At 46.6% G+C, this 64,477-nt stretch overlaps 1 protein-coding gene across 1 annotated transcript; it reads right to left on the minus strand.

Annotated features, from left to right (window-relative positions):
* Window positions 1-11,296: 11,296 nt before the first annotated feature.
* LOC116222780 lies at window positions 11,297-59,771 on the minus strand. The gene is made up of 3 exons (XM_031577471.2): window positions 58,897-59,771; window positions 42,607-42,681; window positions 11,297-12,013 (listed from the first exon to the last, which is right to left on the minus strand). Exons 1-3 carry the CDS (start codon window positions 59,631-59,633, stop codon window positions 11,845-11,847), a joined length of 981 nt encoding a protein of 326 aa, XP_031433331.1. The 5' UTR covers window positions 59,634-59,771; the 3' UTR covers window positions 11,297-11,844.
* Between the last annotated feature and the right edge of the window lie 4,706 nt (window positions 59,772-64,477).

Genomic DNA, 64,477 nt, shown 5'->3' on the forward strand with positions numbered 1-64,477 from the left:
GTGTGGTTTCAGCATCTAGAATGAATCGATCTGTTGTCCTGTTCTTGGACAGCGTTGATAAGGTGAATACGATTGTAGAGCAGGGCATTGTGGTTAACGACACATTTGTCAATGTTCTTCCACTTGTGACCCCGGCTAGACGAGTAACACTGTCAAATGTACCTCCTTTCATAACAGACGAGTTTTTGGAACGAGAATTAGCAAGACATGGAAAACTTGTGTCCTCAATTAAGAAAATTCCTCTTGGATGTAAATCCCCGCTTCTAAAGCATGTCGTGTCATTCAGGAGGCACGTTTACATGATTTTGAATGGTCACTCTGGCGAACTGAATGTTAAGTTCCAATTCCAAGTAGATAATTTTCAGTATATGATTTTTGCGTCTACTGATAACATGAAGTGTTTCTTCTGCGGGAAAGAAGGCCACGGTATTAGATCGTGTCCTGAGAAAATATACCTGCTAAGGATGCGCAGGCTGATAAAGAAGGCGAAAGTGCTAACGGCGGTCAAAGTAGAACAACTGGAGATGCGCCGGTTAACAGAGAAGAAGACTGTGTTGATGGTGAACACGGTGGATTAATGGGAGATGCACCGACTAACAGAGACAACGGCAATCATGATCATAGTGGGAGTGCAGAGGAGCATAATGGAGAGACTAGGCCGTCTTCTGGTCCGGAGGGTGCAGTAACCGACAACATACCGGTAGGTACAGAAAATAAAACTAACTGTGATGCTACGGTAGAAAATGGTGAAAGTATGCCTATTGTGGAAAATAATGAAAGTTTGCAAGCGAACGTAAGTGCTTCAAATGATACAATGAATCTGATGATGGACAAAATAACCAGTGATTTAATGAATGGGAAAGGTGAGAATGCAGTTACAGAACACACAGAGCCACTTTTTTGTGCTGACGATGCAATGGAGGATGAGCAAGTATCGGCTAAGAAACCTAAGAGGAAAACGAATACTAGGGATGCTTCTAAAAATGCGAAAAAATTTGCGAATGAAAGTAGATCAGATAATTTGCTTGTTGATCTTGATAATGATTCAGACTACCCTTCATGCTCCCCTTCTCCAAGGCCATATAACTTAAAGATGATCAAAAGTTTCTTGGGGTCCACTAAAAATATCCGAGGGGTCAAAGTGGAAGAGCATTTTCCAGATATAAGAGCTTTAGCACGGCAGTTCAGCATTTCAAGCATGTGAAAGGAAATTTTACTGAACAAGAGGGTTATAGACTCAATAAATTACTGACAAAGATCAATCAGCAAGTGGACGAAAATGATGGTAATGGGACATTGTAAATGTATTGTCTTGTGTCTATTATTTGTTTTTGTCCATTTGATTTCATGCTCTCTTTCATGTATGGGTGATTTCAAAATAGCAACTTTAAACATCAATGGTGCAAGAGATTTCAGGAAGAGAGCGAAATTATTTGAGTTGATGAAACAGAAGCATAGCGATGTAATGTTTATTCAAGAAACACATAGTGATGAGAAAAATGCTGCTGACTGGGTCAGAGAGTGGGAAGGGAAAACTTTCCTTAGCCATAAAACCTCTGTGAGTGGAGGAGTTGGACTGCTTTTCTCTAAAAACTTTGTTCCTCAGTCCTACTCGTTTGAGAATATAATAGAAGGAAGACTCTTAAAAGTACGAGCGGTCTTTGATAAGTGTGTTTTTGTTTTCATGTGTGTTTATGCACCTTCAACCGGAGTTGATCGGATGATTTTTTTAGACCAATTATGTAATGCACTGAAGAATTGTAAGAAAGATGAATATTTGTTCCTATCAGGGGATTTTAATTGTACAGAGGCAAATATTGACAGGAATCACCCTGAACCACACAGTGCTTCACGCAAGAAACTTATTGAATTAATAAATATGCATGAACTAAGTGATATTTGGAGGAATTTTAATGGTCAAAGACAATACACATGGGCACATGCCAGAGATCATTTTTTGTCCATGGCCAGGCTTGATAGAGTTTATAGTTTCAAGCATCATGTTAATGTTTTCCGAAATTGTAAAATCTTCCCTGTTATGTTGTCGGATCACAGTATGGTGCAAAGTGTAGTAGGTTTGAAGTATATAAAGCCTATGAGTGCATATTGGCACTTAAATACATCTTTGTTGAGCGATGCACATTTTAAAGATGTTTTTATTTTTTCTGGACTAGCTTTAGAGAGACTAAGTCTTCATTTGAATCCTTACAACAGTGGTGGGATTTCGGAAAAATTCAGATCAGGCAGTTGTGTCAACAATATACTGCCAGCGTCACAAGCGATATAAATAAATCTATGAACAGACTTGAATTGGAAATAGTGCAACTTCAAGATATGGCTGAGTCAACAGGGGATTCTGCGCATATTGAGGTAGTAAAAACTAAAAAGGTGGCTTTGGCTGATTTGCTGGATGTGAGAGCACAAGGTGCCTTGGTGCGATCCCGATACCAGAATGTGGCGCAGATGGATGCACCATCCAAGTTCTTCTTTGGGTTGGAGCGGAAAAACGGGCAGGCCAAGTGTATGCATGCTCTACTTTCTGAATCTGGGAGTCTTTCAGTAGACCCGGCAGAAATTCGGAGAATTGCAGTCAAGTTCTATGCCAGTCTCTATACCAGTGAGTATACTGAAAAGCCCGTCATGGAAAATTATTTTTTTGATGACCTTCCAAAGATTCCAGAGGATTCTGTTAACGATTTAGAGACTGCATTTTCTTTGGATGAATTAACTAGTGCACTTCAGAGCATGGATTGTGGGAGGGCGTCTGGCATTGATGGGCTGCCTGTAGAGTTCTACAGATGCTTCTGGACTGATCTTGGAGGAGATTTGCTAGAAGTTTTAAATGATAGCATTGATAAAGGACAGCTGCCAAAGAGCTGTAAACGAGCTGTTTTAACTTTGCTTCCAAAGAAAGGGAATCTGCAGGACATTAAGAACTGGAGGCCTGTTGCACTTTTGTGCTGTGATTATAAACTACTTTCAAAAAGTCTGTCTAATAGATTAAGGAAGGTAATTGGAAAGGTAATCCATTCTGATCAGGCATATTGTGTACCAAGTAGATGTATTTTTGATAATATCACTCTGGTTCGTGATTTTTTAGAACTGTCAAAAGCTTTGAATTTGGATGCTGGTTTAATCTCTTTAGATCAAGAGAAAGCGTTTGATCGAGTCGAACGTGAATATTTATGGAAAACCCTTGCAGCCTTTGGTTTTAGCCCAGTATTTATTGACAAAATTAAAGTACTGTATTGCGACGCTGAGAGTATATTGAAAATTAATGGTGGTCTATGCTCTCCATTCAAGGTTCTAAGGGGGGTAAGGCAGGGCTGTGCCCTTTCAGGAATGCTATACTCCTTAGCTATTGAGCCTCTTTTACATAAACTTAGGATGCTTATTTCTGGTTTTACTGTACCATGTTCTGATTCTAAACTGTTTATTATCTGCCTATGCTGATGATGTGGTCGTTATTGTGAAAAAGTCAAAAGATATTTGAACATCTATTAAGACTGTTCAGATTTTGGAAAGATTTCTCTGCAAAAGTTAATTGGAACAAGAGTGAAGCCCTGTTAATAGGCAAATGGGATAAAGGGGAAGTATTAACCTTCCCTCAAGGGTTGAGTGTGTTAAAGAAGGTTTCAAATATCTTGGGGTATTCCTCGGAGATAAACAAGTTCAAATGAAAAACTGGGATGGTGTTTTGGAAAAAGTTAAAGGGCGTCTTGGTAGGTGGGTCTTGGTTACTACAAAAAATGTCCTATAGGGGGCGAAATACTGATTATGTAACAATTTGGTGGCATCATCTTTATGGCATCGTCTGATGTGCATTGACCCTCCTCCAGGTTTGATTTCAAAACATCCAGTCATTAAATTGTGGACTTTCTTCTGGGATAAATTACACTGGATACCCCAAAAGTGTTTTGTTCTGCCAAAAGAGGAAGGTGGGCAAGGTTTAGTCCATCTGGCAAGCAGAGTTGCTGCTTTCCGCCTCCAGTTTTTTACAAAGACTACTCTATGGACAAATGACTTAGTGTGGAGGCCTCTTGCATGTACTCTATTGAAGAGTCTAGGAGGTTTGGACATGGATCGTTCTCTTTTCTTAAATGGACCCAAGGACATTATCTACCCAGAGACTACCTTGTTTTTATTGTGGAGTTTTTAAAGTGCTTTCTTTGTTTAAAATACAAAGGGAAGCCTCTTCCTCTCTTTGCTGGCTTTTGCAAGAGCCTTTAATTAGAGGGGCACGTTTGGGATGTTTCAGCAGGAATGATGCCATCTTTGGATAACATCCTAAGCAATAAGGGTGTCAAAACGTTAAGAGACCTTGTGACTGTGGCTGGGCCAACCTTAAATAATGCAGAAAATCTATCATCAATTTTAGGAATAAGGTCTTTGCGAATTGTCACACAATTTTTAAACAAGGTCAAGGATACTTTAACGGAAAGAGAAAAGGTTATATTACAGTCTTTAATAATGATGCAGTGTTTTCTGATGATGAAGATTTTTTTCCATTGTTGAATATTACACCTGACTATGCCGATTGTGTGGGTACTTACCTAGAGGCAATTGGCCTTAACCTAGAACTTACAGATGGGAAGGTTTTTTATAAAGCCTGTGTTAAGGTTTTTAAATAAGCAAAAATTAAATTCAAGAGTTGACACACCATGGCGAAGGAAACTTAATCTCGATGATAATGTAAAACCTGCATGGAGAGCTTTATATAAACCACCATTAACGAAAAAATGTGCTGATTTGCAGTGGAAAATCTTACATGGTATAGTAGCTGTCAATTCTTTTGTTTCTGTCATAAACCCAGCTGTTGATGATAAGTGTCCTTTTGTGTAGAAAGAGAAACTGTTTTTCATTGTTTTATGGAATGTGAAAGACTTGGATCTTTGCTTTGTCGTCTACAGTTAATATTTAGAGCTTTTAAGGTTGTATTTACCAAAAATTGTTTTATTTTGGGTGTTATGTACATGCAGAAGAAAAAGTCTCAGTGTCAATTATTAAATTTTATAACTGGACAAGCAAAGATGGCAATATGGATCAGTCGCAGGAATGCTCTAGAGGGTGTATCTGGTCAGGATTGTCTTCATGTTTTTTAAGATTGGTCAAGTCCAGAATGATGATCGATTTTAAATTTTATTCTGCAATGAAAGATATTGATGGATTTGTGAGTGTATGGGGATACAAAGAGGTACTATGCTCTGTCAGTATTTATGAATTGATATATGGATATGTGTTGAGATAAAGTGCTTGCACATTGCCCCTGTTTTTGAAATTTTCTTTTCTTTTCTTTTTACTTTTTTCCCCTTATTTCACATTATATCTGAAAGATAATGGAAAATGGATGATGTAAATAAAGTTTTTTACTAAAATTCAAAATTCTCTCTCTCTCTCTCTCTCTGTCTCTCTTTGTCTCTCTCTCTCTCTCTCTCTCTCTCTCTCTCTGTCTCTCTCTCTCTCTCTCTCTGTCTCTCTCTCTCTCTTTCTCTCTCTCTCTCTCTCTCTCTCTGTCTCTCTCTCTCTCTCTTCTCTCTGCTGTTAGAACAGGGAGGAAGGCCGCATATCCATCTGGAGGTGTTGACTGATTGTGGTATTGAGCAGAGCTGTGATCTTCTAACCGTGAGGGGAGCTGGGTGGAGGAGGAGAGAGGGGAGCCGGGTGGAGGAGGAGAGAGGGGAGCCGGGTGGAGGAGGAGAGAGGGGAGCTGGGTGGAGGAGGAGAGAGGGGAGCCGGGTGGAGGAGGAGAGAGGGGAGCCGGGTGAGAGGAAGAGGGGAGCCGGGTGGAGGAGGAGAGAGGGGGCTGGGTGGAGGAGGAGAGAGGGGAGCTGGGTGGAGGAGGAGAGAGGGGAGCGGGTGGAGGAGGAGAGAGGGGAGCTGGGTGGAGGAGGAGAGAGGTGAGCCGGGTGGAGATGAGGAGAGAGGGGAGCTGGGTGGAGGAGGAGAGAGGGGAGCCGGGTGGAGGAGTGAGGAGAGAGGGGAGCTGGGTGGAGGAGGAGAGAGGGGAGCTGGGTGGAGGAGGAGTGAGGGGAGCAGGGGGGTGGGGGTGGAGTTGGGGTTGATGGGGAGAGTTTTACCTCGTGTTTTATGAGCAGTCGAGGCAGACTCGCGGGCAGGTCAGCGGTAAGTGAGTGGGGGGTGATGTTGGATAGGTAGGTTGGTGGATTGTGTGTGTGTCTGTGTGTGCGTGTGTGTGTGTGTGGGGTGTGTGTGTGTGTGTCTGAGTCTGAGTGGTTGTGTGTGTGTGTGTGTGTGTGTGTGTGTGTGTGTGTGTGTGTGTGTGTGTGTGTGTGTGTGTGTGTGTGTGTGTGTGTGTGTGTGTGTGTGTGTGTGTGTGTGGAGGGGTTGGGGGAGGTGTGGATCCATTACTCAAGGCTCCCCTGTGACATCTCAGGTAGTGACGCAGTGATGTCTGGGCTCAGGTTCGGCTCGCCATTGAAATCGGCAGTTGCAGCTGCGAGGCGGTGTGGTTGAGTTTATGTGTGTGTGTGTGTAAGTGAGTCAGTGCGAGTGCGTGTGCGTGTGCGTGTGTGCGTGCGTGAGTGCATGTTTGTATGTGAGTGAGTGTAGATGTGTGTGTGTGAGTTAGTGCATATGTACACGTGTGTGTGAGAGTGTATCAATGGGAAGGAGAAAGAAAATCTGTCTGAACAGGTGCATGTGTGTGTATTTGTGCACACTCAAATGTATGTGTGTGTGTGTGCTGCATATGTATAGTGTATTTAAGCCTTAGTGTCCTGCCTGCGGTGTATGGGTGTGTGTCTATGCAAGTATGTGTCCACTTTTGGACAACCGAACATGTCACGTCCTCTTCTGTAAGGACGATTAGGGAGAGGAACAGGGATTCTCAGAGGAGAAGCTGTTTGGGAGGATCCAGAGTGTCTGGCTGTAAACCTCCATTAGGCCTCCCCTCTTCACTCTGGACAGACTGGCACAAAAGCAGGGAGTAGCCAGATCCAGAGCTTTCCCTGGAGCCCACATTACGCTACTGAAGTGGCTCAAGAAAGATTGTTACTGACCTGAGATCATTATAAGAGGTATACTTTGTAGTAAAACAAAGTAATCTGTGTGTGTGTGTGTGTGCGTGCGCTTGCCTGTGCATATTTGCTTGACTGAGCATACGCATATTTGTAAGCGTACTTCTGCCTTTATCGCTTCTGCAAGTCTTTTTTTTAACACAAAATGATTACAATGCATATGTATGCATTATATGTGTGCTTTTGTGGTGTAGATGTGAGGACATAGTCAGATCTTCCGACGGATCATTTCTATCTCATTATAAAAGGATTCCATCTGAAAATGACCCCTTTTTGTCTCGAAATGCAAAGCAGCGCAGAGATAAATTCCCATCCTTACTCAGCAGTGAGGCAGCTGGGCAAAACCTGGGCCTTTTTTCAACGGTGCATAATTTATTCACAGGTGAAATGATCAATAAAATATAAATCAGCTCACGTCTACGCCACTGCAGGTTGAAGAAAAGAGGAAGAAGAAGAAAAAAAAAGAGGAGAGAGAGAGAGAGAGAGAGAGAGAGAGAGCAAGAAAAAAAGTGCTGAAGATTCCAAACTGGATATTCCCGCCACCAATCAGACGCCCGGCTGACTCTCAGCTCTGCGCTCCTTAAATGATTCATGCGACGACCGCGTGTGACAACACCAGCGCATTTTTTTCTTACCTTCATTTCCTCCCTGCTTGCTTCTCCTGCTCTCCTCCCGCCTCTCTCTCCCTCCCTCTCTCTTGCATAAAGGAGTAGCAAAGCAAACATATTTCAGGATTACGGACGAGACCTGCTGACTGTCAGGCTGATTGTGTTCACATAATGCGTCTCTTTCCCTCCAGAGACAGCAACCCGGAAAAAGAGACGTAGACTTACGCAAGCACACCACATACACCCCCCCCCCCCCCCCACACACACACACCTCCTCTGTGACATTATATTTTAATTCTCTGTGCCTCTGGCTCGGCCTTAATTGAAAAGCGCGTCAGCAGCACGCGCCTCTGTAAGACACGGGTGCGCCACGTGGTGACTGTAGCGGTGGAGGTGGGGGTTGGGCCAGGCTGGCGCAGGTTCTGCAGAGCTGCCCTGACGTGTACGTTTGCAAATCAGCCAGCATCAGGGTTCTGGTGGTGGGTGGGGGGGCACGTATCAGTTTGGAACAGTGGTTTCTGTTCACACATATCAGTGGGCACGGCTGAGAAAGGCCTGTGTGAGTTTGTATGTGAGTGTGTGTGTGTTTGTATGTGTGTGTGAGTGTGTGTTTGTATGTGTGTGAGTGTGAGTGTGAGTGTGAGTGTGAGTGTGAGAGAGAGAGTGGAATGTGTGAGCTGCGCATTGGTGCTGGTGAAGTTAAGCTCCTCTCAGCTCCGTAACTCTGCTCTGGCATCAGGATTACAGCTGCAGCTGTGGCAGATTAATGACAGACACCTCCAACGATCTCACAATGAGAGGAAGGGAGGAAGAGAGAGAGAGAGAGAGAGAGAGAGAGAGAGAGAGAGAGAGAGGGAGAGAGACAAAATAGGGTAGAGGGGAGAAATAGAAGGGGTAGAGAGAGGAGCTAGGAGTCTGTAAGAAAAAAAGTGAGGAAAGATGAATAGAGAGAAGAGAAAATAGCAATGAAAAAAGCGAATGAAGAAGGAGAGTGACCAAAAGGGAAAGGCTGAGTCAAGGTGAGAGAAACAGAGAGTGTATTGGAGCCCTGAAGTGAGAAGTGAAGTGTGTTTGGTGGGGTGCAAGTGTGAGAGAAAGTGTGTGTGAGAGAGAGAGGAGAAGTGCAAGAATGACTAGTCTGTACAAGGAAGGAGTTTGAGACTGAGAACAGAGAGAAGAGAGTTATGGTGTGTGTGTGTGTGTGTGTGTGTGTATTTGTGTGTGTGTGTGTGTGTGTGTGTGTGTGTGTGTGTGTGTGTGAGAGAGAGAGAGAGATTCCCTCTATATGAGAGGAGAAAGCTGGGTGCGAGGCAGAGAGTGAGTGCGAGTGCAGTGCTGAAAGGGATTGTGAATGAACACAGAGATGGCAGCGTGGCAGAGATGGCAGCGTGGCAGAGCGCCCACAGCATGACAAGAGCATGTCAGAACACTGGGAGCGTGAGGTGGTGGTGGGGGGGGGCGTGGGTGGGCGAGAGCGTTCATCTTAACCGCCTTGTGACAAAGACAGAGAAAGAGATTAAGAGGCGGTGGAGGAGCAGAGAGAATAATTTGAGAGGGGAGAGGGAATGTTGAGAGAGAGAGAAAGAGAGAGAGACAGAGAAAGAGAGACAGACAGAGAGACACACAGAGAGAGAGAGTGAGAGCAGTGGTTGGTACATGACAGTGCTCTCATGTCTCCATACAGAGGACTACGACTAGAGGCAGAGTTCAGCTGCCTTGTTTCTGTTGCTGGCACTACACTAAATAAGGCAGTGCACTGGTGAAAGTTTTGTTGTGCGTGTGTATGTGTGAGCGTACACTGTATTTGTGTGTGTTGGGTTTTCTTTGTGTGTGTGTGAGTAAGAGTGTACGTACATTAGGCCTAATCTAATGAGTTGGTTCATCACTGGCTGGGCAGATTACACAGAGGCATATTCACTCACACTTCTCCCACAGAATGAACCGCATAGCCACACCTCTGTCAATCCGACACAGACATTCACAGTCGGATCTTCCCAGAAGTGTATTCCATTAAGTGTTCCATTCCACAAAATGATTCCATAAAATCTCTCATAGACAGAACAAGCTTCCTCAAAGTACCTCAAAGTCTTAACATTCTGGATGAAACACTTTTGTGTATGAAAATCATTCGTTTCTTTTGACTTTTGACTCACTTCAAGATGTAAGGGAACCAGTTCAATCAAATATCCCGAGGTAGAACTGCAGCTAGCATCTTCAACTGAATTAGCACATTCACACCCTAACAAAATGGCTGCTAGCTGATGGTCATTATTTATGACTGTGGTGGGTATTAGGGCTGAGGCGACCGACCGTTAGCCATGTGCCGTTTCCTCCTGCCGAGCTGATACCCGGCCGCGGCAGCCGTCTGCTCCGATGCGGCAGCAGGTTTGCAATGGGGCGGCTGAGAGGAAATGCAATCCTGCATCGATGCAAACGCAATAAAAAAAGCTGCAGTGCCTGCATATAAATATTAGAGAGAGGTGCGAACGTTGAAGAGAGAATTATGGTGCTCCAGGTGAAACCCATTTCATATTATTGGATGTGGAGGGAAATTGGAACACCTAGATCAAAAAGAATGAGTTGGATTTTCAGACGTTAACTGAGAGAAAGTAGGTTGTGGTGTTTATGTAATATGCAAACCAAAGATTATTTTCTCAATCTGCTTCTTTCTGTTTGTTATACTCTTTTGAGTGCTATTGACGAAACAGAACCATGTAGATAATTTCAGCATTTACCTTTATCTACCTTTTCCTCTTCGCATGCAGATCTTCTTTGATGAATTTCAACTGAGCAGAAGCATTTCTTTGGGGAGGGGGGGTGGGGGGTGCTACTGATGTCAGATGCACAGAGCTACCAATTAGAATGAAGGATATTCACTTCAGCTAACCCTTTTAGCATTTACCCACTGGAAAAATATCACCTGCATGTGCTGATTACCTCAGCCTGGGATGCTAACTCAGTGAACCATAATGTAATGACATTTAATCCATAAGGTAGCAGCATGTCAGAAATGTTGAATAGCTGCCAAACGTTGCTTGCTGGCTGGCGTGACCCAGTGTATGGGATAGCTTTACTGAATGATTGATAAGCAAGAAATTCAGCTTAACCTTAGCTAGCATCATTATAAAGGAAATCACCTCATGTAAGGAATGCATTCAGAACTATGATATTGATGTTGGGTATCAGTGTTAAATGGCAAAACTGGATTTAGGTCCCATGTAAAGACAAGGCAGCTTTCTACTGTTTCTTTCACATGTGGACACTGTTTTGTAAGTTACTGACCTTTACGAAACATTAACTTTGATACAAAAGAGATTTTGATGACACTTTGAAGCTTTAATACACTTATAAATAAGCTGTCCTCTGCCAAAAACAAAGCTCTTTGCCAAACCTCTCATATCTCTCCCTGCTCCATCCAACCCACTGATGTGTGTTCACAGATTTGACAGGCTGAAGGACCAGTCCCTGTCCTTGAGCTTTTCAATGGTCAAGGCTTGATTTGAAAAGTTTCTCTTCGTTTCGTTGATCTATTTAAATTGTCTTCCCAATTCCTATCAGGGTTGTGTGTAATCTACATTAACGCAATCTTTTGAGGACATTTCAAATAAACATTTCAAATTGAAGTTGAGAGACAGAAACTTCAACACAGGATTATTTGTGTAGTAAAATATTTTATAGAGCCGTAAATGTACTTTTTTTCCTCTGAAATATAGCATTCACAAACCTGTGGAACTCTCTGTAATGTACACATTCTTACTATCTGACTTCTCTCTCACATAATGCTTGCCTGCAATAGGCCGGGACAACACGGCATGTTAGTGAAATTCAAGAGATCATTTTAAAAGCTTTAAGGAAGAGTAATAATAGTCCTTTTTTTTCTTTCAAAGAGATGAATTTCTTTTTCTCTCTGTCGTTTTATTTCGAAGTATAAAAGCTGGTGTTCTGACCCTCATAGTTCCAAAGGTGATGATGATAAACCCTTCTTCCAGTCTTCCTCTCCTCTCCCTTCCTTCATCCTCCCTTCCTTGCTCTCTCCTCCCTCGTCTCTCTTTTCATCACTATCCCTGCATCCGTCCACAGTGTCCTTCCCGTCCGTCCACAGTGTCCTTCCTGTCCGTCCTCCACTGTCTCTCAGCAGTTTTAGCGGGACCTTTGCACTGTCCCCCGCCTGGGTCCAAAGCCCTTCCCAGGGTGGCCCCTCAGAGGAACCAGAAGCACTTCTTGCGGCTCTTCTTGACGGACTGCGGGGAGTCCTGGTCACGGGCCGGCAGCACCGTCTGAGGGGAGCCCTGCTCGGCCTCCTGGGGCACCGGGACCTTCCAGTTGCGCGTCACTTGGCCCTCCTGCAGACGGAAGTCGTGCTCCACGCTAGGGGGGGGGAGAGAAAGAGAGAGAGAAAGAGGGAGAGGAGGGGGAGGGCAGGAACAGAGAGAGGGATAATAAAAGGAGAGGTGAGTCAGGAGGCAGTCGGTGAAAAAGATAGGAAGTTGCTACGTCAGTGCTTCTGTGCCCACACACCCAACCCTCCTGCCACCCCTATGAAGAAGTCTAAGGAGTGTCTTGAGCTAATATTCCATGAATAAATAATTGGCCGGAGTGTATGATCTGCCGTGCGGAGTGGATATCTGGTCCTCGTGCTCTTAGATATCGTCAGCAACTCTAAGTGGTCACAGAGTGGTTGATGCTGATGAGGCAGTGGCCTACTTCTGGCCGTGAGGAGGATGATGATGAAGAGGAGGAGGAGGAGGAGGTGAGGGCTGAGGAGGACGACCTCTGGCAAGAGGTAGAGGGGGCACCCGAACAGCGGGAACACCATTGCTGCCATACAACAGTGAGCACCAAGAGGAGCAAAAACATTTGAATAACAGATCACACACACACACACACACACACACACACAGACACACACACATTTATAGACATGAATACTTCCACCCACACATCCTCGCTCCCCGAGACACAAACACACACACACACACATGCATAAGCAGTAGATACACACAGCAAATACACACACGTCCTCACTCACCCAGACACACACGAGCACACACTCACAAATTCACATAGGCCCACGAATGCAGACACACACAAACACACACCCACACAGTCGTGCTCTCACATCCACATACACACACACACACACACACACACATATACACACACACACACACAAGTAGGCTCACAAATTGAGAGCCCCCGTAGACAGATGTACTCTATAGATCCATCCAGTTCAGTAGAGCGCACCGTCACTAGTTGAGAGCGTGTGGGAGGAGAACACCTCTCTGAGCTGATAGACTCTCACGCTCTGCCTGCAGAACTGGGAGATAAAAAACCACACAGCCCGAGCAACACGCAGCAGAAGCTGATGGAGCGAGATCCTCCAGTCGAGCCTGACACTGGGAACGCTGAACACAAGCTTTAACACGGACGCGCGACAACAAACACCTCTGCGCACACACACACACACACACACACACTCACGCACACACATACACACACACACACACACACACACACACACACACACACACACACTCACACACCAATAAAGCCCTGTTGTGTACAAGCCTTTAAAGAATACCACAGAAATGTTTAACAGGGAACGTCTGCAGTCATGTCTGACAAAGAGGCCAGAGCAGCCAAGTGGTAGACAGAGAACATTAAACACAAAGTTTAACACAGATGTTCCGCGGAGAGCAGCTTATGAAACATGACAAAGAAGCTGAGAGAGAATCTTCACCCCCACAGTCAAACTGGGGAGAAGAGAGCTGATGTTGGTGTCATTGATCATCTGACGTTTACTACAGTCAAAACCCCCAGCAGACTTACATTGGGGGCATTAAACACAAATTAGCAACAGTCCATTGGAGTTTGTCTTGTGCATTCACATCTGATCTTTTTGAGGGAACTTTAAACATGAAGTGTAGTGGAAGTTCTTTAGCCTCGCCCACACAGAACACCGCCACCGCCAACGCTACCACAGGGCACAGAACATCTTTAGCCAAAATTGGCACGGAGAGCATCTACAACAAAGGACGCCCGCCGAGAAGACAAGCACACAGATACTGAGCTCCTTCATCTCCTCGAGAGAAAAAAAAGAAAAACACTCTCCCTAAATTTTCTCGGCCTCGGCCCGCGGAATAAACCCAATAAATCCTGTCTGAAAATGACCCGCGCAGCAACATGGCATAAAGAACACGAGAGGCCCGGGCTGACAGAGAAGACGCTCGCAGCATACAGACTCACAGAGAGCATCTACTGCGAGGGAGGGCCCAGTATTCATCAAGCGAGCAAACTAAAGCCCTTAACCCCTCTCGCCAAAGCCCACCGCCCCCTCCCCCCCCGCCCCCACCCTCTATTACTCCCCATCAGCCCCCGCTCCACTGTCCTGCACAAAGCCCATCTCCCTGGTGGGATTCATTTCTGCAGTGTTGTTCTTCTGTGATAAATCACCTCAGTCTTGGGGGGTCCAGCATGATCAAGGCCCCCCACCACCACCACTACCACCCTCTCCCCCAGCCCCAAAGTCCTAATTATCTCAGCTCGGAGCTCTGCAAGCACAAACCTCATCCCCTCTCTGTACTCGTTCTCTCTCTCTCTCTCTCTCTCTCGTTCTCTCTCTTCTTTCCATCTCTCTCTCACACTCTTCCACTAACTTTCTCTCTGCACGGTGCTCACACACACACACACACACACACACACACACACACACACACACACACACACAGAGAGAGACTGAAAAGATGTCTTGGATAGTTTGACGCCGAGCAGCAGTGACAGATTTGACTGCTATTAGGAGCCCTAATAGAGTTATGTTTAATGACACCTCCTGCCAAACATCCTCTGTGTTGTTTGTGCTGCTGCTGCTGCTGCTGCTGCTGCTGCTGCAAATGTGTGAAAGTCTATTTTTTTCTGCTACTCATGTGCATTTCAGGCCAAATGGCTTCTATCTGCTTGTGCTGCAATGATAAAAAAAAAACGAACGCCGAAAATGCAGCCGTCATAAGCGCGTCTTATGCCTGAGAGCCAGAAAAGGGAACCTGAGACGACGACACCGTGGGCACTGCGAAAACAAACATTTACTTGGACGTGCGCTGCATGCTAATGTGACTGAAGCCAAAGTGCTTGAATTTCCAGCGAGATAGTCATTTTGGCGAGGTGACTTTGGTCACAAAGTCAAGTGTCTCAAAATGCCTTTGCAAGTAATGCAGTGCACGGCGCCACTAATGTGTCTGAAAATACACTTCCCAAAAAAAGATTCAAAACAAACATTGCCCAGAGCAACCACAAGACCAACAGATATTTATACACACTTTATATATATTTTATTACCTTGGACATGTCTTTGAAATGCTTTTGTTTGTTTAAGTAGGTTGCATACACACTAAATAAATCAAATAAAAACAGCCAGCATAAGATCCATTCTAACAGTATAATATGTACTATACTGTATGACTATATACCGTAGATCTTACAATATTAAGAGCATTTATATACCATAGATCTTACAATATTAAGAGCATTTATATACCATAGATCTTACAATATTAAGAGCATTTATACTGCTCCCTGTCTGCTTGGTATGACACCTTGTTGGTGTGTGTTTGCGTTTCCGTTTGTCTTGAGGGCATACCTATACGTGTAACAGGTAAAGCATCACATCACATTATTCAAAATATCCTCCCACTTTTTGCATGTGTCAGACTGCAGTGTCACACATATGAAGCTGCAAGGCAAGGAAGAGGAAAGACTTAGAAAGGAGGCCTGCAGGCAGTGAGGACCTGATGTGGAGGTGGAGGTGGAGGGGGGGGGGGGGGTGTGCAGGGGCAGGGGAGGATTTCTATGGAGTTCTGCAGGGGGGGATTTTGAGTGGGTTTCGCTGTGGCGCTTTTGAGAGCAGGATCTAACTGAGAGAATTGAGACCGGATCATGTGGCGAGATTTGAGTGGATGGGGGGGGGGGGGGGGGGGGGGGGGCTGTGAATGTGCTGTCACATTTAAAAAGGCTGCAAGCCGTAATAGGTTGTCGGCTGAAATGCCGTCTCTAGGGCCAATCACTGTGCGGGCGCTTCGCTGGGCTAAGTGAAAGGCAGCCGGCACTCTGCGCTTTCAATTTATAGCGGGGAAGGCTTCATTTGATTTCACAGGAGAGAACTGACAAATAAGAGTGAAATCTGATGATGTGTCCGTCTAGCAGAGTCACATATTCCTGTAAATTAGTGAGACACAGACTGCACAACATTAGAAGCTCAGTTTCTATCATGTGTGTGTGTGTGTGTGTATGTGCGAGAGAAAGTGTGTGTGTGTGTGTGTGTGTGTGTGTGTGTGTGTGTGTGTGTGTGTGTGTGTGTGTGTGTGTGTGTACATGTTCTGTGTGTTTTTCGGCATGTTCCTTCCATGTCCTTCAGGAAGCAAGTCTTTGTTTATGCCTGTGAGTTAGGGAGGCGGTGTTCGACAAAGGATAATCTCTAGCGCTAATCTGCAAGACGATAAACCAAGCGTGTCGAGCTCACGTTTATCTGAGGAATTATGGCAGCGTTTACATCTGCTGGAATTGAGGACAAGTGCCTCCAAGACATGAATTAAAAGTGCTCCGCTCCGACGGAGTGAGTCAGGCTCCAGCCAGCATCACACTCCCCCACTCAAGATCTTACGCTGTTAGCACATCTCGCTGAGCACAGGCGAGATAACCACCGCAGCTCATAACCATGCAGTATTACAGCAATAACCACTCCACAACAATTCTGAGTTTTATCACTGTTGCTACTGTTACTACTTTTACAGTATATTATATTATAACAGTTATTATTACGATTACTGTCGATACTGCTGTTACCACTGGCCTCGCTATTATACTGCTGCTACTATTGATCCCACTACTAAGACAACTACTAGTATAAACTACTAACACTGCCATTGACTGATGCATATAAACTACTAACACTGCCATTGACTGATGCATATAAACTACTAACACTGCCATTGACTGATGCATATAAACTACTAACAATGCCATTGACTGATGCATATAATACTGTGCCATCCCTGAGGTGGAGGGTGGTCCTGTGAGCTTGGGGAGAGATTGACAGAGGATTCTGTGTGGTAGATTGAAAATAGCTCAATTACAGCAAGTTGCTGTGTTACGTGAACTCGCTACATGTTTCTTTGACCACCTCTGCAATTATTTAGCTGCTCGGGGGTCAATTTCATTGATCCTCTATAAGCTGGGGGTACTTGGCCATCTAGGTTGATTTGTAAACACCTCAGTCATGCCAATGAACAGTTTATTTTGTACAAAGTTTTTTTTTGCTTTGAAATGCAAATCTGAAAATCTGTTTGTGTCACTCTTATCTGATAGGAGAGGGCATTCATTTACACATGAAAGTCTATTTTGATTTCAAGGTGGTAAACACAGCTTTGTGCGTGTGTGTGTGTGTGTGCGTGTGTGTGTGTGTGTTTACGTGTGTGTGTGTTGTGTAAGATAGAGGGCTCTATGGATAGGGTAGTCCCTATGTAGATCGCCAAAGGCATTAATTAATGAGCACATGTGACAATGTAAAGGTAGTCATGAGCCGCGTTTCCACAATCAGGCCAAACGTGGGCGAGCTAGTGCCCGCCAAGGCCAGCTGCGTTTCCACGGTCACTTCCGGGGCCGCGTGTCATTGCATGATTCACACTGTGGATCAAATCTGAACATACAGTATTTCAATACAAAACATCACCGGCTCAAATGTACACAATATGTACGAATTTCATTACAATTCAAATGAATTAGTGATTTAATTAATTAATTCAAATTGAGATTGGATGATTACTGAAGCTAATTTATTGCAAGGAACAATTAACATGTTATGCTAGCCATGATGTGCTTTAAACAGTCTAACGTAAACTCCATTCATGTATGCAACTGAGACTCTATCTAACCTACAGTATGAACTACGCCTACAGATACCTTCAATTAGAACCACGTCTTCAGGCTACCTGTTATATGGATTGCTAAATTAACTTCTATTCCAGTATATTATAGAGGAGTCTGAGGTAATAGCGGAGTCTGACGGGTTTGTTTACATTATGAAGGAGTGTTAACTGTCCATTCAACCAAGCGAAGATCAACAACAGCAAACAAACAGCAAACAAACAGCCACTGGGGTGTCTATTGTTCTTAACTTATTGTGCTGTAGGTCGTAGTGGCCTGGCATCCAGACTTAATCGCATGACACCTCAACTTGAACTTCCCATTCGCTTGGGCAATGGGTGGCATTTACACGGAGGCGGCACATTATGGGCTGGTTTTAGGGCAATACTGCTGGGCTATCGGCCCGATAGTAGAAACACAAATGTTTTTTCTTCTTGCTGCTTGGGGCCCCAGGTCATTACCCCCTGGTTGGCCCGGAGACGGAGATAGCGCGAGCTGGCCTGATAGTGGAAGCACGGCTATGGGAGCAGCATGCCTCGTTTCGCTCCCCAGATTCTGTGCACGTATGTGTTTGTGATTATGCATGTGTGTGCAGGCATGCATGTCTTTGTGTGTGTGCCCAGAGACATGTGCGTGTGTGTGTGTGTGTGCTCAGAGACATGTGCGTGTGTGTGTGTGTGTGTGTGTGTGTGTGTGTGTGCTCAGAGACATGTGCGCGCGTGTGTGTGTGTGTGTGCTCAGAGACATGTGCGTGCGTGTGTGTGTGTGTGTGTGTGTGTGTGTGTTAGCAGTCACATTTTGACCTAGTGATTCTTTGTTGCATTCATTAGGGTATAGCCTTCATTACGGCGTAAACCAGAGGATCTCTTCAGGTTCATCAGCAAACGAAGCACAGCTTTTTGTAACGGGTGCAGAATGAAGCAGCTTAAAATTAAAACTTAGACGTTTCAAAAGCCACTCAGGAGACACACAGTCATACAAAGAGAGAGAGAGAAAGCAAAAATAAACTCTGCTCATGCAGTTTGTGTGTGTGTGTGTGTGTGTGTGTGTGTGTGTGTGTGTGTGTGTTTGTGTGTGTGTGTGTGTGTGTGGTGTGTGTGTGTGTGTGTGTGTGTGTGTGTGTGTGTGTGTGTGTGTGTGTGTGTGGTATGTGTGTGTGTGTGTGTGTGTGTGTTTCTTTCTTTGCTGGGTAGGGACAGGCGATATTATGATCTGATGCAATCTCATCTCCACAATAAAATGCCACCCAACAGCTGCTCCTAACTGGGCACCATCAGAAACACGCACCTCCAGCAGAAAGCTATTACATCCCCCCTCTCACTGTACGCTTATCTCGCTCGCACCATCTCATCAAACAACCACAGATACACCCATCCTGCTAACGCACCCATCAGCATAACACCGATCACTATCAGCCCGTCCATAACAACCAAGGGGTGCATGAAAATAGGGGTGTTTTTCACGCTGCAGTTTCAGCCAACCTCGTTACGCATTTATAACACGTTTATAAAGCGTGAATTACATGTTAAGGGCCAGGGGATGGCATGGTCTTGGGGCCGACCGTGTTAGGCTGAGTCGATGTTGGCTTTAGCCAGGCTGGCCACAGATGGCGGTGATCTGCCTCAGATGGAGGAACTGGGCACGGGCAGACAGAACACCGGAGGGGGATTATAGGCGTGATGGCGCAGCGTCCTTACAGAAGTCGTGTCTAAATAAATGACTCCCTGGGGTAAATATGGGGTAATTTTGGCAGGGTGTTTCCGTCGACAGAGACCACGTGAACACATCCACATGAGCCGCAGCACAACTGTGATTCAGCTAATCTTCTCTGAGTGCGGTTTTATTTTAGGCCGTGTTTCTTTTAATTGAAGCTGAATGTTTTAAACACTGTGGCCAGCACGTCCTCCCATGATCTCCCCCCCCATGTTTTCTGCTGTGTATTCTAGCACGTGCTCAGATCGTGACAAACCTTTTGGAGGCCCTTAGTTGGCCTTTCATCCGCTTGAGGAGCATACACTTTTCCAAAAAGAAAGTAAAACGAGAAGTAATCTTCAAAAAACAAAACTGGACTCGCCAGAACCCCCGCAGCAGGTGTTCCATCTGTTAGTGACATCTCACATTTCACCGCTAATGTTATTGATGCGCACGCCGGGCCCCATCAAATCAAACTGTAGTAATGTATTCGTCAGGCGTCTTGTCATCCGAGCTCGGCAAGTGGCGAATGCCATCACAGTGCATGACATGAGTTTCATATTTCTACTCAACCACTTTGCACTAATGGAAAAGAGGTCCGTGATTCATCCAATTAGGCTGACTAGAAACCCCAAACGCACATTCCAAGAATCTCTTCTTTCTCTGCATCATGATTCCGTCATCTGATAAGAGAAGTTCGGGGGGGGGAACACAGAGAACGGAGAATTTTTGAAGCAGGACGCCTTATAAGACTTGATTGTCTCTCTCTCTCTTTTTTTTTCTCTCGCTCTCTCTCTCTATCTCTCTCTCTGTAATGCAGCTGTATTGAAATGGCTGAGGTGGTGGAGGAAAATGGCACGGCTCTTGTTTTAAGGCCGCCTTGTCTGCGCTGTGTAAATGTCCCACTATATCGCGTGTTAACAAGTGCAGCTGCACCAAAGTGGCAGTGGACCTTTCACTTGACCTTTAAATGTGTAATAACGTTAGAGACTGAGGGAAAACCGAAGAGACAGAAGCAGAGAGAAAGAGACAGACAGAGGGAGAGAGAGAGAGAAGGGAGAGAGAGACAGAGGGAGAGGAGGGAGTTAGAGAGAGAAGGGGGAGAGAGAGAGGGAGAGAAGGGAGAGAGACAGAGGGAGAGAAGGAAGAGAGACAGAGGGAGAGAAGGGTGAGAGAGAGACAGAGGGAGAGAGAGAGAGACAGAGGGAGAGAAGGGAGAGAGACAGAGGGAGAGAAGGGAGAGAGACAGAGGGAGAGAAGGGGGAGAGAGAGACAGCTTTGGCAATAGTGTTAAAAACATTCATGCTAATAAAGCTTCTTTGAATTGAATTGACAGAGGGAGAGAAGGGAGAGAGAGAGAGACAGGGAGAGAGAGAGACAGGGAGAGAGAGGGAGATAAGGGAGAGAGAGAGAGACAGGGAGAGAGAGAGTGAGACAGAGGGAGAGAAGGGAGAGAGACAGAGGGAGAGAGAGACACAGGGAGAGAGAGTGAGACAGAGGGAGAGAGACAGAGGGAGAGAAGGGAGAGAGAGAGACAGAGGGAGAGAGAGTGACAGTGAGAGTGAGAGTGTAAAGCAGAGAACGTGGTTGAGATGGAGTACAGGAGCTAAACAGAGAGTGAGAGACAGAGGGAAAGAAGGAAGAGCGAGAGAGACACACAGAGGGAGAGAGAGTGAGACAGTAAAGCAGAGAACGTGGTTGAGAGATTGGGAGAGATGGAGTGCAGGAGCCAAAGAGAGAGTGTGGTTGAGAATAGCAAAGACGGAGGGAAAGGGAGGCAGATAGAGAGAATGAGAAAGGGAGGGAAGAGGAGCAGAAAATGAGATGGAGATTCAGGGAATTTATATGTGTGCTCACAGGCTGTTCACCTTCCCACCCCGTATATTTCCTCCTCCTCCTCCTCCTCCTCCTCCTCCTCCTCCTCCTCCTCCGTCCAGTCCTCCCTGAGGTAGCTTCAGTCTGACACCTGGCCATGAGCCCCGTGAGCCGAGCGTCATGAGCCTCCCCTGAGGCAGAGGGCCAATGACACCCGCTCCTCTCTCCTCCTCTCTCCTCCTCACCCGCTCCTCACCCGCTCCTCTCTCCTCATCACCCGCTCCTCTCTCCTCACCCGCTCCTCTCTCCTCCTCTGTTAACACCCGACACAATCAGCCCAGCCTGAACCCTGGAGCGTCAGGAACACACTGCCCTGTGCGTCTCTGTGAGTGAGAGGCCGTCGGGAGCCTCCCTCTGGTGTCATGAATGCCCACCCCTGTAGATGCTGCATGGCCATGCCTGGCTTGCCGTGTGGTTTGTTTTTTTACGGTGTGAGTTGCCCAACTCTGACGTCTCGCCAGAGCCGGAATCATGGGAAGGCGGCCGTGCGTTTGAGAACAGCCAGGGGATGAGGGTGCCAGTCAGGTGGGGGACCCCGTCAAAGTCAAATATCAAGCAGTTGTAGGTTTCACACAAGTCAGACAGCACATGCACCCACACACACACGCATACATACACACACATACACTATCACTCACATAAATATGCATGCCCACACACAAAGCACTGAGCGGAAAACACACAAACACACGATACACACTTGACTGCACCCATTCTGATAACATACACGCACGCACACACACACACACACACACACACACACACACACACACACACACACACACACACAAAAGTGCTCACACCAAAACACTACTCTAGAATGCGCTGTTCCAAACACAGAGAGCAGGGCCAAGAGAGAGAGATAGCTGATGAAGTATGAAGGAAGGCTTTGGTGGGTGGAGATCTGACAGGGCGGGTGAGAAGGAAGCAACCGTCCGGATTAAAACTGAAATTGCACTCTGAGAGTAAAGTTTGGGAGAAGTGGAGCGTGGCTCAAGGTCTCACCGCGTTGGTTTTTTTGAGGTACACACAGGAGTCTCGCTGTGTGTGTATGTGGGTGTGTGTGTGTGTGTGTGTGTGTGTGTGTGTGTGTGAAGAGTTGTTGTATGTGTGTGTGTGTGTGTGTGTGTGTGTGTGTGTGTGTGTGTGTGTGTGTGTGTGTGTGTGTACGTGGGCGTCTGTGTATGTGTGAGGAGTTGTTGTGTGTGTGTGTGTGTGTGTGTGTACGTGGGTGTGTGTGTAAGTGTGAGGAGTTGTTGCATGTGTGTGTGTGTGTGTGTGTGTACGTGGGCGTGTGAACACATGACTATAAAAATCCACCCAAGCACGCAGTGCTGTGGCGGTGATCCTCAAAGCACCAGCAGGACTGTAGGGTTTCGTGTGGATGTGTCTGGATGAATGCGTGACTGTGAGGAAGGATTGGGTGCCCCTGAATGTTGCTGCTTTTTGGAACCCCGCTTGTCATTCTTCTGACCAGGGGGAAGTTATCCACACGTTCGGTTACCATTTTGAAACGCTAGAAATCACAGTGTGAAAATCGTATTTGAAAAACATCACAAATTTAAAAACCAATGAAAAGCAATCAAAACTAACAGAATTTACAAAAAATTGCGTTCCTTCCTGACTGGGAAAAAGTTCACCCCCTTGCTTAAATATGCCTTATAGGGGAGACATGTTACAATTGTAAAACTTTCTGAAAGGTCTCTAGGTTCTAACTCAGTGAACACAAAGAAAGTAGACTTAAAAGCTGTGGAATTCAGGTAGAAAGGAGTCATGCAAAACTACTTACAGGAAGTTAAGCAACAATTACACAGTAACTGATGGTTTGTTAAGAATAAAAAAAAAAACAATGTCCCATGTTACAACCTAGACGCAGGCATCGAAAGTTCGAGACACTTGTAACAGTGACCATCATGAATGTAATAGCACTAAGATTGTGTATCCTGCAACATATTTCAAGACAAAACAATGCTGGCTTAAATGAAGACAATCTGTATGGATGTTTAATCAACAACAAGTCAGGATGTATTATTGTCAAAGCTGATCTATTGTAAGAAACGATTAGCGATTATGCTAGCCCACATGAGTGTTATGCTAGCACACAACAATCTTCAAATATGCTTATTTTGGTCACATCGACAGGAACAGTAGGGATTATTTATATACCTGCTGCGTTTGTTTCTACAATGTGTTTTGGACTTTGAGGTGGCTGACAAATTAATTTAATAGATGCGGGTGTTACAAATGAACTGTACTGGACACTATTCCGTCTCATTTCTTAACATTTGCTTGAAGCTATTCCAAAGATAATAATTATGCAAACAAAATATTTCTAAATGTGTGTTTATGGTGACATTTCCTCATCTACTTTGAGAAACCATAAATGTCCACAAAAATGGGCTTTCCAAAATGTAGCTCCAACAAATGTGTCTGCGGACCTTGCCAGCAATCTCAGCAATCACTCAACCAGAAGCACAATCAAAGAAATTGGCCAAAAACAAACGGGGAACAAAAGTGGACTAATAAAACTGCTCAGAAGGCAGGCAGGCAGGCACCCGAGGACAGGTACGTAAGGAGCAGAAGGGCAGCAAATACACACAGAAAGCACTGCTGAAGACTGGACGAACCTACTAAAAGCTTTCATAGAGGCTGCAATAACACGCTGAAAAGATAAACAGAAAAACTGTGTGTGACGGATAAGAGCATAACTAGCTGAGTAGAGGGTAAATAAAGCAACAGCGATTCGATGATTTGCGTCCTTAACGGGCAGATTAGAAGGGGGGGGGGGGGGGGGGGGGGTTGCGAATGATGGACAAGAGAGAGATGGATTATGCAACGGCGTGAAGACATTGAAGATCTCAGGAGAGAGGGAACATCAGGTTGATGCATGAGAAGATCAAAGGACTCACCAGAGGGAGAAAGACCATAGAGAGAGAGAGAGAGAGAGAGAGAGAGAGAGAGAGAGAGAGAGAGAGCAAAAACATCATTAACACTGAAGATGGGGAGCACCAGGATGAAAACACGGGTCTTGGAGCGATGGGGGGAATACATTAAGGAGTCATTTGAAGATGACAGGAGAGAAGAGACAGACCCAGTGCCCAGTCACTAGTGCCCCCCCCCCCCCCCACACCCCAAAACACCGCCCTGCTGCTTGAAGACAGTGGGTTTCACACCAATGGAAAATGAGTTAGTTCTGATGAAACATTGGAAATATCGGGGGGGGGGGGGGGGGTGCGGAAAAACACTGGGATAAAAGTGATGACGCCAATTTCGTATTTTTGGAAAAGAAAATGATGCAGTGACTAAAATGTACCGTGGCAGACACATTTCATAGCAGATGGATGAGTCAACTTTTAGCACAATGCTTAAAAAAAAAAGCAGAGATCCTCTCAAGCATGGCTTTCACAGGATCAGCATACAGATGAAGACAGGGCCTAACTTCTGTCTCAGTGATTACAGGCAAAGGTATTTGAGAATGCAAAAACATGCTGATTTGACAGTCGTGTCGAACACTGTAAACACTGATGACAGGAATCTGAGGAAAGGGGGAAACTATGCAGAATTCACACAGCAGTCATATGTGGAAGGAAACAATAAGCTCATATACGTGCTCTAAATAATATAAGGACTAAGACAAGGCTGACGCCAACACAGGAGACTACGGGGGAAGAGGATGATAAGAAGAGACACAATATTCTAATCTTAAAATGCAATCACCAAGCCTGTACTGTAAGCAAGATAATGCGTTTACTATAACCAGGTGGCGGACGAACCTTCAGTGCAAAGTGCATTATAAAGGATTTGCATGACAAAGAGTATATTCTCCAAAGAAGGAATTTGCATCCTAACGAAGGACTACAGCAAAACACTGCACCACTGCTCATCTGGTTGTGGGAGACTTCATCAGCAAACATTTGCAGACGCATTTCTAACCTACAGAAGGACGGCTCTGTAGTGTGTGTGTGTGTGTGTGTGTGTGTGTGTGTGTGTGTGTGTGTGTGTGTGTGTGTGTGTGTGTGTGTGTGTGTGTGTGTGTGTGTGTGTGTGTGTGTGTGTGTGTGTGTGTGGCAGCCCCGGTTCTGGCTTTGCTGGAGGGCTACAACTTTGCAGAGATGTCGATAAGGTACGTCAAGACATTCATATTCCCATGAATGTTCTGGAGAATCGAGTAAGGTTAAATGAAGAGAATAATAATGTGTAGTGTAGTGTAGTGTGTGTGTGTGTGTGTGTGTGTGCGTGTGTGTGTGTGTGTGTGTGTGTGTGTGTGTAGTGTAGTGTAGTGTAGTGTACTGGGCAAACTGCATGATAAGAAGGGCTGCGGAGGAAGAGGAGGCTTGAGTGATGGCTGCCAGGGTGGAAGGAGCTCACTGATGAATGTCTGCAGAGAGATGGAGGAGGTCAGAGGAGAGCAGTAGGGGGTGAGCGGAAAGAGAGGAGGATAGATGGACGGAAAGATAGATAGAGCCAGAGAGAGAGAGATGAGGGTCAGGAGAGAGGTGTGGGGGATTGGACAGGAAAATACATTGAAAAGAGAGAGGAGAGAGAGAAAGAAAGAAAAAAGAGAGATAGACATCTGCTAATTAAACTTACTGAGAAGGGTGTGTGGTCATCCATAAGAAAATCTTACACACACACACACACACACACACACACACACACACACTGCATGCATCTCCCATACTTGCACATGTAAACCACACACAAACACGTGGGGGTTATTTTCATGCTGGTTGGGGTTTAATGTCAAGTCAGGCCCGTGGGCACAGGTGGAGAAGAGAGGAGAGGAGAGGAGAGGAGAGGAGAGGGGAGGAGAGGGGAGGAGAGGAGAGGAGGAGAGGGGGTTTAAGTGCGCTCAGAAAACAGGAGAATCTGCAAGAAACAAGACAAGCTGCTGGTCCGAGACCTTTACGGAGATTATAGACTGAGAGAAACCGCACAGACATCAAAGAGCTGGCCTGGGAATTAGGATAAAGTGAGCCATGATCTATGGGCTATAAATCAGGCTGCGTGCACAAACTGAATGGGGATGTGGCAGTGTTTGACACCCATTCTAAAAACAGCAGTCGCTTCCCCCGCCTTTGCTTAACATAAGCATCTTGAAAAACAAATCTTGCCGTGGGAGAAATGTGGTCACGGTGAACCCGTAACAGATTCAGAGTGCACGCACACACACACACACACACACTCAAACGCACACACACAAATGCACACACTCACACAGAAATAGACACATTTTCACGCTGTTTTCCCATCCTATTCAGTTCTCTCCTGTGACATTTTTAGTAAACGGTGACACAAACAAGCCCACTGTCTCAGGCATTGCAGCCAATTACATGCAGTGTGAATCTTCCCCATAGACCTGAGGTTACAGTAGTGATGTAAGGGAATGAATTGAAGGAGCAATCAATATATGCGAATGGGTTGAGAAAGAAAGAGAGAGAGAGAGAGAGAGAGAGAGAGAGAGAGGGACAGAGAGAGAACTCCTCCTCCCATTTCCTCTTTGCTCTTTGCTTATCTTAAGACTCCTCTCTCCTTTTGCCTTGAGTGCCATTGTTTCCAGAAGAGCGCTGAAAAGACGCCAAGCAGTCAACCTATTGTTATGCTACTGTTATTCTCGCCTCTGTTCCCTTGCACTGATTTGGTAACTACACACACACACACAAAAACACACACACACACACAGACACACACACACACACACACACACAGATAAATACAAAAAGGCATCAAACTAAAATTCCACATCTGTATCCACACACACACACACACACACTCTCTCTCATGGTCGCCTTCACATGCAAGGACACACACACACACACACATACATATTCATGCACACATTTAAGCACATTGAAACACAAAATATTTTAAGTACACATATAAATACCCAGAAATACACACACACACACACACACACACAGGTTGCCTGCGGTTATCTGTTTGTTAGTAATGGTTGGGGGGTTTGCGGGCGGGGCGGGGCGAGGCGAGGTCTGGCCCTGCCGCAGTGTCTCTCCTGAGGGGTAATGCAGTCTATCAGCACGGGGATTTGGCAGCACTGACACGGCTATTGATCAGGCAATGTAATCAGGATCAAAGTGAGATATGTCTATAATCCCCCTCGGCTCTGCCTCTGTATCCCTCCCTCTCTCTCTCTCCTTCTGTATCCCTCCCTCTCTCTCTCCTTCTGAAGCCTCTGGCCTGTCGCTCCCCCCCTCTGTCTCTCCTGAGAGGCGCTGTGAGATTAGATTATTTATGTGCAGTCGAATCGTCATATCAACAGCCAGTTCAAACGTTTGCTCGGATGATCCGTCAGTTTGTTTGTGTCGCAGCCCCCCCGTGACAAACAAAAGCAACCCGAAACAGACAGCGGAGGGCAGACGGGCGCGAGGGAGAGGGAGGGTGGCGGGAAGGCGCTCGGCTAAACCCCACTCCTGCCCCCTGAACCCCCCCCCCCACGCCCCCGCGCCCTCGGCTGAGAGCTGAGCTGAGTCTCCGGCTCAATTGAGCGTTGAGGAGAAACACCAGTGCTATTTTATGGCTGCATTTTATCACCCCCTGCTAATTTGGCCCACTCTCTTGCTTGGCTGCATCATGCAATTCGCAATTAGCAATTAGTACCTCGCCCGTATTCACATCCAACACCACCCTTCCCACCCCCCACCCCGCCACCGCCCACCAAGCAGCTACCTCTCACAGATCTAGTGGTGCAGGGGAAGAGGAGTATAGGGTTGAACAAAGGAGTTCTAGATGGGACGAGGAGGAAGAGGAGGAGGAGGAGGACGTCACGAGTAGGCTGCCACACTCACACACCTAGCAGCAGCCATGGAATCTCTGCAGACTCAGATGTAATTTAAAACTGATTGTAATGCTCTCTTACTCTTCTCCCTCTCTTTCTCTCTCTCCTCCCTCTCCCTCTCTCTCTCTTTCTCCCTCGCTCTCTCTCGTTCCCAGTAGTGTAGAAGTAAAAAGAGGATGAGGGCGTTCCCATAGGAGCGACTTGCCTGTTGTCAAGGTTTCTTCCCTTCTCTCTCCCCTTACTCTCACTCCACAAAAGTAATGGCTTTCATCACAGAGATCAATCTGTGTGAGCGAGGAACGCCAGAGTCGCCTCCATACAGGAGCTCAGCCCTGGGCTCGGGCTGACTGACACGCACCCAACGCCCTTGATCACTCTTTCCCCCTCTCCGACCTTGTGCGGCCCGGACAGCAAACGAACACCGCAGCAAAAAAAATAAATAGACATTTCTCCCCCACGCACACGTGCATCTGTCCTGCTCCGCGGCCCTGTTTAATATGCCACGGTCGTTACTGCAGGCACACTTCACGGCCACCTGGAGCTGAGAAATAACCGCACACACACTAACACACACACACACACATATACACTAACACACACACACACACACACACATATTAGGTTCCCCATCCCAACAAAGGCGACAGAAGAAGCAGATGGACGTGGGTACTTGATTAAATTTGCGTTCTGAATTGGTATTGCTTGATGGGGAAATAATCAGGGAAGCAAGAACGTTGTACATGTGACTAAAAACACGAGAGAACAAGGGGAGGGGGAAAAAAAGCAGAAAGTTAATGACGCACGCATAGTGTGCAGAGGTCACAGAGAGCGAGGCCGGCATTCCATGTCAGCGCGTTCACGCTGCATGCGCACAGCGGGCGCATCTGCATACTAAACACATTTGTCTTTTACACGGCGCGTTAAATGAATTAAAGGGAGTTTTAGCGTTCAAACAAGATCTGTGATATCTCCCTCACCGCCAGGCACTTTGAAAAGTATCCGGCTCTCAGCTATGTGCGAAATGACGCATCGCTGCTATTGTTCCACCCCTGCTCCCTGGAGGGTCAGGACGAGGAGAGGGAGAGGGAGGGAGACAGAGAGATGGAGAGAGAGACGGTGATAGAGAGCAGGAGTGAGAAAGAGAGAGAAAGAATCGCTGATTCTAATCACAGAAGCAAAAAGACGAAACCTCAGCAAAAGGAAGTCATTAAAAATGAACAATAAGATGTCAGCCCCCGGAGTGACTAGCATCAGTACGAGCCCGCCTTCACACGAACCACAGCTAACCTGCGCTAGATAAGCGCTTCCAACTCCAAACTAAACATTGCTGTTGTCCAAGCCCACACAGTCACCTCCACAAAAAAAGTTCAACCCGTGCTGCAAGCTGGCCTGATTTGCAACTCTTAACGACGTGCTTTCACTGCTTAATCCACCCTAGCACCAACCTGCAGTGCTGAACACATACGCCAGTACACACAGCGGTACAGATTCTTCACAGACTGTAGTTAAGATGAATATTCATCCCTTTTTTAATGCCTGTTTATTCGTTTACATTTACATTTAGTCATTTAGCAGACGCTTTTATCCAAAGGAGAAGTTTGTATTTTTCTAGTTTCTAGTTTTATTCTAGTGCATATACATCAATCATCACAGTGTGAAGAAAAATCTATTTCCATGTCCATTCTTGATATTAAATAATACTTTATTTGCAACTGAAGGGGATATTCAGTATTTTTACATTCTCTGTAGTGTAATATTGACCCGGGTCACTCCCTTGGCCTAGCGGTAGCTCTGGCACGTCCCCTGCTGTACAGAGGGCACTGACCGCATGGCCGGGGGTGAGCCCGGGAGGGGAGTCCCAGGGCAAGGGCACCGCGGCCGTTCACCTGAGCAACCGCAGCAATGGCGCTATTTATAAACGCCGCCGGCTGGCCGGCTGAGGACAGCGAGATCCCAAGTAGTTCCGCGCAGCGGCGGAGGCGGCGGCGGCATCACTGAAAAAACACTGACGTCTAAAAATGGCTTCGAGAGCCTTGCCCACGAGATGCAGAAATGTAGCTAATGAAGTCGACTCCAGCGTGACACGCGTGCAGATTTAATACGACCTCTGCCGTAACAAATCACATTATAGCTGACGCTTTCATCCCAAGCGGCTTGGCCATACAGTGGGGCGCAGTACAGTAACGCTGCTCTACACGTGCCCTCCCTCTGGAGATGACCCTTTGACCCCCCCTTCCGCCTTGGCCGGCACCGTGCTCTACCCACTGAGCCACTGAGGCTCCAAATAGGTCAAATGAGCTCAAATTAGATTCCACCACTCTTGTGAAGCTGCGTCTGCTGCTGTCGGAATGACTCACCAGATTCTTTTTTTTTACTCGCTAATATCTGAGCGTGTTAAGCCGAGAGAGGGATCTATGACATATGCGAAGACTGGTAAAGACATGGAAAAGTCCGGAAAAGAAAAGAAAACACACAGCCAAATCATGGCACTGTCCAAGACACAGAGAGACATCAGTTACATCTCATCTAGTGGGAGAAAGTAATGATGTAACCTAATTTTAGCGCCCAAGAAGAATTTGAACACCTTCTGTTTGTTTATTTCTCTCTCTCTCCTCTCTCTCTCTCTCTCTCTCTCTCTCTCTCTCTCTCTCCTGTGTATCAAGCTATCCATCGGGCTGTGTTTACTGCTGCTAAAACTAATTGCCTTTAAGTGTCTCTTTGCCCTGACAAAATCAAATCGATCAGGGGAAGAATTGACTCCTGGGCACCTCGTCCTCCCCTCTGCCATTTCCTGGTCAGGCTTCGCTCTGCTTCCCCTTGTATTCCTTCACTGAGCCTCCTGCCTATCTCATCTCATCCGAGCGCCGCCATCGATCCCCCCCAACATCCCCACCCCCCTTACTAAATCACTTATTTTTCCTTCGCCCTGGCCAAGAACCTGCCTAAAACACAGGGATGTTAGAAATGAGAAGGGGGAGGGGAGGGGAAGTAGAAAACAAGCATCCGCAAATCATATCAAATTAGGAGCCAGACTGCAACAGCAGCCTGACCAGTGGGGAGGTCTCCTGCAACAGCAGCCTGACCAGTGGGGAGGTCTCCTGCAACAGCAGCCTGACCAGTGGGGAGGTCTCCTGCAACAGCAGCCTGACCAGTGGGGAGGTCTCCTGCAACCGCAGCCTGACCAGTGGGGAGGTCTCCTGCTGACCAGTGGGGAGGTCTCCTGCTGACCAGTGGGGAGGTCTCCTGCTGGTCTGACTGGCACTTACTCAGAAAGGCGACTGCGCCACGACAGATGCAAACCAATATTTATCCACTGCTGCGAGTGAAGAAAGGGTAACACTGTTGAGGAAATCTGTGTTTATTTGTCCTCGTGGAGACACATCATTCTCGAAAGCATTGATAAAGAACCTTGCAGGAAAAGAAGCCAAAGGCTTAGTTTGGAAACTAGTGTCTTTTGGAGTAGTTGAAAGCTGAAAGCTGTGACTTTTAGGGACATAGTGGAAGAAACATCCTCAGTAATCAGTGATAACTGAATGATTTTAAAATACATCCCTTAATGCTGGCCCCATAATAAGTATTTTGGGGCAGATATGCCCCTCCCAATAGTGGAAGGTCAGAAGATGTATAGAAATGACTACTGTTTTTTAATGATCACAAGTTTCACTCTCCCCTCTACCTGTGTAGAAATAAAAATAACATTGGCTTGCAGCAGTAGCTTGCACAGCCCTGTTTGAGACTAACAAAAACTTTATGTACAACTCAACCCCAGCTCACTCTGCAGAAGGGCATGTCGATTCCATCTTCTCAGCCATGACTTCATCCACATTTTTTTAATTTTTTTATTTTCCGGTACAAAACATAGCACACATAAGTGCAACCAGCTGACGACAATGGTCCACCTCTATGTTTGTGTTGCTCTCAAGTCACATTTGATCACGAAAGTTTCTGTGAGTTCCCAAGGCCTGGAATCACAAATCTGAAGTCGTTTACTATAAAAGCTAAGCGTAGGGTCCTGCGTCATGACATGAATCAGCTACTGTGTGCGTTCCTATGATTCAAATATTCAAAATGGCTTAAATCTGTTGTTATGTCTGTGGCCCTCACACGTTTTTTTTTTTTTAATCGATTAAGATTTGAAAAATCCTGTAATGTGCTCCAGGCTTAAGATACATACAACTATTATCATTCTGGGAAATGTTTCCTGTTTTCACACTGTCACCAGCAGCAGGAAAAAGCGCTGGGACATCTCTCGTCAATCTGGAGTGTTTATCGCGGGCCAACCCACGAGGGTACACCATGGCGGGGAAACATGTTGTTCACTACACCCAGGGGGTATCAGATTTAACTGCGTTGACTGTTAGCGTGTACAAATTAAACACTTGGAACAAGCCCGAAAGAGCCATTAACGCACTTGCCTGACAATAAAACCGCTAATCACTCGCCACCCCGAGCTGTCTCAATCCAGTTTCTGTGATTGGGTATATGAGCCGAACAACTATTTGCGAGAATGTCGATAGCAGCCAGTCATAAAAACAAGTATATATCGTAACAATCCCTCGTGTTTGTACCTGTTTTGTTTGTGACTAATGGCATAACGAAAGGTCTGACTCCGGCGGCGATGACTGAGGATACAGTGAAGCACTGCAGTGAGCTCAATGCCTGTGATATGAGCAATATTACAATCCGCATCACTTTTAGCGGCAAAGCACTAAAAGGCTCAAAGAGCACAAAGGGGTGCTGACTCTGAGCAAGGAGAGAATGATTAGTGGCTCTCGTTGCAGGGAAGAGAGGCAAAGAGCTTTGTCAGTCTTTCTGAGGCTTTTTCCTCCCCATCTCTCTCTCTCTCTCTCGCACCCCCCGCACCCCCAAAGACATCTCAGAATGGTGGGTGTTATCGACAGCCATGCAGCTCTCTCTCTTGTTTCCACCCCTTTGTTATTCGACACACAGGAAATCATCATTAAGTGCTTTTTTTAAACAGGAAAAATGAGGACGGTGTCCAGACGAAGTTAAACTCTGCAATTTACGGCCCGCTTTTTAAGCAAACTGTTTCAAGACTGAGTCTGAGTCTTTGAAGTCAAGACGGCGAAATGTAGACGCTGGGCGGAGACGGTGCGATCAAAGGTGAGGTGTGGGGTTTTTTTCTATCTTCAATGCGTCTGGGCTTATTGTCTAGGGTAATAAGAATTCACCATTTGGAGCCAAATGACGGGCCCCTTGCACAGGGGGACAAAAAACACCTCCAGCTGATCAATCTCTGCTCTCAGAGGCTCCTAATTGTTATGACAGAGCAGGCCGGCGCTCCTGAAGGGCCCCAGGCAGAACATGCGGCTCTCTCTCTTGATGCCTCTCTTTGCTGCAGAGCTCTGAGGCTCTTAAAGTGAATGGGGGGGTAAACACAGGGCACGGGCAGGTCAGGACGAGAACGAGCGTGATCACTTCCTGTGCTCTTTGCATGCATTGCAAACTGCTTATCAGGGAATCCTGATTGCCCTTTGGCACTGGGGGGTTTAAATGAGGAAGAGCAGTATATCGTGACAGAACAGTTCTGCAGCCGTGCGGAATTATAATATATATTTAAAAGCTCGGGATGACTTTCTTCCCGTCTCTGTTCTTCAGCAGCCTATCTCGGTCTCCGAGGGGCACGCACAGATCGGAGCTTATCTCAAGACTGCGTGATGCTCCGCGGTGAAGTCATGGCAACGTCACAGTGACTGCAGACCACAGGCCGCGTATCAGACATGTTTGTGCTTCTCATAAAAAGGGGCCTACAAGCTGCTGCTGACATTTGGATATTTGAAAAAGAGGGAAGAACAAAAACCCACTAACCCTCTTTATAGAGCTCAGATTTCAGGATGGTGAATACCATAGACATTAGACTCTATTCAATTTCTTTCTCAGACTTTTGCTGAATTTAATTTCTTTCTCAGTTGCCAGTGAATTGCAGAAGACATTATTATTCTCTTCATTTAACCTTACTCGATTCTCCAGAACATTCATGGGAATATGAATGTCTTGACGTACCTTATCGACATCTCTGCAAAGTTGTAGCCCTCCAGCAAAGCCAGAACCGGGGCTGCCACACACACACACACACACACACACACACACACACACACACACACACACACACCGTACCACACAATCAAGACCGTGCCCTTTGACCCACTGCTCTGATGTCAACGTTTTACTGACACTTGCTCAGTAAACAGACAGAAAATATATTCCATAATTATTTTCAGGAATGAATAAAAGAGATCCAGAGGCCATCAATACTTAACCTTAATTAAGGACCTCAGGTAATAAGCCCATTAACTATTTTTAAAGGGGCGATATATAAATGATTTAAATTATCCACTGCTCCATCTTCTGTACTCTCTGCTTGAGAGCAGTGTCCTTAACAGGCATGAATGTGGACGTATGCTGCATAAAGGTACGCACAGAAACTGCTGCTATGTAGTTGCATTCTAGAGAGGGGTTGAATTGAATGTCGGTGCTCCTACCGAAGCCCATTATTTCCCCATCTCCCCATGGCACACAGTTGTTCTTCAGCTGCCAGAGTTAGTTGGAGCCCAGTGCTTTTTTCTCCGGGGGGGGGGGGGCTCTGCTTTCCTTCTACAACTACTCTTTCTTTCTCCCTCTCCTCTCTCACATTCTCTCTCTCTGTCTCTCGCTCTATCTCCGGAAGCTCTGCTTTACTTCTACAACTACTCTTTATTTCTCCCCCTCTCCCTCTCTCTCTGTCTCTCTCTCTATCTCCGGATGAATTACCGGATGAGCTGGACGCACGGCCCGCTGGCCTTTAGCGAGGCGAGGCTGCCTTCCCACCTCTGGCGGCTCCCCGTAAAGCACGGCCCCGGCTCCTTCTGACAGGGTGCTTAGAGAAAGGTCAGGCCACATGGATCCGACAAATCCCTCTCTGGAAAAACAGACAAGGAGACAAGCCCCAGCACATGTTCTAAGAGTAAAACAAGAAAAGAAAAAAAGATAACCGATTTATCAACTCTTCATCCTAGAGGTTTCGCATCTCTTCGACTGTTTTGCTCTTCTCTCTCTCTCTCTTGCCATTCACCCCTCACTCATTCTCCCTATGCGTTACTCCATCTCTAGCTTTCACTATCTCTCTCCTTCTGTCTCCTACTCACAGATACAAACACACACACACACAGACACACACACACACTCAAACTGTTTCTATCTCTATCTTGAAGTCTTCCCACACTCTCTTTGAAAACAAACTCCGAGGAAAGAAAGAAACTCTTCCGTAAGTCTTGCTCTCTCTATCTCTCCGTCTCCGAGCCTGAGTCCTCGTACCTACCTCAGATGAGCCCTGAGAGCGAGCGGGTACATGTGCAGGTTTTTCTCTTTTTTTTCTCATGCCCTTACCTCTATTATTACTTTTTTAAATCTTTTAACAGCTGATGAATAATTGATGCGGATGAATATTTAAATGTTCTGCACCGACAGGGAGAGCGCGAGCGATAGACGGAGGACATGAGGAGAGAGAGAAAGAAAGAAGAAGAAGGAGGGACAGACAGATAGATAGACAGACATTATGGCACACGGGGGAGAAGGGTGTATCCTCTGGGGTCCTAACCCCATGGCCGCCCCTATGGCTGGCCATCCTGCTAACTCGCTGAGTCATCATTTTTGGTGGAGCGGAGGGGAAACAGCATGAACGCTGGCAGAAAAAAAGGGGGGGACATAGGCAGGAATCTCCCTCGGTATGACACCTTTTGGCTATCTGTTGTTTTTTATTCCATCTTTTTTTTTCCACACGTCCTTCCCATGTCATTGCTCACAGTTCAGCTGCCGTCCTCAAATGGCTTTTTTTTTCTCGAAAAATGCCATCTCCTAACATATGAGAAACACATCTCCTCTTGAGTGCAGTAGAGACAAACCGCTAAATGATGAGGGGGGAGGGCAATCAGCACTGAAGCATCGAGTTGGATCTCCGATTCCCCAAGCATTTATATTTGCTTGTATAATTAATAGGGAGGGAGCAGCCTTCTGACCAGGAGGGGAGTGTAGAGGGCAATACCCAAAGGGCATTAAGGAAGATGTGGGCTTCCTTGCAAAATGACACATTTCGATTCAGGCCGTGAAGTGTGGCCATCTTGGAGAGGGGGGAGTGGGTGGAAGGGGGGGGGGGAGTGGGCATCAACCATCTGACCGTGAAGGAGGACAAGGTTAAAAACACTGCACTCAAGTCACACACTCCTCACATACTCAGGGTGGCTCTGGGGATGGGCAAGCTGGGCAATGCCAATGGGCTTTCCCGGCGGCCCGCGTGCCTCGGCTCCCTCGTCGTCTCCACCGAATAATGATCTGATGAGGCAGCCCCTCGCCCGGACCTCATAGGAAATGGAGTTTTCTTGGGAGAGTGCCCTCCTGTCCGTACAAATATATCCTCTCCTTGACTGTTGCGTTCATTGATTAACATTTCTGCCTGTCTCTCCGCCGCTGATTAATATGCAGGGAAGCCGGCCCACGGATGCTGGACAGCAGAACAATAACACCCCCAACCCACGCTGGAAGCAACGAGCCGAAACGAGAACAAACCACAGACTCACTCTCAATGCCAACGCTCGGAGAGTCTCCTGAGCTGTAAAGCAGTGCAAAGACTGGAGGAGAGGGCTCGGACCGAGTGTGTGTGTGTGTGTGTGTGTGTGTGTGTGTGTGTGTGTGTGTGTGTGTGTGTGTGTGGGTGTGTGTGTTTGTGTGTGTGCATGGGCTCGGGCCGAGGCAAGGAGTAAACTCTGAGGGCCAGACTGCCACAGGGCCATGAGTGTGCGGCTGCCGGGGTTAATAGACTAGGCTTTATCATTTTATTATTCCCGTGGCCTGAGCACTGCCAAATCCAGAGGAGTCTCTCCGAACGGCCATTACTTAATTGAAAGAAACGACCATAAAGCACACGGGGCGAAGTGGAGCGAACAGAACCTACACCCAGGAGCCCTGGGCTCTCCCCTTTCTCTTTCGCCAGCTTCTCTTTCACCTTTTTCTACTCCTTCGTGACTCCTCCGCTCCCTGTCTTATCTTCTTGCTCCTTTGTCCTCTTATTTTCATGTCCCTGCTATCTCTCTCTCCCACTCTCTCCTACTCTCTCTCTCCCTCTCTCTCCTACTCTCTCTCTCCCACTCTCTCTCCTGCTCTCCCTCTCACTCTCTCTCCTACTCTCTCCCTCTCCCTCTCTCTCTAACTCTCTCTCCTACTCTCTCTCCCTCTCCCTCTCTCTCCTACTCTCTGTCTCTCTCCCTATCCCTCTCTCTCTCACTCTCTCTCCCTCTCACTCTCTCTCCTACTCTCTCTCTCCCTCTCCCTCTCCGTCTGTTTTGCCCTGCCGTGTGCCAGCTTCACCTAAGCTTCAAAGAGCTGGAAACAGGTCTTCCTTTCCTCCGTAAATCCTGCTGTCAGGCGCAGGGCTGAGTCTGCGGCGAGACGCAGGCAGACGCACATGACAGCTCGTTGTGTTGGCTGGGCGATGCACATGACGGCTTGTTGTGTTGGCTGGGCGACGCCGTGACTGGAAACAACGTCGCCCGGCACACTGGCATTAATATTTACGCCGCCTTCCAAGAGGACAGGAGGACAAAATATCGGCCCTAATCTCGGCGCTTATCTGTCCCCCATCTCGCCGCGCTATTCACAGCACCGCACCCCTCCGCATTCGCTAACACCCCCCTCCTCCCCCGCCTCAAAGCCTAGGTTTACTTTTTGATTTTGTCCACAGATGGAGAGGCATTTGGTTTTTGCAAGGATTCCTTTCTTTGTCTTCCTGCCTACAGCCCTCCCCTTACATGCTTTTCTCTCTCTCTCTCTCTCTCTCTCTCTCTCTCTCTCTCTCTCTCTCTCTCTCTCTCTCTCTCTGCTTCCCTCTCTCTCACTCTCTGCCTCTCCTTCTTTCTCTGATCTCAGCAGGAACCTGGCAGGCCTTACTTCCTCTGGCTTTTTTGCCAGAGTTTCACACTCCCCCATATATATGTTTTTTTTTCATGTGTTTTTTGACATTTACAACCGCACGATGAGGATTCCCATCCGGCAGTAATCCCTGGTGCCTGGCTGCCTTATTCAGCCTACTGTAAACTGTCAAATCTGTTTTTTTTGTCGGTGTTGTTACTGTAGTTTCTAATTGATTGGTTTCAGTGCAAATATTTCTGATACATTTAAAGAGGAGAAAGAGGAGGTTCAACTCTTCAAGCTTTTTCTGCATGTCCTTTTACCCGTCCGTTGTGTGTGTGTGTGTGTGTGTGTGTGTGTGTTTATGTAGCTGTATTTTATAGGTGTTTATAGGATTCTTATATAGCTGTCTAGGTGCATTTGTGTGTATGTATGCATGTGTGTGAGTGGGTAGGTGTGTATGTGGGTTTCTCTGCGTGTGTGTGTAGGTGTGTGTGTCTTTGTGTGTGTCTTTGTGTGTGTGTGTGCATAAGCATACTCTTATTTCCTCTCCTCTGGGAACGTTATTCGCACCTTCCACTTGCCAGCAGTAGATGAATATCTCAAGTGACGTACGCTGTTGATATTGATTTAATTTTTCTCTGAACTAGGGGGAAGCTCTTACATAAGGGAGACAGTGCCGCTGGCTCATCGAGGCATTGCCTCACAAACGTCCACCTGGATATGCCGTGCTGCTGTGACTGCTGAATCACTGAGCCTGCACACACACACACACACACACACACACACACACACACACACACACAGTCACCGCAATCTACGATCACTGCAGGAAATGGCCCACTTCCGTTCAGTAAAAATCTCTCATGGCGTGATACATTTTGCTATAAGGTCTCCTTATGCACATTCATCCATTCAGTCCGGGACACGCTGACCTCACTGGGACCGGGGTGTGTTTGCAAACTCTCCAGCAAACAATGATGAGTTGTCGTGTCTTGCAGTTCATGAAATCTCAAGGCATTTGCAGGTCTTGGGGGTCGATATTCCACCACTTCTGCTTTCGTGCCCGCCGTTTGTTTTGCGAGCGCACCCCGTTTCTGCTGCTGCACACTCGAGCATCTCAACGTGCCAGATTCCATCTCTGCCGCCGCAGTATTTTCTAGTAGAACAGACAGCTCTTTTAGAACACACTGTCCAGACGAGACAAGTCTGACTAACAGCTAATGGAGCGTCACCCGTGCTTAGGAGGAATGGGATCCTTTGTTTTCTTGTACACTATGTCTAAAGAAAGTGTCTCGGCACACCGGATGTATTATATTTAACGGAGGCTTTCAGCCAGAGGCTTAGAGTGCGACGAGGATGCATTCTATCAGCGGCTTCTTCGGCTGTCTCCGTGTTGAACCCGTGGCCTTAGTGTCGCTAGCACCATGCTAGCACCATTAAGCTACAGGAGCCCACACAGCTGTTTCTAAGCTGCAAACCACATGACACGATAGGGATTCGGGAAAAGATTTAGTGTATTTGGGAAAATGTTTCCAGCTGACAATCCTCTATTCTTTGTGTATTATGGAGTAATTCATTGGGACTTTAAAGTTTTTTTCTCTTTCTACTTCTGTCTGTCTCTCTTTTTTTATGTGTTTCTGCTTTTCACAGTCTACTACTTGAAACAACTTTCTGCAATAACCTGCAACTTTTGATTACAGCTCTTGGCAAAATGTCTGCTTAAATATGATAAATAAGTCAAGAAAATGGGCCAGCGGATGAGGTGAGGAGAAAAACCCACAATTCACCTATAAAAAAGGCCTCTCCCTTTTCTTCAAAATCAACACAAACAAATTTGCTGGGGAAAAGTAAAGTGCTCCTCTTGGAAAGCGCATCCGTCAGAACCAGCAGGCAATCACCTGCCACAGATGCGCTGGCGTGACACATCTGCTCGTCGCTAATGGACCCAGGCTAGCACTGAGCCTGACACGCTCTCAACAAAGATGAACTTTTGCTACCTCTCAGACACTAAGCACAACAGAGACAGCTGGTGCACCCGGCAACGACGCCGCTGAACGCTCACGGGGCAGAATTCCAGGATCCCACAGTTGGGAACTCCACGGAGCTTGGGAAACAGCTGGCTACATTCCCAGCACTAATTTGGAGACTGGCGAGGGAATGGAGGTTTCTAAGTTTACATTAACCGTTCAGGTAATTGTGTTTTTTTTTTTTTTTTTTTAAAGCTTAAGATTATTGTTAGAGGAATATTCTGTAATGGTTTCTTTGCCACTGCTGTGACATGATAAGGTATTTGTTCCCCTACGGTTGCCAAAGACTTTCTGTGATTTGTATTGTTGTCCTTTATAAGTGATTGTGAGCACAGTAGACTTTTGATTGGCACGCTGGTCACAGTGAGCCTCTGGTGCTGTCATTGTCCTTTAGGGCAGAAAGACAGCAGGACTCCCGTCTGTTTATTTCCTGCACCTACTTGCAAGCGACAAACATAGGCACTGATTAAATACACCGTATTAACATAGTAACATAAATTGAAATGCCTAAAGGTGACATTTCCAAGAAAAAATGTCTGTAGTGATAGTGGCAAGGAAAGACCTATTTGGAAATAGGGGGAAACCATTTAGCAGAACCCAGCTCAAACGTGGCACCCATCTCCTTGATGTCAAATGGGAGAAGAAAAGATGGCAGCCAGGGAGATAGGAGTGGGAATAGAGTATGGGAGTCAACCGGAAGTTTGTTGTTTTCAGCGTTAGCATTTTAACACTTCCTAGTTCCAAAGAAAAAAATCCTATGGAAAGATGAATGGGTTTTCGCGAAATCTGCAAAAATAAGGTATGAACGGTGAGTTAAAATGTAGTTATCAGTCACTGTTTTGTAACTAACTGTTGTCTTGTAAAAATGTAAATGTTGCTACTAATATGCTAGAGTGTCATCCATGGTTACAGACTCTTAACTCACACCCCGCAGTTTCATAAGAAAGTTAACATTGCAGCTCTAGCATTTAAAACATCTGATTTATTTTATTCAACAGATTGTGGCAAATCCTAAAGTAATTTATGTGTTTACTGAAGTTGAGTTTGTGGTTGTAATCGTAATCTCTGATCGGTAAAACTAGCTATGGTTAGCTTCTGCTCACCTTGTGAAATTGGTGACGCATAAGATAAGTGACTTGCCTTGTAGTCTGTTATTTTTTGCTGGTAGCAGAAGGATAGTAACAGACATATTTTAGAGATATAATTGGTCTAAAGTCTATACAGACACGACGTACGCATGCATTTTATTTAACAGAATCAAATGCAGGGTCTTTCAAGCACTTATTTTACTACCACGGGCGTTATCTTGTCGATTTTCCAAACCCCCGAACTTGCAAAAATGCTCATCTGCCGCATACAAAATGACTCCCACACTCTATAAGGTTTCATACGAGTGCTGAGCCCTTAGACACGAGGTTTGTTAAGTAAGAATAAGCATCTACGGCCATATGCTGCTCATACACAACCCCTGGCAGGCACAGCAAGCAAGAGCAGCGCTCATGACAGTCACTGAAAAATTCCCTTGCCTTTCCATTTTCACTCTGGAACGTGCGAGCCGAGAGCTTTCCACCAGACGTTGTTAACATCCCAGTGGTCAGCACCGTGAGCGTTTACCTTGTAAAGCCAATCGCGCCGGCTCTGGCGGACAACAGCCGCCGTGCCATTTCACTCCAGAACAATGCTCCGTTCAATAGAGCCGCGCTGCACAAAGGCGGCGTCCTCAGTCCTGAGCGAGTCTGTCCGCCCACTGGAGAAATTTCAATCTCCTGTCGTCTGTAGCACCCAAACACCTCTATTCAGCTCCGCCTGCCTTTCACCCGGTGTGGCTGATTTACCTGGTCAAGGTCTGAGACACCATTCAAATCCTCAAGCACGTGTAAGGCAGGCCATCCTCCCACACCTTCGTCTAATTCTCTCTCTCTGTTTCTCCTCTCTCTCTCTCTCTGTTTCTCTCTCTCTCTCTCTCTCTCTCACTTCAAATCCTGTTCATATCAGTCCCTGTTGATCTTAGTGTTATAATCAGAGGTCGTAAAGCCGTCAGGCCTCATTTGTGTTTTTATGAGAGTGAGATCCTTTTATGCTGCTGATGGTCAGGCATGAGCCCTTTAAAAAAGAGTGAGGGTGGGGTGGGGGGGGGGGGGGGGGGGGGGGTGTGAAGATAAGTGTGGCATCAGAGAACAGCAGGTGCCCACGCTCGATTGGCTCATGTCAGAAAGGCGAGATCTTGAGTGCTCTTTTCTCTCCTCTCTGTCACTTTCGCTCTCAAGACAGCTTCTCAGTCTTACTTTTTCTCAAGTTCCATTTTCTGTTTTAGATGATGACTCAGTAGGGGTCTTCTCTTACCTGCTGACTCATTTATTATATTGGTTAAAGAGCCTGCTCACCGAAATCAACTGGAAGCTATGAAAAGATGTTCATTTTACAACATCAAGGCCCTTTTCCCCCAGAGTACTACTTCTGCAGTGTAGTGTAGTGCATCCCACTCATCCCACCGTGACCCAAGCATCTCAACAATATATTTATCTTTCTTCATAGGGTCAAAATCCTGTCTAAATGAGATCAATAAGAATAAGAGAAAAATATTATCTATTTTTATGCTTTGCCATAACATGAGCTTTGTGTTTGTGATGTTAGGTTTGCACCTGCAGGTCGTCTGAATCACATACTTATTTACTCACTGTGAACAGGATCGCTTAATACATACTCATGAGTCTGAGCTGGGCTCAGTCTCACCTGCGTAACAGAGGTCTTACCTGTAGATGATACAGGCGCAGTCTCTGCACGTGCCACAGTTTTCGATGTCCTGCCCTGTACGGTACGAGTGCCTCCTGCAACAACAAAGTCACAGTGACCTCATCAGCATGAGCCCAGGACACAGTGACCTCATCAGCACGAGCCCAGGACAACAGCTCCTCATCTAGACAATGACAGGACTGATGAAGACATCACACCTCTAATCAGAATTTTTTAAAACAGAATATTCAGACACATCACTCACAACACAAAGGCTTATCCGTCTTAGAGAAGTAAATAGCACAGTTTTGGGTACATAAAATCATCTCTAATCAGCATCACTGAAACAACAGGACAAAAAAACGTACAGCACATTTTTTTTTTTTTTTGTAATGGCCTGATTCTTGTGAATGATCTTTGTGCTCTACTGACAGTTACATAAGCATGAGTCACTTGGTCTTTGGGGGATTTAAGTATTATTTATGTATGTGTGGGTATGTAGGACCCAACTCAGCATGCTCTCATTAGCACATCAGGCCAGGGTGGGGGGGGGGGGTTGTTGTGCTGCGTGGAGCCTTGATCAGACAGCTTTCACACGCTTCCACACACTCAACACAGCCTCAAAAAAATAAAAACAATGACGGCGACGACGACAACAACACACAATAACTGCTATCAGTGCATCCTCGTTTAGAAGCACAGCACAATGGAATCCTAATTGCGCACCACTAAGGTTCTTCAAACCCCTCTCGTGCTTGCCGGCTGGATTAAAAGAGCTGTTATTTTTATTTCTCGTTTTTAAAGATCTCCTCCGGCAGATGGGGAATGTGAGAAGGGGATTAATGATTTGGCTGACGTGCCTCACTCGTGACAACACCATGCGTGTGTGTGTGTGTGTGTGTGTGTGTGTGTTGGGGTTTACTCTGATGAAAGATGCTGTTAATATCCACTCCGCGGCTTAAGACCCACCTCTGCAGCTCTTTGAACTGGAGTGTGGGGGAGAGGTCTATCATTAGCCCCTCATTAACACCAGGGTGATTGCAAAATCAACAGCGCATCACTCTCGTAAATTAGCATCTTCTTTTTTATCCCTTGTTTTCTTTTGTTCCCATCAAAGATACACAAACACAGCTAACAAAATTGATAGACTGGAATCTCTTTGCTGGTTATTGCATTGACACAGTTTATGGCGCCTGGCGGAATCACCTTCATTCAGGTTCCCTGTAAAGTGGAGGCTTTTTCTGCAATTACTGCAGGGGCTCATTATTATTTTATTTGTAAACTGTTCAGGTAATTTCCAGTTCAAGGTAGGGTGCAGGAGCCTAATAGGGAGCATATTGTCCCTCATCCTGGGCTTTTGTGCATGTGTTTCATTGCTGGATAAAGGGTGCGTAAAGGTCATTTATTTGTTTCGTGGTCCCTCCCACCCCCTCCCTCGCAACAGCCACGCACCTACAAATGCAAACATGTGCACCAGTGTACGCACACACTTACACGCACACACACACTTACACACACACAACACACACACACACACTTACACACACACACACACACACACACACTTACACACACACACACACACAGGTACACACACACACACACACACACAAAGACACTGCTCATTTCTAGCATGGAAACAGTCTCATTATAGGCCTTTCAGACCCTCACCTCAATTCCCTCTCTGGGAGACAAGCAAGTCATTCATCATTACTTCAACATCCCTTGGGCCCACACTGTTCCTTGTTACCTGTGTGTGTGTGAGAGTGTGTATGTGTGTGTGTGTGTGTGTGTGTGTGTAAGTGTGTGTGCATGTAAGTGAGTGTGTATGTGTGTGTATGCTTTTCTCATTCATTCAATATGTGCATGTGAGTGTGTGGGTGCTTTTATTGCATGTGTGAAGGAAAGGATTCATCTGTGTGTACAGGTGTGTGTGTTAAAAGCATGCGTGTGTGTGTGTGTGTGTGCAAACAATGGTTGCAAAGCTTGCACAGGCTTTCTCTCTCTCTCTCTGAAAATAAAAGAATCGATACTTTTGACAATTTAATCCCCCAACAGCGATGCAAGCACAGGGCCGAAATCTGCATTTCAAATAGGCCTTCCCGAGTTAAACATATAGGCAAACACAGCGTGTGGCGCTGCGCTGCTGCTGCGCTGCTGCTGCCCCTATCATCTCCTGTCCTCTCACTCTCTCCAGGTGGGCAGACAGAGATTCCCTGTGTAAATAAGCAGCCGGGCACAAGCCAACGCACACAGCCTGATCCAGCCACTCTGATTAGAGCGTCAGCCACCTGGTTACCGAGGTGACGCTGAATTGGAATGTAGCTGTCAGTGCAGTCAGGGGCTGGGAGAGCTGGTGTTGACTTCTGCACAGAGTTCACTATTGGGTTCACGATTGCACTGTATCGATGCAAGAAGCAGAAGTCGTGTGCAAATGAATAGTACACAAGCAAGACAGGAAAAGAGAGAAATAAAGTGACATTTGTAATGAACTAATGTTACTGCTTATCAATTAAAAACAAGATAAGCATGCAAAGTAAATAGAGTGTTTTTTATATATAATAGCAATAAATAAATGAATGTTTTTTAATAGATTCCTTATAATCGCTATGGGCTCTAAACCTGCGTCATTTTCGCAAAAGATCACAACCACAAGCATCCACCGATATTAAGATGAACAACAGTACTCTTATTACACTCCAAATCCCCTTGTCAGTATTGCTAAGATATGAGGCTTCATCAGGCTGTATTGTTCAGTGGAGGGTGAGTGGAGATGATGAGAGTGAACCACAGGGGGTTGAGGGGGAAAACACTCGGCACCGCATTAGGAGGGGGAGTCTATCAAAGTGCGCCCGTCTTTGTGCGTGCATGCGTGTGTGTGTGTGTGTGTGTGTGGTGCACACACACACACACACACACAAAGCCTGGGCTTAGGCCTGGGTTCCTGCAGACCGTGAAGCACTTTTCAGAAATGCCCACTTTTTAAATGTAGTAAATAAAGGCTGAGCTAGGTTAGCTGCATTGTGTTCACTAAAGCGTCTAAATGTTTATGATTGAAAAGTGTGTGTGTGCTCAGTGTATGTGTGCGTGTGTGTGTATTTGTGTGTGTGTGTGTGTGTGTGTGTGTGTGTGTGCCTTTGCCCACAGGGGATGCTGGGACGCATTGTCCTGATCCAACCCAAAAACTTCCAAGGACTCTATCAGAGATAACACCAATGCTTTAGTTTTACTGAACTCTGAGGTTTGAAGTATATTTGCACATGTACATTGTGGTTGTATGTACAGTATGTATGATAACAGGCTGAGAACACAGTATACACCTCCCACTTCTTTCAACACACCAGACAAGAGGTGCTCATGTGTGACTTCCAGTTGCATCATGCATGTGTAAGACAACCGTTTAGCAAGCTCCTCAAGATTTTATTAGAAATAGCAGCAAAACAAAGAAAACGTGAAGATACTGCATTGCAAGTTATTCATACAGAGATTTGTGAGAAATGCTCAGATTTGGGCAAAATCTATGAGTTCTGAATATCAAAGAGAGTGAGGAGAAGGGACATAACCCCAGAGATTGTGTTGCTCAGATACTAAAAATTGCTCTATCGCTAGATAATCTCCCAGTGATCGATGAGCACACAGATCTCTCTTCCGTGAAGGAGGGCATCCTGCACAAGGCTGCACAGCTAAAGATCATCACCTACAAACCTAGAGAAGAGTCCTGACCTTGTCTGACCTCCCACCTGCCTTGAAGCAGCGCACCCAGGATCGTCCTGGCGTTTCATACGGATTTTTGGTGCCAAGCAACGTTGCAAGTTTCTTACAACGGCGAAGAACATTGATTTACAGACAGCAAGACTGAAAGCAGATGAGTATGTGGAACATCACTTTGGCACCGGTAATATTACACCCCTGATTAGGGCGCCTGGATCGATCAGGCTACTTGGACAGTTTGTTCGTGTAACTGGTTACATATAGTCTGTGCAATTGAAATTAGCCAACTACTTTTTCCAGTTTATAAATTCATGTTGTAAGTTAGGATAATTCATTTTTAATCATACCTCGCCTTTTGAGAGTGCAAGCTATAATCTCTCCCCATTGAGTCATCATATAAATCAATTACAATTAGTTTTTGGGACCATTGCATTTTGCAATCGCATTGCCAACTTCACATTCAGCACATCATTTGATTTATTTCTTCTCTTTTCTATTTTTTTTTTTACTTTCTTGAATCGTCAGAAAATGTTTTGCCTAACAGCCTGAGTGCTAGTTGGATTTAGTTTTTAGTTCACAAGAGACTTGTTCACCAGGCTGCTCAAACTCTTGATCATCTGGGATTTATGCCAACTGTATAACGTACCTGTGTCAGTTATCGGACAGTGTCAAACATCGACCATTCTGTTAAACAATCAAAATGCTGAGTTTAAAAATGGATTAACAATCTATAACTTCAATTTAATAATGGATTCACATGACAACGCGAACGTTTGTTGATAACACACGCCGTCCGATAATAAACACTGTTACGATATCATTGTTAGGTGTTTCTTCTGTCCCTTTTTAAAAACAAACACTGATTATAATGTTCACGCTCTAGTCTAGACTGAGATACAGTTGATAGGTCAGATCTTTCACAATATAAAGATATTAACAACCGCTATAACATTACAAAATTAAGAATCACTTTATTCTGGTAAAGCAAGCAAAGACCCAATGAAGATGGAAACCTTTCTAAATGATTGCAATTTGCCAGGATTAAGCCAAAATGAACAAGACCCTCTTGGGGTTGATAGAACACTTGAAGAAATCAAAGAAACCAAAACCATAAAATCATTGAAAATAATGCCCATATCTATTTATTTTTCTACATAAACTTGGCATTAAATAATCCTGGATTAGAACTTTGTACAGGAACCTTAAAGCACAAATACTTACAAGTAGCATACCGTCATCTCCATTTAACCTCCAAAACTGTTCTCAACAGGGCTGTCCTTTGTCCCCCTTACTTTCTGCCTTGGCCATAGAACCTCTTAGAGCAGAAGCAATTTGATCAGAAGAAACTATTTATGGCTTTCGCTCTAAAACTACATCACATAAAGTATCCTTATACGCAGAAGATGTCCTGATTTATGTAACAAGACCACTTTTTCGTACCCCAGTGATCATAGACACAATAGAACGTTTCAGCACTTTTTCTGGCTATAAAACAAACTGGAATAAAAGCGAACTTATGCCAGCAGGATCTATTGATTGCTCTGAACTCTCACACTTTCCCTTTAAAATATCGAATGACAAATGTACTTATCTTGGCATTGTAGTGACTAAATTGCAAAGCGTTCTGCTTGCAGCCAGTTATTCTCTACTGTTGGAGAAACTGCAGACAGATATCCAGTTCTGGAGGTCTCTCCCCACCTCCTTAATTGGAAGAGTTAATGCTATCAAGGTGATTTTCCCCCCACAACTTTTGTATCTCTTTCACAACCTTCCTGTTTTTTTCTCAATTTTTTTTTTCGTTTTTTTCAATAGTTGGATTCAATTATTTTACCTTTTTTATGGAATTATAAAAGTCACAGGATCAAAGCGTGAACGGGGTCAGGCACTCCTAAACTTCCATTTCTATTAGTGGGCTTCTAATCTCAGAATTAGCTTATTGTTGCTGAATGATCACAATGGATGCTGGGTATGGTTGGAATTAGAAAGGGAAGATTGCTCCCCTTATGATATAGCTGCTGCGATTTTTTTTCTCCAGCCTTAAAAAAAAAAAATCAATTTACAGGGTTGCTCAGGGTGTATCTTGTTTATGATTTTTCTTCCTTTCGTCTTTCTTTTTCCTTTTTTAAGTGTGTGTTACAGTTTTGTTTTTCTTCTATCTGTCAACGTGTTGTTTACTATACTAGAAAAACATGGAGAACATTAATGAGCTCTTGTATTGTTTGTACCTTCTGTCAACTGATTCTCCGATAAAACTAACCTCACAAAAAAAAAAACCTGAGGTGCTCGTGTGTGGATGCAAAAAGTGAAGGAGTTGTGTAAATACTGTGGGGGTTATTAGCCAAACAGGTGGTGTGAATCTGTACAGAAGGGTCACTGTATCTCTATCAGCGTACATATGTGACTAGATTTATTTGTGGCATTTGGCATCAGTGTGGATGTTCCTATGAGTGTTGTGTGATGTGTATGTGGGGGGGGGGGGGCAGGGGGTACATTGGCCATGATTGGTGACTGTGCCCTCTGCATCTGCCTCTCTCTTGGCACACGCGCATCCATCAGCATCCCGGCATGAGATATGCTGCCACGGTGGCTGTTACCGTGGCGCTGTTGCCACGGCGCTGAACGACAGAAAACACATAAGACAGCCAGGGGAAAAAGTGAAAGACAAGCAGTGACGGGACTCTCAGCGTGTCCTCTGGAGTCTCTCTGACTCAGCACTCTCTGTGCTTTGTGCTGTAGAACCAGGCAGCCACTCAGAGGCCTCTATTATCCTGTACTCACTCCGGCTCTTTTGCATTGTTTACACTGAGCATTAATTATTTGTGGAGAGGCCCAAGCCTCTGAAAAAAAACTTCAGCAAAAACCCTAAGCTCCTTTAATCGCCCAGATTTCATTAGTTTTCTGAAAAGAAGTGGGTCTCGGCATCTAGTGCAGTGCCGTTCCTGGGGACCCACAAAATAAAATTGTTTTAGGTCTCCCTTTGCTCGAGTGCACCTCACTGCGTCCATGAGATACAGCAATTATGAAGCCCTTGATTAGCTGAATCAGTTGTGCTCAGCAAAAAACAAAACCTGGGAGAGTCCTAAAATGGGCAGTGTTGTGGGTTGCTAGTGCAGTGAGTTGCCAGTGTTGGGATTGAAAAGCACAGGTCTAGTGCACTTACCAGGGAATATGAGAATATAAAAAAAGCAACTACACAAAAAAGCAATTATCGAGAACGGGACAGGCAGTGCATTGACTACTCTTTGGCATATATATCATCAATAGGAGACAATAACAGGTCCATTTTCCATTAGGTCATCGCCATGTTGGCACCAAACATTAGGACCCACTCACACAGCAAATAGAAAGCTGACCCAAAACCCATTTGTGCTGTAAACCCATCACGCAAAAAGCACAGGACGTGCACAGGGAACATCTCAACCCAGATCAGAGTTGTGCCAAGCACTTTGAAATACAAACACAGGCTCCCTCAGCTTTTCCGACCCCTCTCCCAAGGAAAACCATCAATTCTTACCCAATTACGCAACCCAGGCCCTGCATCAGATCACATCTTTATTTACTCACCACTGTTAAGATATAGACGCGTGGTAATTTGCCCGCGCCCTTTCCCGCGTCTTTTGAGTTGTTGTCGACATTAACGAGTCGCTTAGAGGTAAATAAATCTCCCTTGTCCCCTAACTCCCTGAGTGTCAAGGTGCTCCTGTAATTGACTACAGTCTCCATGCACCTTTCTTGGCGTCCCAGATAAACCTCCAATTACTCTGTTTGACAGGCACAAGATAAACACCATTCACACCCAGAGTAAACAGAGCTGGGTGGGAAATGAATCGGAATGGAATTACCCCTTTCCCACCCCCCTTCCCCGAAAAAACTGTGGATCAATGGTGCGGACGTTTTCCAGAGCTGATTAGAGCTGCGATGTGGCTTTGTGGACCAGGCTCTCTGCTGGCTATGACCATCCTCCCAGGAGAGAGCGAAGTGAGATTCCCGGGGGCTAAAGCTTACGGACGGGTCTGTGGGAGTCAAGGAGTGTTGTTAGTGCCAGGGGCTTTATTCCCTGAGGGATTATCTGTGTTGGTTTGTGTGTTCTGTACACAACCTGAACCATGTCCAAAAAGAAAACAATCACTAAGAAAGGACTTCAGCAGTCACCGTATCGTACGTGTCACAGCATCAAAAATCTTGTCTTTGTGTGCTAGCTTGTTAAGTCCCCACTAAGTCATTATGGGATGGAAAAATGACTAGTCCTTTTCTGCGAACAAGGTGACATTATAATTGGTGTGTGGGTCTCGCTACACTGAGAGGTAAATATAATGGCGGCTTGACAGACTGGTGACAGGACAGATCGGGAGCCACAGGCCTCCTCGTTTTCCCGTCTCTCTGCAGCACGTAAATGAGGGCGAGGGCCACAAGCAGGGCACTGGCGTGATGCAACAGGCTGCGGGCGCTGGTCAGCAGCATGAGAGGTGTCTCCGAGCACTCCTCTCTCTCCATCTCTTCTGTTCCCTCTCTCTCTCTCTCTCTCTCTCTCCCTCTCCAGCCCTCCCTCTCTCTCTCCATCTCTTGTGTTCCCTCTCTCTCTTTACCTCTCCATCTCTTCTGTTCCCTCTCTCTTTCTCTCTTATTCTCTTCTGTTCCCTCACTCTCTTTCTCTCTCATTCTCTTCTGTTCCCTCTATCTCTTTCTCTCTCCATCTCTTCTGTTCTCTCTCTCTCTTTCTCTCTCATTCTCTTCTGTTCCCTCTCTCTTTTTCTCTCTCATTCCTCCTGTCTTCATCTGTCCCACTCATCCGCCATCTCTTTCTCCCACTCCCACCGTGTCAATGCATCACTCCGTCCGCCATCTCTTTCTCCCACTCCCACCGTGTCAATGCATCACTCCATCAAACTTTCTTTTGGGTCCAACCTCAGCTAAGGGCACCAGGCCAGATGCTTTGCATCGTAGACCACAATGCAAACGGGACATTCGGATGGCTTTGCTCTTATCGAGAAGTGCATGAAAACAGCCAGATGATCAATAATTCAGCACGGAGACTCCTTTGTACCCCATAGCTGCTTTTGTAAGTTTTAGAAATGTTAATGGTGTTTTTGTGAGCAAAGCCAAGTGTAAGAGAATACATAAAATACTATCAAAAACTGACAAGAAAAACGATAAAGGATTGTGTATTTGAAGCTACAGCCTGAGATCCCAAATATTGAAGCGCCTTTAATTTGGAGAGAAAATCCATGCACAGCACTGAAACCACACTGCTGAGCATGAGTGAGTCTACACATCCAGATGAGACAAATGAGAAAGAATGTCTTGTCCCTTTCACTCTCTTCCACTGTCTTCCACTCACACTTTCTCGCTTCTCTTTGGCTCTCTATCCAGTTACCATTACCAATATTACCTGCACTACTATTACTACTAGCGATAGCTGACTAGACAAACCACCATTGACGAGCATGATGTCTACAAGTCTACTTGTACATGAGACATAACATAACAATATCTGGCCCTTCTCTCTCTCGCTCTCTCACCATTACTCTCTCTCTCTCTCTCTCTCTCTCTCTCTCCATCTATCCCTTCTCTCTCTCTCCATCTCTCCCTTCTCTCTCTCTCTCTCTTCTCTCTCTCTCTCTCTCTCTCTCTCTCTCTCTCCATCTATCCCTTCTCTCTTCTCTCTCCATCTCTCCCTTCTCTCTCTCTCTCTCTCTTCTCTCTCCATCTATCCCTTCTCTCTCTCTCTCCATCTCTCCCTTCTCTCTCTCTCTCTTTCTCTCTCCATCTCTCCCTTCTCTCTGGCTTTCTCACTCGTTCTCCTCCCCCCCCCCCCACCTCATCCACATTCTGCCGTTCGGAAGAGTTATCATGCTTTTGGCAGAGGGACAGGGAGCCATCAACAAACAGCACTCACCGCACTTGTTTGTCCGTCGGCCTGTCTGCCTTCGCCGTCCAATTCAATTTATTTATATATTTATTTATTTTCCAGTCTGTTTAGTCCCCTTGCAAATTGAACAGGACCGACGATGAGTCATCCATCTTTCACAGGGTTGCTTAAAAGGAAGGGGTCATTGGAAACTGTCACACACACAAAGACAAGAATGCTGTGCTTTCTTGTGCAAAGAGAGAAAATAACACCCAGGGTAATTCCCAGGCTACTTTTAGTCAGGACGTTGCCAGAGAACCATCCCACTGAATCTATCCTATATGGAAATTTGGATTCTAAAAATATTGTACCATCTGGCTGTGCACCTTAATGTAAATTGCATGAGGAAATGTCTTTGTGTTATATTATTCCGTCTTAAATTTCTCCAGAAAAACGACGCGCCGAAACGCTTTCAACTAAAAACGACCCAGTTAGCTGACTAATAAGTACGCTTATATTAAGTATTCATGTATTCATCAGTGGAAAGTAGTTGTGTTGGATTGCCTCACCTCCTCTTCTGGGTCAGCCGGCTCGGAAAGTTTGTTCTGTTGGACGGGTGGCGAGATGGGGCTATTGTGCTCATTACTGCCAGAGATGTTTGAGAGAGCAGTGCAGCCAAAAAAAAAAAAAAAAAAAAGAAAGTCCTGTGAAAGAGAACTTGTGTAGGAGGCAAAGTAGAGAGAGAGAGAGAGAGAGAGAGCTCTCCCTGAGCTGCAGGTGCAGGCTTTTATATGTCTAAAATGAATTCAGAGCCACTGACTGGCTGAGGTTTGAAGCTGAAACAGGCAGCTGAGTCACGCTATGGGCCAATGGTGGGCGCCACGGTTACACATTCATCTACCCATCCCCTCAGTTTCCCCCTACACACACACACACACACACACACACACACATGGGTTACACATACAGGCACACACAAAGACACACACACACACACACACACACACAGGTTACACATACAGGCACACACAAAGACACACACACACACAGTTTTAGAAGCATACTGTTGATGCATATATACACACACACACACACACAGAGTTTTAGAAGCATACGGTTGATGCATATACACACACACACACACACACACACACACACACACACACACACACACAGTTTTAGAAGCATACTGTTGATGCATATATACACACACAGACCTGCTTAATTCCATACTGCACATTCATGCACACAGTCACATCCAAACATATACACGTACAGCAGCCCAGACGCATCCCTTACTCACACACTGAGTTATATGGGCATGGCCAAACGCAGGGTAGCTTTCCACCTGATCTTGCAGGAGGCTTTTGTGCTCCATTGACCTGACATGGTAGGATACAATGACCATGAAGTGCTGTGTGTTTCCCCTGTGTTTATTCCTGCACACCTGGCCAGCCTTTGGGCCATGCAGGCTGTTTAGTTTCAGTTTCTCTCTCTCTCTCTCCCTCTCTTTCTCTCTGTCTATCTCCCTCTCTCTCTCTCTCTCTCCCTCTCTCACTCTGTCTCTCTCTCTCTCTGTCTCTCTCCCTCTCCCTCTCTCTCTCCCTCTCTCTGTCTCTCTCCCTCTCTCTCTCTCTCTCTCCCTCTCTCCCTCTCTCTCTCTCTCCCTCTCTCCTTTGTTTGTCAGCGCTCATCAGGGAAACCTAATCACTTAACCAGGCGGTGTTGACTGAAGGAGGAGCATGGCACATCCTGCCTCCATCATTCTCTCTCTCTCTCTCTCTCTCTCTCTCTCTCTCTCTCTCTCGCTCATCCCCTTGTCTTTGTTTATCCATCTTACTCTGTCCTTATCTGCCCTCGTGGGGGCCCGCTTACTGCCCCTGACCAAGGCCTTCTGGAGCTCTGCTCAGCTGCACCTGTGTCCTGTCTTTGCTCTGTTGCCCCGTGTTAACTTGACGCAGTGTGGAGGCCAGGCCCGGAGCATGTACTTCCTCGTGCTGCTTTGATGTGATGTGGGTTTCCCCCCCCCCCTGTTCTCATTTTTGCTGGTCAGGTGAGGTGATGTTCAGATCTATGACAGCAGCACCCCTCCTCACGCCCTCCCCCTTCTTTCATTTCCCTGAAGTCTTTCTTTCCTTTCTTCTTGTCGTTCGTTTAGCCTTTCATCAGAAACGATCACCACTAGTTTTGCGGTCTTGTTAGTGGCTATTGTGTGCTTGGGGGGTGAGGTGGGGGGGCTCTTGTCATTTGTCGTGCCATAACGGCTCCATTAGCAAATTAACCATGACATCAGCATTCCGGGTATCACCTGGGGGCCGTAAAAAAATTCCCTCCCGCCCCCCGCTCCCGTTTCTTCTGCTCGAACCACTTCAGGAATTACAACTCTGCACGAGTGCCTGTCATGAAAATCCGGCACAGAATAGCCTCATCAGGCTAGGTTTATCTCACTTGGCAGGGGAGCGGAGCTGTTTATTGCCTATATTTGGCTCTGGCTGAGAGTCATGCTAAATTAAGAGCATGGGAATGGCATTTAAGCATGTGTAATGATTACAGACTAGGGGAGAGAGACTCACACCCGGCCATATGGTGTGGGGATGCAGCCTCTGCCTCAGCCTCAGCCTCGACGCAGACCAGACAACACTCTGCGTCGCCTCACATTAACCGAGACGTTTCTGCCCTCTTGTCACGCGCGGGGAACGTTATGTAAACCGGCGAGTTATTTCTCATTCATAACAATGCCGCTGATTGGAGCTGAGCTATTAAAATGTAATGTTGCCGCCATCAAGGTCACTTGTTCACATCTAACATGAAAAAAAGAATATTGGTGTAATACATACATTCACAGCAGTGGTTAGCTGTTGATTGACATAATGGTGTGGTCAATAAAGAGATTATAGGCAATTCACGGTGCAGCTTTGGTGCATCGTGTTCTGACTGGACCACACCTTACAGCAATGATGCTTTTCCAACCTGCCGATTATTTCCGCTGGAATGCCGACGGTCAACCTCCGTTTTCGTGGGCACAGGGAGTTTCCGCGGTTACAGGGCTTGTTTGTGTGCGCACCGATTTCTGACGCTGCGTGACTTCTCCGCGCCAGCCTGCTGTTGGCTCTCCTTCACCCACGCCCATCTGTGTTTTCCTCTTGTTTCCAAGGACAGACTCACCCATGAGGGGAGGAAAAAAAATGTGGGTGTACAGAAACAGAAAAAAAACAGTCCTACTTCGATTGTTAACGTGTGCCATATTAGACGCCTCAGACGCAAACACAACAATAACAGTTGGCTGTGAGTGTTTGAATGAAGCTATCATATTGACCGAACTGGGCGGGGGGGGGGGGAGAGAGAGAGAGAGAAAAAAACACAGGACAACACAGAGGAAGAAAATTGATTTGCAGCCCAAGAGGAATGTTCCGGGGCTGAGATGCAGACGGTGCATCCGGCACACGCTGTAATGTGAATCATAACGTGCTGCATTTGAATATCATTTTGGTGCAGTTCTTGGCAGAGGATTATACAGCTCTTTTCGAAAGAGAAGTGAGAGGGGCCCCTTACACGGAGCTGGAGGTTCGGCTCAGAATTTGTGCTACACCACCCGCCCCCCCGCCCCCATCCCCTTTTTAATGAGCCGTCCTCAAACTCTCACATGGCATGCTACGCCCAAGGAGAGGAAGCTGTTACGACGAATAAATGCAGCATATACATTATATTTCCGCAATGCTACACATCTTTTTCTCGCTCACTTGTTCTCTCTTTCATGCTCTGTTTGTCTATCTATCTTTTGGCCTCTTACAGCCAAATACACTGAGGTAATTTGTCATGTACTGAAAAATCTGTTAACACAGTCAAAAACATAGAACATTAAAGAAATCTACATAGATTTACTGTGAGAGAGCCTCACACCATGTTTACATAAATTAAGTCGGAGGCACTGAAGTTGTTGTCGGCTAGAAACTTGTATTCATGAAATATTACAGCACAAGAAGTTATACAGTCCAATACTTAATGAAATATTTACTTTTCAGTGCAGCGAAGCTGAAGTAATGGCCATTGCCTCACACACACACACACACACACACACACACACAGTCCTGCTGGCTGAGGGGTTGGCATCAATGTGTTATTGACGACCTCACAGTCCGGTGGGTTGTTATTTTAAGGAAAAATCTGAAATGCGGAAACTTTAAACAGAATAAAATTAACACACATACAAGAAACAAATATGCCAAAATAAACAGACCGAGAAGAATTATTACTTTGAATGTTTTTTTATGGACGTTCAAATCCACTGTTCTAGAATATTATTAAGATCTCAGAAATAATTATCTTGGTTAGTCCCCACACGTATAAAGTCCCAGCTTATATAGTATGTCTACAATATAAATAAGCCTCGTGTGAATATATCCATGAGTTTGATGTGTACGCAGTGGTGCATCTATGAGTCTGTGGGAATGCATTTTTACATACAAAAAGTGTGTCTCTGTGTGTATGGAGAACAAAGAAAGACGGAAAGTGTTTGTGTCCGTATGTGTGTGTGTGTGTGTGTGTGTGTGTGTGTGTGCGTGCATATGCACGTATGTGTGTGAGCTTGTAAAATGAGATGCATGTATCGCAAGAGTGGCGTGGTTTGCGAGTTCCTTGTGTACGGGCGCTCCTCCATCTCCTGAGCTCTGGCCCACTTCTGCAGTTCTGTAAATACCCCGTGAGATGAGAGACGCCATAAAGTAGGCCACAGATCGCTCCTGCCTCCTCTGATGCAACCCCCTCGGGATCTGCTCCCAGGTCGAGGGACGCAAGGGCCGGACCTTGTCGATTCACCGGCATCCAATTTTCAAGCCTCTGTGTTGTGTGTTTAAAGCCTCTCGGCATTCATTCACTCGGCTCGCCGGTAGTACCTGCGATAACATTCCCCGGGAGACATGAAAAGCTAGTTCATTTGCTGTACGGCGCAAGCGATCTGGCTGCCTTCCAGTCGCGGTGACTGATGAGCTGGCAACCGGGCGGGGGGGGGGGGGGGGGGGGGGGGGGGGTTGGGGAATCGGGATTGACAGGTGTGTTTAAAAACCTACTGTCCAGTTCATCTTTGAGCCTCGCCATCGTGATGCTGCATGATTGGCGGGAGGAATGACTAGAAAGGATGAGAGCAGATTTGCCAAACGCTCACTCCTCATAGTCCGTCACTACCATCTTCACTGTGACAGTATTCTGTGGCTGTCCGGCCTCGTAATCAGGCCTCCACCTCAGGTGGTGACAGTATTTGCATGGAGCAAACAACACACTCACACTGAAAATGCCCCTGCCAAGAGAATAGAACCATAGGTAAGGAGCACACTGGAAAACCCGTGACAACCTGTCAAATGCTAAAGGCCCCTGCAGGAGATGTTTACAGCCGTCTGACATGCTCATATGTTCAGCCTCGTCAATGTGAGTGGGGAAAAACATACATTTTTGCTTGGTGGAAAGTGGTAAGTGTGGTGCGTGTGGTTGGGATGTGAGAGGTTGCTATGTAAGTGTGCACAGTCTGGGGGGAAAATGGAATTACTTGAAACCTGCAATTTACATGCGCTTGTAGGGTGGGTGGGGGTTAACCACTGCGATTCACTGATTCCCTGCCTTGTTCGGTACCGTGGCTCCCTACATTCACAATGTGTTCTGCATCACACAGTTGCCTAAAACACCCCTGCAACACCATAAAATGGATGGAAATAGAAACCAAGAAAAGCCACAAACAGAAAGAAAAAAAGAAAAAACTTCCGTTGAGGATTCAACGGGCAAAACAAAAACACAAAGCCCAGGAGGATTATTTGCTCATGAGCAGAGCTGTATCCATGAATAGGGAAACTCATTTCTCTCAGGGGCGATGATATGATTTATACATCCACCTCAATGGTCAAGCTTTGATTGCGGTTCTTTGTCTGCAATCTGAATTTTGAGTTGAGCCTTCAACAAAGGAGTTACATCTGTAGGCTGCATCTGAATAGCGTTGGCTTGAGCATTTGTTAATGAAAAGAGTGTTACCGCATACATTTTTTATTCATCAGTGCTAGTTGCTGGGGACGCTTTTGTTTTTCACTGGTGTTTTATTCTGCCGGGAGAACATAATTGGTTAAGCTTGCTTTCATTTGGGGTGACTGATTTCATCACTAGCTCAATGCACTGTGGAAAATTGTGCATGATGGATAAACAAAAGAAGTACAGCGTGCTTATGTTGTGAATATTGCTGCCCAACAAATATGCTTCTCTGTTGTATCATTGCTAATGTGATTAGCAGTCTGACCTCTGCTGTGAAATCGTAGCATGTGCTGTGCACGAACCGCTCTAAAATGTTATTCGGATGACTTAATAGAATCATGTGCTTGGTTGGTAAGTAATCTTGAAAACTGGAATAAACTCTGGTGTCACCTCAGTGGCCATTTTGAAAAGGGCAAAACTCCCTCAAACATTCCATCAAGGTATGATGGACATCTTGAGGCTAACTTCAGCAGAGTTCCTGTTGTGCAAGAATCACACCTGCTACCACTGAGCATCATGCCTCAATAAGTCTCCAAGTGCATAAAAACCAGGATAGGGAATTCGATCAGTCGACAGTGACCACACAGGTGCATCAGCTTGGTTTCATTTCTCTGGGTTTGGCCTTTTACACCAGTGTAAAACCGCAACTTCTCTGCCCACAAACCACAACGACACACATCATTCTGTAAAGAGCACATAGTGCGGTATGTTAACATGTCTGCTGACTAGGCCTGGCACTCACCCGTCCCGCTCGGCCTCCTTCTTCTCCAGGTCCTGGATGACGTCCAGCAGCACCTTGATGGTGTTCTGGCTGGTCTCCAGCACTCCCTCCAAGCTGTGGAGCTGCGACTGCAGACTGCTGATGTCATACAGCGGGCCGTTGGGGCCCAGGAGCTTCTCCTTGGCCCGAGTGAGATCCAGTTTGCACCTGGCGCCGGACATGAGCCCCCCCAGCAGTTCTTGCACGTGCCGGAGCGTGTCCGACTGGCCCTCGGCCTGGGCACAGGAGCTCTGTTGCTGCCCACAGGGGGTGCGGGGTCGTGGGCACTGGGAGGCACAAGCCTGGGCCTCGGAGCAGAAGAGGGCTCTGCGGGCGCCCATAGTGGCAGCTTTAATGGCAGCCTGAGCAGTGTTTTTTGGGAGCGCACATGGCACCCCGATGCCCACTCCCCCCTCAGCGCCACCTGCTGCCCTTCGGCAAATGTGTCCACCTGCAGCCAGATGCTGCATCACTACACCGTTCCCTACCTTCTCCTTCTCCTTCCCGGCGCTCGCAGCCTTTGGGGTGGGTGGGCGGCGAGCCTGCCCCGTGGCGGTAGCGCCTTCCTTGCGGGGTGTGTAGGGAGGAGGGGGCGGAGGTGGGGGGGGAGCTTTCTGTCCTGAGTAGTGTAAGGGGGAGGAGCCTGAGAGGGAGCAGGGCCGGCTCTGGGGGACGAGCCATAGGGAGGTGCCGCGTGGTGCAGGTAGTCGGCCGGGCATGCCGGCTGGGAAGAAGCTGTGGTCACAGTATGGGTGAGGGCCACCTGCCGCACACAAATATTTGGGGACGACGTCTGGTTGGGCAAAATACCAGGAGGGATTATTTTAAAAGGGGAGGAGCAGATTTGGATTGTTTGTTGTGTGACATAAGGGGGCACAGCAGATTCAGGGATGATGCAGGCTGGCAGGGTATTTGTAGCAGGGGCAGAGGGGGGCAAGAATTGGGCAGCGGCTACACATGATGGAACACTGTATGTGGTGTGGAAATAGTCTGGCAGAGCCTGTGCATTTAATGGACAAGATGGGGCCTGGTTTCTCTCAGAAATGCATGGAGGCATCTGTGAAATGGCATTACAGGGAAACAATACCTGTGTCGCAGCTGGATAGGATGGCCCTGTATTATCAGAGGTGCTGCAAGGCCCTGCAACTTCAGTGTAAGATGTACAATCCAGCACAGGCTGAGTCTTCGGAAGTGGCAAAGTGTGGGTAGGAGTCTTAGGTGCAGTATGTGTTGGGGTCTTGTGGATTGTAGGTTGTGGGGGAGATGAACAATCTGATAGTGAAGGTGCAGTTTTACAAGATTGTGTTGGGGTCATACAGACTGGGATAGGCGGTATTGGTTGTGAAGGAATTTTACAAGATGGTTCTGTTTGTGAAGGGGTCTTACAACGTGGTACAGGCTGTGCGAAAGTCTTAGATGATGCTGGTTCTGTTTTTGTAGGGGTCTTGCAGATTGGTGCAGACTGTTTAGGAGTTTCACAGCCTGACACAGGATTGGACGGAGTCTTAGAAACATACACAGGCTGTGTAGGAGATTTGCAAAGTGTTGTGTGTTGTGAAGAAGTTATGTAGTCTGGGGCAGGCTGTACAGCCGTATTTGCATTTGGCAAAGTTTGTATGGAGGTGATTAAAGGTGGCATTGTCTCTGTGTGATTTTGGTATGGTGGCGAAGGTGATGGCACAGCTTGTGTAGGGGTCTTAACTTTCTCAGGTTTCGTTGGAGTTTCACAAGATGCGATAGCTTGTCTAGTCTCACAAGTTGGCAAAGATTGTGTAAGGACAACTGTGGGTGGTGTAGCCTCTGTATTGTTTTGAGGGGTTAGCAAAGATTTAGCATCAAGGATGGAAGAGGGCACGGTTTGTGTAGGTGTCTTAACGTTCACAGGCGGCGTGGGAGTCTGACAAGATGGCACAGGTTGTTTGGGAGTCTTGCAAGCTGGCACAGATTGTGTCAGATTGGTGCAATGTGGCAAAGTTTCAAATGCTGAACTAATTATTTGAGGTGGCGTCATGAGAGTGGGTTTGGGGGGTGAAGTAGAAGAATCGGCTGAATCATTGTTGAGTGGAAGCACAGTGTTAGGGGGTGGAGAATTTTGTGGTGAGGACGCAGAGTTCGGCACACATGGAACTGGTGTATTATCTGAAGTAGGGGTAGTGGGCGGAATGCATGTGGGCACAGTTTGTTGGTGAGGGATGCAGGCTGCTGTAGGTTGGGCACAGGAAGTAGCTTTTTCAGGTGAGGGAGGGGTAGACGGGTCGGTTTGGGTTGGGGAGCTCTTAGGTGGTGACTTTTGGGGAGGAGAACTACTGGGTGACTCTGCACGTGTCAGACGGTCACTAGGGGATACAGCTCGAGCCGGGGACACAGCCGGGGATTCGGCCCGTCCTGGATCACTGACTGTCCGGCTGATGCGCCTCCTTCTGCCCCTGTACCTGCCAGGTATTGACTTTGGGGCAACTGTGGGGCAAGAGCAGGGCTGCTCCCGCAGGTCAGAGGGGGCAGCAGAATCCTCACTTGAGCATGGACAGTGAGGCTGATCCGCCTGGGGACGACGTGTGCCCGAGCCAACAGACCCAAGCTCAACAGCACGGCGCCCCTCCTGAGAATAGAAGGGAGTGATGATGCCGACGAGCAAATCTTCCTCCTCATCCTCGTCCCAGTCGGCCCTGATGGAGCTGCCGAGGCTCTGGCTGCGGGGCAGGCTGTGAGGCTTCTGCAGACTGGGCGAGGTCTGGATGGCGGTGCTCATGCAGGGCTGGCGGGGGAGGGGCAGTGTGAGCGAGCAGGGCCTCGGCGGGGCCCAGCTGCGCCTCGTCGGGCCAGGGGTCAGCGGGTGGCGGGGCGCCCTCTTCAGGAACTCCTCTACGGCACCAATGGTGCTCTCCATGTCACCCCGCACCGACCCCACGAGCGACGGCCCGTTGGCCACCTCGTCCCTCCAGCTGGACGTGGCGGAGAACGTAGGGCTCTTGCGGCCGGGGTGAGGACTACGTCTCTCGGGCTTGGCCCCTGACGCGTCCCCATCATCCAGGTCCTTGAAGCGGACCTGCTGGGTGCGGTTCCGGCGCCGCTTGAGGCGGCTCTCGATGTCCGGCGAGTTGCGGTTGAGCAGGACGGAGCGCACGGTCATGGTGGCGGACTTCTCCGGGTTGCCGTTGCTATGGCTGTTGGCGGTGGGCAGGCAGTTTGGCTCCTTGCTCACCATGACGCCGGCGGGCTCCCTGGACCCTCCACTCTGACAAGCAGGCTCTTGACCAGAGAGCCCTGAACCTAGGGCAGGAAGTGAGTCAGAATGTTTGTGCACTCACTTTATCACCACGACGACGACACACATGAAAAACATGAAGCCTGCATACGTGATATACAAAAAACTCCAGGTCCATCACACACACACAGAAATTCTGCGTGACCGCTTTTTGTATGACTGACGGTTGCTATGGTGACAGTGCGGAGGCTTGACACCACATTGAAGATGACCAGTCGCTCTCAGCAGTCTGTGTGACTGGTCCTGTGCTTTGGTCACATGACTGTACGTGTGTGTACTCAGTGGTGCGTGTGTGCATCAGTATGAGTGTGTTAGTCTCAGTATGTCCACAGTAATCGAATCAAAGCAAAGCGATGTGATGGATGGCCAACTTCAGGGCAGTTGCGGGGCAGTGTGGGATATGACACATCCTGAGCTTTTGTCCCATGAGTCAACCGAAGAAGCAAGGGAACGTCACGGAGCAGCTCAACAGTGGTCACAGCCTCTCAAACACACGTTCACACGCACAAACACACACACACGTGCTCCCACACACATCATGTCCCGTGTGCTGTTGGACTTGCAGAGAGCATTACAGCTCAGCACAGAAAAAGCAGGAGATGAGAGACACACTCCGGGCTGCACTTCGACTCTTACGCTTCACGTAATCCCTTGACAACAAGAAAAGAAAAGGAAGTGTGTAAAAAGAAAGAAAAAGAAAGAAGGGAAAAAATGAAACCCTTATGGAGTTTGGACTATCACAAAGAGGTGTGATGGGTGCACTTAGCACATCGCTCCTAAATATATCCCAGGCGGAGAGACATCTTTGCAGGAGAGATGCTTTTAGGAGGAGGGGGTTATGGGTAACGGTGTGGAGCTGGTCACACCTGGCTTGTCCTACTTTCCACCCCTGACCCCCTCAGTGCTCTCCTTCCCTCCAACATCAGACAGCCAGGGCTAGTCTTCAGCACTCTCCATGATGGTGCCGCTCTCTGACTTCTTCTTCTCTGCACCCAGGTTTTCACCTCAGCCTCCTCTGCTCTGAGAACTGGAACACCTACAGAGAGAAAAAGAAACAGCGATAGATTGAGTCGATCTAACCGTTTTTTTTTGCATGCCATGCCATGCGTAACTGTAAATGATGACATAAACACGCAATTATAAAATCGTTGGGTCATTGATTTCTGAGTCTATTAATGGTTAACAAACTTGTAGACAAATCTACGGTCATTTTCAGAACAAAATGACACAGCAATCTCACACACACTTGGCCTGGTGCTGCCAACAGACTCATTATTTTCACCAAGAGGACAGAGCGGCCTCAGCCAGCAATGCCACTGAGTGCTTTGTGCGTCTGTGACATTTAAACACATGGTGCAGTTAAAGAGCATGCCTTCAGATTAGCAAGTGGACAACACTAGAGCACAAGGATGAGGGAAACACAGGAAGCAGAGGCTTAGATGTGAGTGTGTGTGTGTTTTATGAGTGTGTGAGAGAGAGCACAGGGGGTTATATGTGAGTATTATGTAGGCCTATATGTGCTTGTATTTGTGTGGGAGTGTGTGTGTGTGGTATGTCACCACGTCTGGTGCTTAACTCATTTCGGTCTGCGGGCGGTGGGAACAGTCAGGTGCGGGGGCAGGCACTGACAGGGCTAATTAACTTGGCAGTCATTAAGCACTGCCGTCAGGCACGCAGAGGCGTCGGCATGGCAGCAGATCACCACGGGGACCTCCTGGCTCCCCCCAGCCCGCCACACAGCCCCGTTTCACAGGGCATTTGGCCTCCCTCTGATCAGGCTAGCGCTGTGCTCCCATCGCGGCTAGTACAGGCTGCTGTGTGTCGAGACATGCTAGCACTTGGGTTAGCGCGGTGCTGTTGAACGTCAGCATTTGAATCAGCGTGACAACTAGGCGATCAGCAACACACTCAACTGAGAGTGATACCGCTGCGCTGACGACTCACCTGCAATCGCAAAGCTGTTCGTAAACACACACGAGACGTAAACACAGAGAATTAGTTTCGAAAAACATGTTTCATATTTCTGGGTCTATTTTTTGTTTTATTGCGCCAAGGCTCAAAGGCCCTCAGTACACAAATCTATTTCTAAAAGCAATCTACAAGCAAGCTGCCACATTTGGTTAGGAAATGTATGACCTGTAGCGTATCAGCATCAGAGTATCAGGATCTCAGTTATACATTTTAGACTGTCACAACATCAAGTATAGCACTACGGCTTAATATAGCACGACAAGGGCAGAGGTCGTTGAAGGACAGACCTTCCATTATTTGCTCTAGCCTACACAAACGTTCTTGCTC

The sequence above is a fragment of the Clupea harengus genome, chromosome 12 (genome assembly GCF_900700415.2).
Source record: "Clupea harengus chromosome 12, Ch_v2.0.2, whole genome shotgun sequence".
Taxonomy (NCBI): Eukaryota; Metazoa; Chordata; class Actinopteri; order Clupeiformes; family Clupeidae; genus Clupea; species Clupea harengus.

Coding starts and splice junctions, on each gene's coding strand:
- LOC116222780 (XM_031577471.2), bottom strand. CDS start 59,633: ATGCCCGGCCGACTACCTGCACCACGCGGCACCTCCCTATGGCTCGTC. Junction 42,682..58,896: donor AAGGAGGCCGAGCGGGACGG/GTGAGTGCCAGG, acceptor TTGTTGTTGCAG/GAGGCACTCGTACCGTACAG. Junction 12,014..42,606: donor TGCGCCTGTATCATCTACAG/GTAAGACCTCTG, acceptor CCCCCCCCCTAG/CGTGGAGCACGACTTCCGTC.